Raw genomic sequence first — 60,948 nt, 5'->3', positions numbered from 1 at the left:
TTCTTTGCTTTCTGTTTCCAAAATGTATGTGTCTCTGGTCAGAATGTGTTAAATATAAATAACTGTCTACCTGTATCGGTTCGCCCCGATTCTGCCCTTTATTTTGCGCTCCTGTGCCCTTTCTCGACGATGAAATTTTGGAGGAGAGGCCAAGCCTGTTCCAGGCTCCTTCCACATTGTATGGCAAACTGCAGGTGCCCAAACGCATTTACAGCTGTTTGTTTGTTCTCCTGGAGGGAGGAAATCATTGGGTCTATTCATGTACTTTTTTTTTTTAATGGAAGTACTGGGGATTGTACCCAGGACCTCGTGCATGCTAAGCATACGCTCTACCACTGAGTTACCCTCTCCCCAAAGGTAGTCAATAAATATTTTTTGGAAAACAATTTCTAATCTCCTGGGAATCATTGGCGAACTTGCAGCCAAGCGAAAGCGGTAGAATTCAGTGGCTGATTAAGACCTAAAATGGATGCTATTCCTACCCTGGAGATTTCAAACACGGGTCCAATGGTTTAAAGGGATTAATGAAAAGAGGAATCATCAGCAAGATCCCAAGATGTTTTTCCGCTTGGGTTCCAAGCAAACATTGACTTTGCTTATTCATTTTCCCAGAAGGTGGCAGCAGGAATCTCTTCTTCGCCCAGGCGTTGCTAAGAGGCGTACTTTGGGAGGCCGCTCTGTGAAAGGTGGTAACAGATGCGGTTTGGGGCGCTCACGTCGCATCCCTTAGAGTAGCGTGAAGGGTGGCGCCAGGCGCAGGGCATCCGGGGGCAGCGAGGAGGGAGGCGCCGGGAAGGGAGGTTGGGGGTGAGCAGCAGGACTTCTCCCCAGCTGTCGCCCAATTAGAAAGACAGCGATTTAACAGAAGGCTGAGAAGACTCCCAGGGCCAGGTCTGGGGTACACTCTTTGTTTTACCTCTCTTCCCATACAAAGAACTGAAAGAGAAAAAGAAAAAAAAACAAACATTGAATGACAAGAATTAATGGTGTCAGACAAACACCATCAAAGACCATTTAAGAACTGCCCATCTGTGCGGGAAATAAATGAATGAGACAAAAGGGTAGTGGCTTCCTTTGTACCCATTTAGCATCCTCCGTTTGGAAAGAATGGCGGACAATTTTTACTGTAGAGTCATTCAGTTTGATTAACGCTTACAAATTTATAGTTCAGGGATTTTTTTTTTTTTTTGGAGGGAAGAGTTTGCTACAAAGCATATCATTTTAACCAATCATAACTATAACCTTGTTTTTAATCATAACCGCGTTTATCATCTCAGGATGCCAATATGCTTACAATGACTATGAAACTGTTGTTTTGAAATTAATCTTTTTTTTAAAAAAAGAGACTCTATTTTTTAGAGCAGTTGCAGGTTCACAGCAGAATTGAGCAGAAAGTACCCATGGATCTCCTGTCTCCCAACACACAGCCTCACCCACGATCAACACCCCCACCAGAGTGGTACACGATACAATCGATGAAGCTACACGGACACAACATAATCACCCAAAGTCCATAGTTTACATTAGGGTTCACTCTTGGTGTTGTACATTCTGTGGGTTTGGACAAATGTATAATGACATGTATCCACCATTAGAGTATAATATGGAGTATCTCCACTGCCCTAAAAATCTGTGCTGAGTTTGGGATTTTTTGAGCATGAACCACGTGTTCTTGCTCAGCCCTGCAATAAACCTTTCTCTGCTCCAAAAAAACAAAAAACAAAACCAAAATCTTCTGTGTTCCACCTATTCATCCCTCCTTCCATCCCAACCCCTGGCAACCACTGATCTTTTTACCGTCTCTATATTTTTGCCTTTTCCAGAGTATCAGATAGTTGGAATCATACAGTAGGAAGCCTTTTCAGATTGGCTTGTTTCATTTAGTAACATGCATTTAAGTTTCATTCATGGCTTTTCATGGCTTGATAGTTCATTTCTTTTGAGTGCTGAATAATACTCTACTGTCTGGATGGACCACAGTTTATTTATCCAGTCACCTACTGAAGGACAATCGTGGTTGCTTCTATGTGTTGGTGGTTATGAATAAAGCTGCTATAAACATCCACGTGCAGGTTTTTGTGTGGACATCAATTTTCAACTCCTTAGTTTTGGAAGAATCAACCAAACTGTCTTCCAAAGTGTCTGTACCATTTTGCATTCCCACTGGCAATGAATGAAGGTTCCTGTTGCTGCACATCATTGCCAGCATTTGGTGTTGTCAGTGGTCTGGATTTTGCCATTCTAGTAGACGTGTGGTGGTATCTCATTGTTGTTTGCATTTGCATTCCTTGATGACATATGATGTGCAGCATCTTTTCATATGCTTATTTGCCTTCTGTATATTTTCTTTGGTGAGGTGTCTGCTCAGGTCTTTGGCCCATTTTTGGATCAGGTTGTTCATTTTCTTTTTTAAAAAAATTGAATTAGTATTTTTTAAATTGAAATATAATTGACATATCCCTCTCTATTAATTTTAGGTGTACAACATAATGACTTGATACACATATTCACTGAGAAATGATGACCACTATAAGTTTAGCTAACTTATTTTCTTATTGTTGAGTTTTAAGAGGCCTTTGTAATTTGGGATAACAACCCTTTATCAGATATGTCTTTTGCAAATATTTTCTCCCAGTCTATAGTTTGTCTTCTCATTCTTTTGATCATCTTTTTTTTATATTTGCCAATGGATCATTTTATTGAATTCCTGCATTTTATTTTTTTGCTTTGACCTTTTTTTAAATTGAAGTATAGTCTAAAAAATTTTAAACAACTTTATTGTGGTATAATTTCTATACAGTAAACTACACATATTTCAGATGCACAATTTGATGAATTTTGATAGGTGTATACATCTATGAAACCACCACAATCAAGACAGCTAACATTTCTATCATTCCCCAGGAGGTGCAAATTTCTAACTCCCAATTTATCCCTTCCCACCCTCTTTCTCCTCTGGTAACCATAAGTTTATTCTCTATGTCTGTAAGTCTGTTTCTGTTTTGTAAATAAGCTCACTTGTGTCTTTTAAGATTCCACATATAAACAATATCATATGGGTTTTTTTTTTTAATTTCTATTTCTGCCTTACTTAGAATGACGAGCTCCAGGTCCATCCATGTTGCCGCAAATGGCATTATTTTATTCTTTTTTTAAGTCTGAGTAGTATTCCATTGTATAAATACACCACAGCTTCTTTATCCAGTCACCTGTTGTTGGAAAATTAGGTTGTTTCCATGTCTTGGCTATTGTAAATTGTGCTGCTGTGAAAATTGGGGTGCATGTGTCTTTTTGAATTATATTTTTCTCCAGATATATGCCCCTACCCTTATTTTTTAAGAAAACAAGCAACTTCTAAACCTTTCTTGGCAGTCGGAACAAAATTTCTGCAGACACAGTGTATGGTGGTAAGGAGAGGGATTCTAGAATCAGTAGCTTCGGTTTGATTTCTGGTTCTGTCACTTACTAGCTGTCCAAGTGACTTAATGTCTCTGTGCCACACTTTTCTTTATCGTTTAAAAAGGGATAGTAATAGTTATGACCTCATAGGGTTGCTGTGAAGATTAAATCAACGAATATGACAAATACAAGAGAGTTAAAGCAGGTCTTGAAACGTGTTTATTATTAAATTTTTTAATAATAATTGAAATATTTCAAAGACCCATTTAGAACAAAAGATATTGTTGGGAGAGTTTCAGAGACGTGAATGAAAAGCATTGGTGGAAATTTCTAACTTCAAGGGCACATGTGTGAGAGCCTTCTTCCCTGAGTGGCATCAATCCTGTTTTGAGAGATGCATCAAAGCTGCTTTGGCTTTTGCAAAGCAATTTCTGTCCATTTTGCACAGGAGGCCGTGACACTCAGGGCGAATTAGGAGATCCTTCTTCCCTGAGTGGCATCAATCCTGTTTTGAGAGATGCATCAAAGCTGCTTTGGCTTTTGCAAAGCAATTTCTGTCCATTTTGCACAGGAGGCCGTGACACTCAAGATGAATTGGATCCATCAGCAATGAGTGAGCTGGAGAAAAGGGGGAAAATGGGGGAAAAGTGAGGATAGAGTCAACTGAGGTGACACATCTAGACATCTCAGCCGCTACCTGGTTACTTCACTCTGCACGCATCACCTCGCTCTCCTGTGCTTTAGGCTCCTACTTCTTTCATGAAAGGGTTACAGTTAACAGGGACGGAAGTAGATTTATGTACTTGTCATGTTTTTTGTATGGTTTTGTTTTTTTTAAACACTTTTTATTGAAGTATAGTTGATTTACAATGTTGTGTTCGTTTCATAGCAAAGAGATTCAGTTATATATATACATACATATTCTTTTTCATATTCGTTTCCATCATAGGTTATTATAAGATACTGACTATAGTTCCCTGTTCTATACAGTAGGTCCTTATTGTTTACCTGTTTTATATTTAGTGGTGTGTATGTTAATCCCAAACTCCTAATGTATCCTAATCATGTTTTTTACTTTCTGTATTTTATGATGCTTTGACATCTTGGGGCCTTGCTAATCTGGGAGAGACCACCCTCCAAAAGCTGGCTAATTCCTAGAGATAGCAAACAACAGACCTCAAGCACTCCTTTGATATGCAGTCTAACCAATCCCAAATCCATACCCCCAACCACCTCCTTTATCTAAATTTTCTGTACCAGGCCAGTAATCTCCCAGCCCTAAATACCCCAGGGCTGGGTATCTGGCAACTAGGGACCAGCCTATAGCTCAAAACCCCAAATTATTCGAACTATGCAATCCTAAACTTGCTTAGTTTGCCTACCTTGCTCAGCCCATTCCTTCCATGAAACCCACAATTAAGGCTCTCTCTCATGCTTCCCCACTCCTGCTTCCTGACCAACCCTGGTGCTTCCCCATGTGGCCTTGAATGGCAGGATGTCCCCCTTCCTCTTGGGAACTATGGGTAACAAACTATACTCGCAATGACAATCATCTGATATGCTGGCCTCACCATACCTGAATAAAAACAAAATCTGGGTACATTTTTTAAAATTGAAGTAGAGTTGATTTACAATGTTGTGTTAGTTTCTGGTGTGCAGCATAGTGATTCAGTTATACATATAGTTACTCTTTTTCATTATCATTTATTATAAGCTATTGAATATAGTTCCCTCTGCTATACAGTAGGACCTTGTTGTTTATCTCTTTTACATATATTGTTTGTATCTGCTAATTCCAAACTCCCACTTTATCCCTCTCCAACCCCTTTCCCCTCTGGTAACCATAAGTTTGTTTTCTGTTTCTGTGAGTCTGTTTCTGTTTTGTATGTAAGTTCATTTGTGCCTTTTTTTTTTTAGATTCCACATATAAGCGATATCATACGGTATTTTTCTTTTTTTTTTCTGGCTTACTTCACTTAGAATGACTATCTCTAGGTCCATCCATGTTGCTACAAATGGCACTATTTCATTCTTTTTAATGGCCGAGTAGTATTCCATTGTATATATCTATACCACAACTTCTTTACCCAGTCATCTGCCAATGGACATTTAGGTTGCTTCCATGTCTTGGCTATTATAAATAGTGCTGCTATGAACATTGCGGTGCACGTATCTTTTCAAATTAGGGCTTCCTCCAGATATATGCCTAGGAGTGGGATTGCTGGACCATATGGTAAGTCTATTTTTAGTTTTTTAAGGAATCTCCATACTGTTCTCCATAGTGGCTACACCAATTTACATTCCCACCAGTGATGTAGGAGGGTTCCCTTTTCTTTACACCCTCTCCAGCATTTATCATTTGTGGACTTTTGAATGATGGCCATTCTGACTGGTGTGAAGTGATACCTCATTGTAGTTTTGATTTGCATTTCTCTGATAATTAGAGATATTGAGCATCTTTTCATGTGCCTATTGGCCATCTGTATGTCTCCTGGGTACAATGCAAAACAATTAAGCCCAGGTGCTGACCGTGATAGCCTGCTAATAGCTGTCTAGAGTGCAAGGATGAGATTCCCAGGTTGAGCCCAAGTATCAGTGTCTGCTCCGAGCGTGGGCGTGAAGAGTGAAGCTATGCATGCCACGGGTCTGCCTCCCTGACATGGATGGTTGCTAAGGGTCCTTTCAGCCCTAAAATTCAAGCATTTTCTTTTCTTTTCTTTTAATTTATTGAAATATAGTTGATTTCTACAATTCAAGCATTTTAGAAAGTACTTTAAACCAGTCACTTTTTCATTTAAAAAACTTCCATCTACTAGACTTTCCATCATGCTTTTTAGTTGGAAATAATGATTTGATGATACTCAACTCAAGTTCCAGCTTTAGGTAGGCTATGCTCCACCCTGTGCCACATACCAGGGGAGCGGGACACCACGCCTGCCCTCTGGGCCTTTGCACGCAGCAACCCAAACCTTTATGGATCTCTTGTAGCCTCCCTTCAAATGCACCAGGAGGATAATTCCAAACCATCTTCCCTCTTTTGAAGCCCCACTATGCCATTTTAAACTCCTCATTCCTGTCAATTAATTTCAACTCTTGCTTCTCAGAGAGAATAAAGCCAACAGATTGGAATCCCCTCAGCTAACAGCTTTTACCACTTGCTTGGGACCGAATGTTTGTGTCCCCTCAAAATTCATATGTTAAAGCCCTAATTAATCTCCAATGTGATATTAAGAGGTGAGGCCTCTCGGAGGTGATTAGTTCATGAGGGTAGAACCTTCATGAATGGGATTAGTGACCTTATAAGAAACTAAGTGAGGGGAGGAGGGTGTAGGGGAGGAGGGTGTAGCTCAGTGCTAGAGCATATGCTTAGCATGCACGAGGTCCTGTTCAATCCCCAGTACCTCCATTAAAATAACTAACTAAATAAATAAACCTAATCTCCCTCCCTCTCTCCAAAAAAAAAAAAACCCAATGAAACCAAAAAAAAAAAAAACCCACAAACAAAATCTTTTAAAAAAGAACTTAAGAGACATGAAAGATGACCTCTCTCTCTCTCTCCTAGCATGTGAGGATACAGCAAGAAAGCAGCCATCTGTAAACCAGGAAGTGGGCATTCACAAGTCCCTGATCATGTTGGCACCCTGATCTCAGACTTCCAGCCTCCAGAAGTGTGAGAAACGAATGCTTGTTAAGCCAAGTGGTCCATGGTAATTTGTTCTAGGAGCCCGCCTGAGCTCACTGAGTCACCACTCCGTGCTATGTCCCAAGCTTAGCTGCATCTGCTGCAGTCTCACCTCTTGGCCTCAAGTCAGAGGGACAGAGTTGGCTTTCCTTCCATCCAACTCTTCCCCTGGGCTCTGATCACCCCATCCCGACCTTGCCTCCTACCTGCTCAGCGATCTTTCTGTCAACTATCCCCTACTGGCCTTTTACTTTCGGCAAATAAAATGGCTCCCATGAAACCTGAAGCGATACTAAAACCTCTTTCTCCCTCTTCTCCTCTAGCTCTATTCCATCTTCTTTTCCTCTGGAAGTCAGTTACTTGATAGAAACATCCTCCTTCACAGACTCCACTCCCAACCTCCTATCTTCCTCTTGCTTATCCCATTCCAGTAGCAATTGCAATGTCTCTCTGTGACATGATGCCTTCTCTTTTGGACATGTTGAGTTTGAGATGCCCAGAGGACATGAAAATGGCAAGGTCTACTAGGCAGTTGGCTGTGTGGTCCAACTCTCTCTTTTTTTTCGTTTCAACTCTCTTTTGGTTCATATTTCCTTGGTATATCTTTTACTATTCCTCCATTTTCAACTTTTCTTCATGATTTTCTTCTAGGTGTGTTTCTTGTCACCAGTCTATAGCGGAACTAACAACAACAACCAGTTCAATCGTACAACATCTGTCTTTAATAAGCGTATGATCTTTTATATTTCTTTAGATTGATTATGTATTGGGATTTGTTTCTACTACCTTATGTTTGCTGCTTACTATCTTTTCCCCCTTTTTCTTTCCTACTATGTGTTGGATTGATAGTTTTCTGAACTGTTTCATCACACATTTGATTTTTTCCTTTGCTGGTTTGGAAGGTAAAGATGGTATTTCTCTTTTCTTTTTTTCATATTTTTATTGAAGTATAGTCAGTTACAATGTGTCAATTTCTGGTATACAGCATAATGTTTCAGTCATACATATACATATATATATTCATTTTCATATTATTTTTCATTATAGGTTACTACAAGATATTGAATATGGTTCCCTGTGCTATACAGAAGAAATGCGTTTTTATTTATTTTTATATATAGTAATTAATATTTGTCAATCTCAAACTCCCAAATTTATCCCTTCCCACCCTCTTTCACCCGAGTAACCATAAGATTGTTTACTATGTCTGTGAATCTGTTGATGTTTTGTAGACAAGTTCATTAATATCTTCTTTTTTTAGATTCCACATATGAGTGATACCATATGGTGTCGGTGGCACGATATCATGTACACACAAACACCGTGCGGAGAGAAGCGAAGCAGTTCTCTGTTTATTGATTCTTGTAAAAGGGTTTATCTAGGATATGCATGATGCCTCACGTACCATCTAAGTTATAACAATGTTAATAATCTTAAGCTATTTAGGTTCCCAGGCTCCTGCAGTAAGCGCAGGATGTTACATGATCAAGGACAGATTGTTTTAAAGTTTGTCACAAAACTTCATTAAGTAGGCCATCTCTTATCCAGCTGGCTGTGCCTGTCTTAGGTTCTCCTCCTCTGAGGATCTTACCCATCACTGGCTACCCAGCTGTCCATACTGGATACATTAAATAGGCCATCTCTTATCCAGCCAGCTATGTGACATTTCTCACAGCTTGTTTATCAGTTCAGCCCATGGCTTATTCTCTAGAGCCTTCAGGCGGGGGCCTACAATATGCTATTTTTCTTTCTCTTTCTGGCTTGCTTCACTTAGAATGGCGACCTCCAGGTTAGATGTTATTTCTCTTTATTTACTGATTTCCATTACTTTTTTAAAGATATATTCTAAATTATACATTTTTAAAATGTATTAAGTTGGAAGTTATTGAGTATATCTATTCTCTACCTATTCTTTCATAAGAATAATAATTTCACAGTAAATTAAGTTCTTTAATAGCAGAACTTTGGAACCAAGAAAAAGACTAGACTGTGGTAGGCTGTTTCTGACATGGCTCCCAATGATCCCTGCCTTCTGATAGTCACACCCTTGTGGAATTCCCTCCACTTGATGTTGGCTGAACCTAGCGACTAGCATCTAACAAACAGAATACGGCAAAAGTGTTGGGATGCCATTTCTATGATTAGGTTCCAAAAGACTATGACTTTGACTTACTAGCATTCTCTCTTGTCAACACTCTCTCTTGCCTGCTCTCTATTCATTCTGATGACGCTAGCTGCCATGTTATGAGATGCCCTATAGAGAGCTCCATGTGGCCCAGAACCAAGGCCCTCAGTCCGATAACCCACAAGGAACTGAAACCTGCCAACCACCACAGGAGTCAGCTTAGAAGTAGGTCCTTCATCAATCAAGCCTTCATATGAGACCACAGCCCCAGCTGACATCTTGATTACAACCTGTTAGAGACCCTGAGCCAGAGGACTCAATTAAGCTATGACCAGATTCCTGACTGTGGATGTTGTTTTAAGCTAATACGTTCTGAGGTCATTTGTTATATAGCAATAAATAACTGATACAAAGACTTTTTGTCTGTGACAATGCCATTTGTCACATGGAGAGGCAGGAGCAGGGCATAAGCATAGGAATAAGACAAACTTGGCTTTAATTTTTCCTGGGCATTTTATTTCATCTCTAAAGCTCAGTCTTCTCATTTGTAAAACCAAGTTAACGATGTATGACTTACATATGAGCTTTTGGGATTGTTAATAATGTATATAAAGGCAAAACGCACAGTAGCTCATCAACCTTATGACTTCCATTCTTGTAAGCTGAGTGCTCATTCCAACTGCAGTGCTCTAGATTCTGGAATACAAAATTCTCTACCACTAAAACCTTGCTCCATCATGAATATTTCACTCAGTCCATTGTGTAATAGTATTTATAAAGCACCTGAAAATATTACCTGTCAAATAAACATCTCCCTTTCTCAAAGTCAGTGCTACACACAGACTCTAATTTTGTGAGGGCCATATTTTGTAAAATATTTTTTGAAGAGTGATTTAGTTAGTTTTTTGGGGGGGAGGTAATTCAGTTTATTTATTTCTTTATTTTTAGAGGAGGTACTGGGGATTGACCCCAGGACCTCATGCATGCTAAGCATGCACTCTATCATTGAGCTATACCCTCCCCCCCCCCTCAAAATTGCCTTTATTTTCCTTAATTAAAGGCACAAAAGTATCTATCTTATCTGCAAAGAAAAAAGCTACATTACAGAATGAAAAAATAAAATAAAAAATAGGATAGTCATTTCTCTTTCAGGATGACAAAAAGAACCCAAAGAATAAATTCTAACTCCACTCCCATCCAGCCTGCCCTCTGGCTGCCCAGTCAGGGGTGGGAGCAGAGTCATTTGGTTTCCCCACTGAAGTTAATGTGTGCCTTCCAGCAGAGACAAACCACTGGTGCTTGTAGGAGTGAAATCCAAAACTATTAGAGCAGGAAACTCTGAATTAAGGTCTGAGAGGCAGATAGCTGTAGACATTTTTAAGGAAGCAATACATTGTCTATCATATACATATCATATACCTTTCTCCATCTTCCAGTCTGCTCTAACCCCAGCACTGTGGAGAGAACACACTACTCCTGTCCTCAGACTGCTTCCAATCTCAGAGCGCCGCTCACCCCAGCCCCGTGCTGCCCAAAGAGGGAACCAGCAGAGCCTGCATGGCTGAGCAAGGACTGGGTAGAGCCCAGAGGGAATGCAACACATGACCATGACCGTGACCGTGACCGAAGAGGACTTTAGCTTGAGAAGGTAAGACAGGGAGAATGGGACAAGTGACATGCAAAATGCTCTGGAATTACTAGCAAATGATAAATCACTTGTAACAATACCCACTGGTACATAATAAGTTACTCACAGGTAAGACCGTATTTAGCTGATTCATCGGCATCTGACTAGAAAGATGTCAGCCTTCCCCAGTTCATAATCTATAGTCATGCCATTTTTCTCATATTTGTATTGAAAAACTCATTTTGTTTTTGTTTTTTTAATTTTTGTGTGGAGGGAAGGTAATTAGGCTTATTTATTTATTTATAGAGGAGGTACTAGAGATTGAGCCCAGGACCCTGTGCACGCCAAGCATGTGCTCTACCACTTGAACTATGTCCTCCTCCACTGAGAAAGAGAAACTCATTTGAATGAATCGAACTTTGCCTCCTTGCCAGTGACATCAGTTGATTTTTTATTTTCCTGCCTCAGCTGCCCTCCCTCCACCCTATCCTCCCCTCTAGTTCAGGAGACCCTGCATTACTGATTGCTTTCTGACTTGTCCCCCCAACCTGCAGTGAACCCACCAGGGCGGGACTCATTCATTTCTGTACCCTGTCCCCAACCCCTGAGGGCTCAGCACTGGGCTTAGCCTTCTGGAAGGAGGTGTATTGTGGGTTATGGGAGAACATGAGGCTTTGTGGAAATCTGTGCAGTACACCATTCACACATCCATTTATTTGTTCATCCCACAGCTATTTCTTTCCTTTTTTCCCAGCATCAGGGGCCCTTTTTTTTTTAATTGACATATAGTTGATTTACAATGTGGTGTTAGTTTCTGGTGTACAGCATAGCCATTCAGTTATACATATATATATTCCTTTTTATATCCTTTTTCATTACAGGTTATTACAAGCTATTGAATATAGTTCCCTGTGCTATACAGTAAGACCTTGTTGTTTATCTTTTTTATATATAGTAGTTTGTATCTGCTAATCCCAAACTCCTATTTATTCACCCCCCTCACCATTTCCCCTTTGGTAACCATATGAAATTATGCCATTTGCAGCAACACGGATGGACCTAGAGATGACCATACTAAGTGAGGTAAGTCAGACAGAGAAAGTCAAAGATTATATGATATCCCTTATATGTGGAATGTAAAAAAAAAAAAAGATACACATGAGCTTATTTACAAAACAGAAACAGACCCACAGCTATTTCTTGAATGTCTCCTATAGGCTTGAAACTGTGAAATCAAGCCACAAGTCTCTGGCCCAATTACTGATTACAGAGGAGAGATGACGGGGTAAGTCCAGGGCCTGCAGAAGCCCATAGGAGAGGCACAGAACCTGAACTTGGGTTGTCAGAGGAGTCCTGGGGAAGTGATGTCTCAGCTAAAATCTGAAAGATGAGAGGGAAGGAAATAGCTCACTGGTAGAGCACACGCTTAGCATGCATGAGGTCCTGGGTTCAATCCCCAGTACCTCTCTCAAAAAAAATTTAAGAAAATAAAAATAAAATCTGAAGGATGAGTAGGAGCTTGACAGACGAATGAGGTGGGGAGATAGGGAAGCTGGAGCAGGACTTTTAGAAGCTACAGCTCAGCTCAGTTTTATTTGTGTTGGCTGTGTGGCCTTGAGCAAAGAAGTCACTGAAATGCTCTGAATTTCAGTTTCCTCATTAGTAAAAAGGGGACAGGAGTAGCTACCACATGGATTTGTTGTGAGGGTTAAAGGAGAGAATGTATATAAAGACAAATACCATATGATTTCCCTTATATGTGTAATCTGAAAAACAAAAATAATGACCAAACCAAACTAAACTAAACGCATAGATACAGAGACTAGATTGGTGGTTGCCAGAGAGGTAGGGGGTTGGAGGTGGATGAAATACCTGACAGGGGTCAAGACGTATAAACTTTCAGTTATAAAATCAATGTCATGGGGATGTAATGTATAGCACAGTGACAATCGATACTATTGTATTGCATATTTGAAAGCTGCTAAAAGCAAAATCTTAAAAGTTCTCATCACAAGAAAAAATATTTTGTAATTTTGTAGGGTGACAGATGGTAATTAGACTTATTGTGGTGATCATTTCACAATGTATACAAATATTAAATCATTATATTGTGCACCTGGAAGTAATATAATGTTACATGTCAATTATACCTCAATAAAAATATTTGTTGATAGAATGAATTTTGATTAGGTGGATCTAATGCATTCCATAAGTTTTACAGGTGTTCCTCTCCTGCCTAAAGTCGGATCCCAAACTCTTGTGTGATAACCTCACTGAATTATTTTAAAAGAATAACTGGGCATCAAAGATGAGGCATCGAGGTGGGGAGGGATAAATTAGGAGTTTGGGATCAACATATACACACTACTATATATAAAATAGATAAACAACAATGACTTGTATAGTACAGGGAACTATATTCAATATCTTGTAATAACCTACAATAGAAAAGAATCTGAAAAATAATATATATATGTATATGTATAACTAAATCACTTTGCTGTACACCTGAAATTAACAGTTCATTGTAAATCAAATATACTTCAATTTTTTAAAGAAGGATGAAGCATCATCTACCAAATCACTTTGATCAGTCCACATAATTAGGCATTTCCCCTTGAGGCCCCTGACCAATCTATGGTTCCACGATCCACACTAACATGCACACACTTGCCTGTGTGAGTGTGCACAGAAAGTAGGTACACACATTTGTTTATCCGAAGAAAGACCATATAAAGGTCACATGGCTCTCAGGAGCCTTTTCAGCTCATTAGCTGAGTTTCTAGGGGTTTCCCAGCTTTGTAGTTCAGAGAAATTTCTCTCTGCAAAAAGTGGGGTTGAATTTCAGCTTCCTATTTCAATGAAGGTTTAGAAGAATTTACTGTGATATCACTTCCCTGAATGAAAAATGTCACTTGACTACAGGGAATTACGTTGAGGAAACTCAAGACTGGAAGTTGAAAGTTCATATTTCAAGGCAGTATGGTTAGCATGTAAGCCTTTATGTTGATCAAAAACAAACCTACTCACTTCTTAATCAATGCATGAAATGGATTTTCCTAGCCTGAAATTCAGTGCTCATTTGGGCAGGGAAATAAAAGACCTTCTTCATAACACTGTGTTAGAGAATGTTTTTGAAAGTTCAGTAAAAGTCACATGGAGGGATTTCCTCTCACCCAATGCCAACAAGTTGCTGATGGAGATTACTTTAACGTTATAGATTGGTTTAAAATCAAGTGAAAATTCCAACTACTCTTTGGCAGTGGAAAGATTTCTGTAATAGAGAATTCTATAATAGCCTGGGCAAACATGTTAAAATAGTCAGGCAATTACAACTGCCCTTTCTCTCTAAATCTTGAAGGATACTGTCTCTAAATTTGAAATTATATAGCTACCACCTTCAACTTAGTTATTCAGACTAATAATTGGTATTCAAATTATGTACCATCACTTGCAGTGACACTTCTTTGGTGAAGGGTCATAATTGCTTTTAAAAAATCTTTTTTTTTTTTTTGAACTTCCAGTAGTTATGACCACAATTTCCAAGACAGCAAATGCGACTGACTCTGAATCCGGGGAGAGAGAAATGAAGTGGACAAGTGTTGGGTGTCATAATGGGGCTCCTGGCCATGGGGCTGGGGAGTCTTCTCTGCCTCCATATGGGAGTTCCCTGGCCTCCCTGCAAGGATTGGTCCTTTGGCTGCCCAAATTTGCCCTTTCAGAATATCATCAGGTTCACTCTGCTTAGTTAGTGTTGCAAAGCAAAGGACTGCAAAACATAGTGGCTTTGGAATTTAACGGTGTATCTGCTCACAAACCCTGTAGGTAGGTAATGTGAGCTGGGATCAGCTAGTGGTTCCACTCTTGAATTTCTCTCTGCTCAATCATGTGGCTGCAGTCAACCAGAGGGTCAGCTAGGCTGGAAGTTCCAATGGCCTTACTCATAAGCCTGGCTGTTGGTACCAGCCGTCAGCGGGGGGTCTTGATTCTCTGCCACCCTCCCTCTCATCCTCCAGCAGGCCAGACCCGCTTCCTCACATGGAGGGCTCAGGGCAGCACTAGGGCCCAGGCAGAAACTGCAAGGTCTCTTGAAATCGAGGCTCTAGATCTCACATTGTGGTGGTTCTGTTACGTTCTGTTGGCCAAAGCAAGTCACGAGATCAGCCCAGGTTCAAGGCGTGAGGAAATAGGCTGACCTCTGGATGGGGGAGCTTCAGTCACATTGCTAGGGGGTCTGACTCCAGACAGGGGAGGAATGTTTGTGGCCACCTGCTGTATTAATCTGTTTGGGCTGTCATAACCAAATACCACTGACTGGTTGGCTTAAACAGTAGAAATTTATTTTCTCCAGGTTCTAAAGGTTGGAAGTCCAAGATCAAGGTGTTCAGTTTGCCAAGTTTGGTTTCTCCTGAGGCCTCTCTCCTTGTGTTTTCTTTTAATTAATTAATTAATTTATTTATTTATTTATTTTAATGGAGGTACTGGGGATTGAACACAGGACCTCATGCATTCTAAGCATGCGCTCTACCACTAAGCTATACCCTCCCCCCTTTCTCATTGGTTTAAAGATGGCTGCCTCCTCATGCGGCCTTTTCTCTGTGCGCATGCGTCTCTAGTGTCTTTTCTTCTTACAATGACTCCAGTCCTATTGGATTAGGGCGCCATCCTTATGACCTCACTTAACCTCAATTACCTCCTTAAAGGCCCCATTTCCATAAAGCCACTCCAGGGTTACGGCTTCAACGTGGGAATTTTGGAGGGACACAGTTGGGTTCATAACATCACCTTTGCAAACAGTCTATGCAAATGCACTTAGCTATAATCCAGTTACAAGATATTTTACTCTGTTTACTTATTTTGATTTCAGTATGTGGTTTATCAATCTTTGAGACGAAGCTCAGAAGTTGTCTAGCCACTAACTACACTGTAGCCTGGCATCTATTTTCACTCTTTGGGAAGCCCAAACCACTACGACGTTCAGAGATATCACAAGCAAATACTGAGAGCCTTATGGAGGGAGGAGATATTCTGTTTGGTAACTGGCCTCACTTATTGCCAAATCCCCTGCACTGCTAGAACTATTTTATCATTAAAATTTTACACAAGGAGTTCATTTACCTTTGATAAGACTATTACTAATTAATTAGAAGAAAAAGGCTTTAAAAGGATGAATATTTTTATATTTTTTAATCCCTGCTACCACCAGAATGTCCTGGGCCTGCACCTTGCTGCCCCATTCCACTGTGTAGCTTGCCCCTACACCCAGCTGCCTGAATACTTTAAAACAGTGACAAAATATCTTTCAGTCATAAATCAAAGAAAATCAAAAAAGTTTTATTTCTTTGAAATATTTTGCTTCAATATTATTTTAAATGTATTTTTTAAAGAGTTCTGTCTTAGCTAGCAAAGGTTAAGAAGTTGACATTTCTTTATAAAAGGACCAACCTGTCCACCAAGAAAATCATTAGCATAATACATAGTAAGAAGAAAATAGTTATGCCATGTTAGTATCTTACAGACTACAAACACTTCATGGAAATTCCCACAAGAAACCTATCACAAAAAGTAATGGTTCTAACATATTTTGTTTGGAATAATGATGCCATTAACACCTGGCACTGGAATTCCCAAATGGAAGTGAGTTTGTATAATAGTTTACTTTACTCTTTATAAAGATAAACACAGTAAGTCACTGTGCAGGGAAGCTGACATGCTTCAGGAATAAATGCCACTTGGAAATATAGAAAGTCTCATGATCCCTGACACAAGCGTACTTTTTAAGCCAGATTTTTTTTTTTAAAGATCTGGGTTTTGATTCTATTTCTTCATTTTATAAAATAGTCATTCTTACTTGCTTAGGTGGATAAAGAAAGTGAATACTAAAAACGTGGCAGTAAATAAATGTTATGTTAATATCAAGCAAGGTAACAATTGTGATGTTAATGTTGAAATACTTCTGTAGTATATTAAATGAAAATAGCTTGAATAAGGGATTGTGGTTATTTTCAAAAAAATAAAAGAGTTTTGTCTTATTTTTTATTTGGGGGGGGATGGTAATTAGGTTTAATTATCTGTTTATTTAATGGAGGTACTGGAGATTGAACCCAAGACTTTGTGCATGCTACGTATATGCTCTACCACTGAGCTGTACCCTGCCCCTTCGATTTTAAAAGACCGTTGTTGGCAATAAATACGTTTTTAAAGCTTCCTGACCAACTTGTAGCACTCACACAAGCTATGCACATGTATATCTTTATTACCCAATTTTCTGAAGGCTCTCTTGATCATAAGATTATAAACACACCCATTGTGTTCTCCCATAGTTGCCAATTTTTTAAAAAAACATCTCTTTTTCTCTTCAAGTTGCCTGTAATCAAGGTCTAAACTGGGATTGATGATGATGAAATCTGTACAATTTAAAGGGCTACAGACATAGAATGCAAGCTATATTTATTGGAGGGTTTTTAAAAGCATTTTATTTTATTCAAATAGGCTTATCCTTTTATTCATAAGCTAAAGGTCTTCTGTTTCCCTCTGTTTTCTTTAATTGTATCACTTTGGGGTGTATTTCTGTAAAACAGACTATATACCTATTGCATGCTGGATAATACCATACTATAACCATTAGGGCAAGATCCCAAACATGGACACTAATGAACTCATCTACAAAAGAAACAGACTCCCAGACATAGTAAACAATCTTATGGTTACTGGGGAAAGGGGGTGGGAAGGGATAAATTTGGGAGTTTGAGATTTGCAAATGTTAACCATTATATATAAAAAAAGATTAAAAACCAAATTTCTTCTGTACAGCACAGGGAACTATTTCCAATATCTTGTAGTAACCTTAAATGAAAAAAAAATATGAAAAGAAAAAAAATCCAAACAAAAACAATGCACCCCTCACCAACTATGGCCCCTGAGTGGAGATACTAAATTGAAGTATGTATGTTACAAATCCAGCCACCGTCAGAAACATTCAGTGATGACAAAGTGCCCACACTTTAACTGGCCCTTTGATTTGTTCTACCCAGCACCCTAAGTACCCATATACACACTTAAAATAACAATCTTCCTAGAATCAGAGCTGATACAAAGGTCAGTTTGTGTTTGCACAGTGGAGGCAGTGCTGGGCATAGACTTGGGAGCTTCCAAGCAAATTAAGGGAAATTTGCCCCATCTGGTGAAGTCAGGGAGCTCAGGGCTCAGGCTTCCTAAAATTGGGGGCATCATGTTAAATTATCAACAGTCCCCTCCCTTTCAGCATGTGACTGACCCAGGGCAGTGAACTAGATTCCCACTGCTCCATCTATATCATGTATATCCCTAGAATCATGTATTTATTTATATATATTATAAAGCATGTGATCTATATGTTTTTAAAAATTTATTTTTTAATGGAGGTACTGGGGATTGAACTCAGGACCCTGTGCATGCTAAGCATACGCTCCACTGCTGAGCTATTACCCTCCCCCCTATATTTATGTTTTGATTTACATATATGTAAATTTGCAGACTTTAAAGTAGGTAACTGGTTGTATCACCTGTGATGTATAGTAAATTACACATCAATCGCAGCAATCCTGTGCTGTCTGATCAAATGCTCCAAAACCATCACTTTGCACATTGAATATTGGGTATTTATTCTCTTTTTGTCAAAGGCCTCGCCAGCAGGGCTTTTAACTGTAAATTTTCTATTCATTTTGTCAGAAGGGAGTAAAATTAATAATTTTAGTACATTAGATCCAAACACCACAAGATGTTCACTCTGCAATTTACCGTCTTGAGTGAGACAGCCACCCCACTGTGCCAGTCCTACTGAGGCAGGATTTAATTTTATTAAAGTAACTTATGAGAGTTTTCCTAAAACCCAATCACCCAAACTCAAGGAGCGCTTTTTGAGTAAACTAGGGAATGAATGAAGAACGCAAGAACCACTGGGTGCGAGCAGGAAACCCTAGTGGATTACAGCATTGCCCCAGTGTACCAGGAGCCACGCCCCGGTGTGTGATCTTACTCTCATCAATAAACACCACCTTCTGCCCCAACTGCACTTGAACAATCTGAACCTCTGAAGCGGCATCCGAACCCACCATCTGAAACCCCCAAAACGCGGCTCAAGCGGCCGAGCACACCGGTCTGGCACCCACTGCGCATGCCCCGAACCCATGACCAACGGGAGCCTGGAGCGCTGGAGCAGAGGCGGGGCTATGTTATTCTCCGATCCCGTGCAGCTTCAAAGAACAGCAAGGACGAGAATTCGGCCACCGACCAATCAGAGCCCACGACAGTCCCCGGCGCCTATTGCCAGCTCCCGTGCATTGAGAGCTGTTTCGAAAATAAGGAATCGTGGGCGTGGTGAGAGTGGTTAAGATGGCGGATGTGAGAGAAGCCGGGGGCGCGATCAGAGAGTGAGGGCTACCCGAAGCTGGTGGGAGTCGGGAGGATGGGACGGGGATCTTGGGACAAGCAGGATAGCGACATTCCCCGTCCATTAGGGAATGTCGTGTTCCCCCGCCCCCCCGGAAATAAAAGGGTACGGTGCAAAATAGCCACACACACCCCTCAGTGGTACGATCCTGGTCTGCTCCATTTTGCGTCCCTCCCCACCCTCGTCATGGTCCGTTCCAGGCTGGAGCGTTAACAATCTTGGGCTCACTCAGTCAAGGTTGTGGGCGGCCCTTGGGACACATAGACCGGGAGGTGGAAACGTCCAGAGTCACACAAACTTGGGTGTGGACCCTTCTGGTGTCATAGACTGGGAAATAGACATTTGGGGTCACAGATTAGGGTAGGGAGTACCCATTTAGGGAGACCGTGGTGACTTTGAGGGTCTGGGCAGAATAGGGACTGGGAGAAGACCTTTAGCTCCCTGGGTGGTCCGAGGTGAGCAACATAAACCTATAAAGGAAGGAGAGGGCTGGCTGGCAGTGTTTTCCTGTGCAGGTGGGAGGCGTAGGATAGGAAACACGTGGTGGCTGGGACCACTGAGGTTGGCAGGGAGGTCTCCAGGAACAGGTCATGGCCCTGGAGGAATATGACTGGGCCCACAGATTGGATCTCATATGGGCTTCGCACCAAGGAAAAGTAGAGAAAGGGCAGAGGGAACGTGGCTGTGTTCTGGGTCTGGGACCATCCACCAATGGTGATGGGGCCTGAACAGCTAATGGGGTAGAATGAGGAGAGGATTGGGGCAGGAGTAGGGAGAATGCTAGGCGGAGGGAAGGACATTTATTTATCCAAGTTACTCAGCCATTTTATGCAAACAATAAGGCATAATTATAACTTGTTAAGCTCTGTCCTCCTCACTCGACATGAATTGTCTCATTTAGCCTTCACAACAATCTGAACTGCCATTACTATCTCCACTTTATGGATGAGGGAACTGAGGCACTGAGAGGTTACCAGACTTGAAACAGCTGGTAAGTGCCAGAGCAGGCTCCAGAATCTGGTTCCATCCACTAAGCAATTCTTATCTCTACAGGTATTTGCTTTTCTGTGCACACCCTGTCCTCACTCCACCCTCACCAGGACTACAGCATCAGTGAACAGTGTCAACACCTCTCTGGGAGGGGCTGACCCCTGCACACTCTCAGCTGTTTTTCTTCCCCCTTCCCCCAGGCAGGGGTGGGGAGGAAGAGAGGACAGGGGAGCCTAGTGGGAAGAGGACAACAAATTGGCATAGAGCTCTAGACTCTACAGTGAGCATTCAACTAGTGTTGACTGAGCTTCTGCAGGTGGGGTCTTGTGCTCTGTGGTGGGGATACGGCCATGCACAAGACAGACAAGAGGCTGGTTCCCACCTGCCCTGGGAGTGTGTTTAGGGACTAACTGGTAGGCCGACTTTGGTTGTCACAATGATGGAGGTGCTTTGGCATTGAATGGGCAGGGTCCTAAGACCCTGGGGGGACAGCCCCACCACCACCAAGACTTGTAACGTACATGGATGTCATTCCAGGGTGGTCAAAGGAGGCCTCCTAAAGTGTTTCTTATGAAAAGGGAGCACTGGGTCTGAGGGTTGGGAATTGCTGTCTTCTTAGGCCTGTCCCCAGGAAGCACCCCTCAGTCAGGGGTACGGAGGACCACAAGGGGCAGGAAGGTAAGGGGAGGAGAAGGATGGTGTGGCAAAGGAAATTTTGCCATCTTGGCCTTGGTTTGTTCCTAGCAGTAGGACCCTACCCATGCCTACATCTCTTCTGGGGACTCAATCACGTGGTAGTGACCAGGGTGTGGAGGACACCCCTGTGTCTTATTACTGATGACTTGAGGCATGGCAATCAGGATCTTATAAGCAATATCCCCTCAAAATAAATCAAAATAAGCACAAGATATAAACAGGAAATGACTCTCCATCCAGTGACCCCTGGGGGTTGGCAGAGGGAGGTGATGGGGGAGCATCAGGTGGGTATAAGTTACTGGGTATATCCTGGTTCTTGGGGGTTCCTGGGTATTCACTGAATTCCTAAGAAGTAAGTTAGAATTTCTACTCCCTACTGTGGTGGACTGACCTGTATTTCATTCAATCCTCTCCTGCTGAGAACAGCCAGAAAAGCTGGATTACGGTTTTTGTTCTTTTTCAATCTTTTTGAAGGCCCAGGAGAGCAAATTAACTTTGAGGTCACCTCACCAAATACTGTCATCCAGTGAAGAAAAGCAAGAGTTGATGGGAACACATAAAAGTAAAATAAACCAGCCCCAAATTATGAATGCAGGTCAACAGAGCAATTCAATAAACTGAATAAGATGAAAAGTGACACTAAAATGATTAATAAATCACTGTATCCTAGAATGGGGAAATTCCTTCTATTAGGGACTAAAATAACAGGAATCTACTTGAGGTGATTTTTCTTTAGAGAAAAATTAAAGTTTTATTTATTTTTTTTTGAAAAATAAAAATTTTAAACCTGTCTGCTCCTTTAAAGTAAGAACAGGAAATATACAACTTTTAAATGTTAAGCAACAACCAGTGAATGGGGCAGAGGTTTAACTCCCCCTGATGTAGACTTAAAAGGCACAGATCTAGGAGCAGAGAAAGAGAACAAAAGACAGAAAAGGGAGCAGAAGAATTTTATCTCAGGTTCCATGTGGCACTTAACAGTTTAGGAACTATGTCCCAGATAATTGGCCTCAGCCCCACCACTCCCAAGCTGTGTGACCTCAGGCAAGTTAGCTAAGCGTCTCTGGGCCTCAGCTTCCCTATCAGTAAAATGGGGATAGCAGAGAGGAAGGGTATACCTCAAGTGGTAGAGCGCGTGCTTAGCATGCACAAGGTCCTGGGTTCGATCCCCAGTACCGCCATTAAAAAAAAAAAAATGGGGATAGCAGGAATACTTACCTCCTGGGGTTGCCTGTGAATGTGAAATGAGTTTATAAGTGCGAGGCACTTAGAAAAAGCCCAGAAAATACTAAATCAAAGTAGTTATTAATCCTTTGTTCATTCCTTCAGTAAATGTTTAGTGAGTGCCAGAGAGTGGAGAGATGCCTCGCGCACACAGCTCAAGGAACATTGTCAACATGAATGAATGAAGTGGCCTTCTAAGGAAAAGCAGGGTCTTGCCCTGATGAACAGGCTGGAAGGGGCTCCAGGCCAGGAGGTATGAAATCACCTGGTGAGTTGGGGGCACCATAATCTGGATTGCGAGTGGGGAGGCAGGGGAAGGTTGGAACTACCACATCAGAAGGGGCTTGGAGCCCGGGCTTAGGAGAGAAGCTTGGAACCTGCAGGCATGGGAGCCCTGCAGGTTTCCAGGGAGGACTGTGGGTCCCTCCTCGAGATGCACTGTTTCCCCTCAGGTACCTGGGGATGCCGGTCACAGCCTAGACGTGCTCAGACCCCCCAAGCTGTGTGCCTGAGAGCTTCATGTCTCCAAACAGGAAACAGGCCCAGGGAGGGGTGAGGACTGAGATGGCATTCACCGGCATTATTAGAGCTACGCAAACCCTTATAATGCCCCAGTTCCCCCTTCTGAGAATATGGATGCCTACGTGGACAAGGAGATGTGTACAGGAGCGAACTGCCAACTGCAAGAGCCCAAAACAGCTCAGATATCGGTTAATGGGAGAATATGAATAAACAAATTATACAGTAACACAGGAGAATACTATATAGTACTCGCTAACAACTATCGTTCCTGGCAAATAGGAATCTTAGTAACAGTGCAGGCGTGGAACATAGTGATAAAAAATATACACTTTGCACCCAGCCTGACTGGCATCGCATCTGGGCTCCACCACTTGCTAGCTGGGAGCTACTGGGGAAATCATCTAACCACTCTGGGCCTCAGTATCCTCGTTTCCCTCAGTCAAATGGACACGGTAAAATAGTGTGTGTTTCCCTCAGGCTGTTGGGAGGATTTAAATAAGTCACTATTTACAAAAGAGGTCAGAAGAGTGCCTGGCACACAGTTCAAGTGCTACCTGAGTGTTTTGTTAGATGAAAATAGAATGTTGAGTCGGGGAACAAAAACAAGTCTCAGAAGATACATAATTTCAAAAGTTCCAAAGCTAGATGAAAATAGAATGTTGAATCAGGGAAGAGTCGGGGAACAAAAACAAGTCTCCAAAGATACATAATTTCAAAAGTTCCAAAGCAACAACAGCTGAACAAGATGTCGTTTAGGCTATAGACCTGACACTAACACAACATGGTAAATCAACTATACTTCCATTAAAAAAAAAAGATGTTGTTTAGGCATTCATATAGGCTATAAAATTCCTTTCTTACAAAAAGTGGATTATTAGAGGTCATTCGGGAGCTGCAAGGAGGCAGGGATAAGGATGGGGCAGTTGAGCGGGGTGTGTACCAGTTGTTGAGATCTCAGGAGAGGGGTGGGATCCCAGGGTAAGTGAAGGAAGAGCTTTAGCGCAGTGGCCCTTCAGCGCTCGGGGCCTTGGACCTCGGGCCCAGACTGACTGGGGAGGAAGGAGGCCGCCCAGCCCCATGACTGCCCCCTGCCGCAGTGCGCCCTGCAGATTTGCAGCAATGGCTGAGCCCTTGCCGCCAGCCAGCCGGAGGGAGGAGAGTCTGAGCCAGTCACAGGAAGATGGGCCACAGAGAATGAGAAAGGAGGAGGAGGCCAGGAGCTGGTGCAAAAGATAGGTCTAATCGGTCAAATGGAGGGAGGCCCCCATCTAAGGGAAGAGGAGGCCAGGCTCACTGAGGGGCCCCAGAGGACTTGTTTCCCTTGTGGTTTTTTGCTACTTCCTGTTCCCCTGCTCACTACGGAAGTTCCCCTTCTTACCCTGCACTCAGAGCCTAGCCCGAGAGGACAAGGGCAGGAGGCACCATGAGCGGGGGCCCTGCGGGAGGCAGGCCTGGGGGCCGCGGAGGCCCAACAGTTCAACAGAACATACCCTCCGCCCTCCTCCAGGACCACGAGAACCAGCGACTCTTTGAGATGCTCGGACGGAAATGCTGGGTGAGCTGGGGAAATCTCTCGGCCCTCCCTGTCTCCCTGTCCTCCTCTTCCTCTCCTCTTCCTCTCCCTCCTCTTCATCTTCCCATCCTCCCCCTCTCCTCCCTTCCGCCCCTTCCTGTCTCCTCATCTTCCCCATCCTTCTCCTCTCCTTCTCTTTCTTCCCCTCCTTTCCAGCATCTCCCCTCCTAGAATCCACTTACCTCCAGTCACCAATCCCAGGAAGATCTCGATGTCTATTCCCTTTCCCTCTGGCTGCGGCTCCCCCTTCAGAACCACGACAGCATCAGCCAGGAAGGACCAGGTCTGGTTCCCAGACCCTCTGACCAGATTCCCCTGAGTCCTGCTCTCCTCTTCCAGACGTTGGCCACCGCCGTTGTTCAGCTCTATCTGGCGCTGCCCCCTGGAGCCGATCACTGGACCAAAAAACATTGTGGAGCTGTGTGTTTTGTGAAGGATAACCCTCAGAAGTCCTACTTCATCCGCCTTTACGGCCTTCAGGTGACCCCCCTCCCCCCTTCCACTGGACAGACAACCCAGTTTTGAACCCATAAACCCACATCTGTGTCCACAGCCCTGAGCCCTCAGATAGATCAGTGAACACCTGGGCCCCAGAACTAAAGACTTCATCCAGGATGTCAACCTCTGGTTTGTCTTTCTAAATAAGTCTATGATGACAGTATTCATGTCTGGGGGATCCATAACCCCCAGTATGAGTATACCTCCTAAGTCTAATCTGTTCCACAAACTCCAAAAAAGAATGAGCACGATGTTTTTACCTGAGCCTCAAATCTGTTCTAAACTCAGCATTTTGGGTCTCAGATATCCCCCATCAAAACTCCTGAACTCTAGAATTTTACCTCACTCCTAAGTCATCAGTCTGTTCCGCAAACCCCAGACCTAAATATCCCATTGAATTTTGAACTCCAAATCTGTCCTTTTAAGCCCGCAGCATGGACCCCAGAATTCCTATACGAAAACTCCTGAACACCAAAATTAACTGTGGTAGCTCCTAAACCAAAAATCTGTTCCACAAATCCCCAACCTAAACTCTCCAGGCATAAACCTGAAATTCATCCTTCTAAATCCATAAAGGTAGACGCAGTAGTACCACATCAAGATCCGAGAGCCACTGAATATTGACTGGACTCCTAAGCCTTCACTCTGCTTTACAAACCTCAAATTGCACACATACTTCAACCCCAGCTCCCAATACTGGAGCCCTACCTGCCCAAATGAAGGCCCACATAAAGAGGGGGATTTGGGATGGATTCTACGAATGGGCTCAGTTTCCTAGGACTAAAATCCAAAATCCTCAAATTCAAGCCCCCAAGTTCCCTATCTAGGGCCCTGAACCCCAAATCCAAACCTCTCACTGAAGTATCTGATTCCCATATTGTACCCCAACTCACCACATCAGACCTCCAGACCCCCAACTCTCTGATGCTGAGCTGGAAATCACCAAATCAAATGCTGGGACCCCAAATTTGGCCACCATGCTCCCTGCCCAGGTGACAGGCCTGCCTCCCAGGGCACGCCTTGGTGCCAGTGTGCTCCCCACCCCTCTACCCCTCCAGGCTGGCGGGCTGCTCTGGGAACAGGAGCTGTACTCACAGCTGGTTTACTCCACTCCCACCCCCTTCTTCCACACCTTCGCCGGAGATGTAAGTGACCACCCAACCCCTGGGCCTCAGTTGGGGTGCAGGGAGGAGATGGGAAAGGTGGGGAGGGGCCTGGAAGGCTGCTGACCCCCAGGCGTGTGCAGGACTGCCAAGCAGGGCTGAACTTTGCAGACGAGGGCGAGGCCCAGGCCTTCCGGGCCCTGGTGCAGGAGAAGATCCAAAAAAGGAATCAGAGGCAAAGTGGAGGTGAGGAGGCCTTGGGGGAGGCAAAGAGGTTGAGTGGAGGTGAGTGCAAGAGTGGGGTGCTGGAAAAGCCCCTCTCACGGTTCTGGTTCCCAGTCTACCTGTCTCTCCACAGAAAGGCGCCAGCTCCCCACTCCACCAGCACCGGCCAATGAAGGTGAGTCCTCTAGTGCAAGGAGTGAGAAGGGGCTAGCCCAGAAGACTGTGGCAGGGTTGTGATAGCTCTCTACCCATTCCTTCTTCCCAGAGAGAAGAGGAGGGCTCCCGCCCCTGCCCCCGCACCCAGGTGGAGACCAAGAGGGTGAGTGCTGATTCTTCCCTGTGTCTCTGGGTGGACAGGGTGGGTGGGAGAGTGAATGGATAAGCAGGTGGGGATTGGGAGGATGGATGAATAGGCAGGTGGGTGGAGAGATAAGTGGGTGAATGGCTAGGTAGATGGATGGGTGGGTGGATGGATGTGTGGGCAGGTGGATTGGTGGTGGATAGATGGTTGAATAGGGGGATGAACTGATGGAAGAATGAAAATATAGATAGGTATATAGATGCCTAGGTGGTGGGTGTCTAGATGTATAGGTGAATGGATGGGTATGTGGATAAATGGATGGATGGATGATTGAGTAAATTAATGAATGAGTGAGTGAATGAATTCAACAGTGAATAAATGAATAAGTGACATGAAATTTCAATCAGTGAAGAAAGCAATGATTGAATGAATGAGTGAATGAATAATTTAATAAATTAATTAGTCAACAAGCCAGTGAATAAATGAGTCAATACTTAAAGTGATAAGCATGAGTGAATAAATAAATAAATAAATGAATCAGTGAATGTCTGGATGGTTTGTGGGACCCATGCACCCACTTCTCCATAAACCCTACTTGGCCCTCTCACACACTCCCTCCATGACCATCAAACACACAGATTCCCCCAACCATCTTCCTATCTTTTGCTGTTATGCTTTGGCCAACCAAAAGGTAAGTGAGTCAATGGCCCAGTCACCCTATTTTCCCCACAGGCCCAGCAGCCGGCTCACTGTCCCTGGGGCTGGTGGCAGTGGACATCCAGAACCCAGACATCACAAACTCACGATACCGTGGGCTCCCAACAGTACCTGGGCCTCCTCCAGGTGATAAGAAACGCTCAGGGAAGAAAAAGATCAGCAAAGCTGATATCGGTGCACCCAGCGGATTCAAGTGAGAACCTCTCCCCAGTGGGCCCACGGATCCCTGGGGTCGGGGGGCAGACCAGCAGGTGGATGGGAGGAGAACTGAGTGGATGGAAGGATGGGAAAATGGATGGGTAGGTGAGTGGGGGAATAGGTAGATGAGTGGATGGGTGGGTGGGTGCAAGGCTGGGACTAGGGAGGGGCACCAAAGGCACCAGGGTTGCAAACTTTACAGAGGCAGTCCCTCTCCCCGTCATGCAGCTACAATTCATGATTCCTAGAGGGAGTGCCTCCTTAAATTTTGCTCCTTAGGCGCCTCACTCACCTCAACCTAGTCCCACCCTGGGTGGACTGGTGAATGAATGTATGGGTGGGTAGATGCATAGCTGGATGAATGAATGAATGGGTGGGTTGGAGACTGAAAGGATGAGTAAAGGGGAAGTGGGTATTTAGATGAATGGGTGGGTGGGTGATATGTGGACAGATGGATATACAGGCTGGTTCACAGACAATGTGGATGGGGATGGATAGGCAGCCAGATATGTGGACAGTTCACTGGATGAATGGACAGGAGTGTGGTTGAACGGGCAGTCAAGTGAGTCAATGGATGGAAAGATGGACCCATGGGTAGATGGGTGGGTGGATGGACAAGTGTGTGTGAGGACAGATCAGTGGACAATGGATAGATGTGTGTGGAGAGATAAATGGATATAGATCAGTGGTCTGAGAGGTGAATGTGAGTGTGGACACACAGATGGGTGGATGGATGGTGGAAAGACGGATGGCCAGACAGGTGGGCACCACAGCCTATGGACCCCTTCTAATTCCATAACTACTGCTCTCACTCATTCATTCACTTATGACTCATTCATTAATTCTGGCCCCTCAGAGTCCCTCTGCATGGGAGAGGGCAAGAGGGCTTCACCAGGAAGGGAGGGAAGGAAAAGCAGTGGGGCTTCAGTGGCATCTCTTCACCTCCCCCAGACATGTCAGCCACGTGGGGTGGGACCCTCAGAATGGATATGACGTGAGTAACTCCAGAGTCTTCTGGACCCCACTTAACCCCCACCTACCCTTCCATAGTCCACTGCTCCAGGCCTACCCCCACACCCCACCCTGCCCACACCCCTCTCAGATCCCTCTCTGGGGTGGGCCCTATGGTCATCTGTGCTCCTCCCCTGACCCCCACCTTATTCCCCCACCCCTGCTCCGGCTTTTTTCCTCCTGGCCAGGTGAACAACCTGGACCCGGATCTGCGGAACCTGTTCTCCAGGGCGGGAATCAGTGAGGCCCAACTCACCGACGCTGAGACTTCCAAGTTTATCTATGAGTTCATAGAGAACCAGGGCGGGCTGGAAGCTGTACGGAAGGAGATGAGGCGCCAAGGTGAGCCCCTGCCGGACACCCCCTTCTTCTCCAACCTGGCAGCTGATTTCTGAGAGATACATTGCCATCACTCAGTCCTCGTAGAAACCCTTATATGGCTTGAATTGGGAATTGGTCGGTTGGGGTACCCATTTTACAAAGAAGCAAAGCTGAGGTTCCGAAGAAAATCTTAATGAGAGCTCTGTGTTATTTTTCCCCCTCAGATCCACTTCCACCACCCCCGCCACCATCCCGAGGAGGGAACCAGCACCCCCGGCCCCCTATTGGTGGGGGTAACAAGGGTCGCTGTGGCCCACTACCCCCTGTACCTTCAGGAGGTGCTCCACCCCCACCAACTCCCCGGGGACCCCCACCCCCAGGCCGAGGGGGCCCTCCGCCACCACCCCCTCCAGCCTCTGGACGCTCTGCACCCCTGCCCCCTCCACCTGCTGGAGCTGGGGGCCCGCTCCTGCCTCCACCACCACCGCCACCACCACCACCACCTAGCTCTGGGGACGGGTCAGTCCCTCCTCCACCCCCTCCTGCTCTGGCGTTTGGCGGAGGCCCAGCCCCTGGTGGAGGTCGGGGGGCACTTTTGGATCAAATCCGGCAGGGAATTCAGCTGAACAAGGTGAGGACTGGCGTGATGGAGGACTGGGGGTCTGGGCAAATAAGGATATTAGGGGGCCAGGGCCGAGACTGATGGAGGTCCTAGGATTTGGAGGTTCGGTGATAGGATTGGAAGGTTGGTGAGGAGAGATGGGCTTGGAGCCTTAAAGGGGACTGGAGTGTGTGGGAGGAGAAATAATGACAGAGGGATGGGAGAGGTGCTCCTCTCATTGACCCTGAACCCTTTGTGCTGGACCCTGCTTGCTGCAGACCCCTGGGGCCCCGGAGAGCTCAGCACTGCAGCCGCCACCTCAGAGCTCCGAGGGGCTGGTGGGGGCCCTGATGCACGTGATGCAGAAGAGAAGCAGAGCCATCCACTCCTCAGGTGAGAGCCTGCCCTCCCCCACGAGCCGGCCATTTGGAACCCATCCTGCCAGGACAGTGACCCTGGTTCCGAGGGCTATTTTCGGCCTGAAAACACCCTGGATGGTCACCATCAGTAGTAACATTGGCCCCATCTGTCGATGACAGTATTAACATGAATCTTGTATCAGTCTTTTTTGACAATGTTAACATTGTCATTATGTAACAGTAACATGATTCACTCTATCTTTGACAGTAATATTAACACAAATGCCAAGGTATGGCCACAATATTAGCATGAATCCTGTATGTTCAGTAGTATTAACATTAGCCCACTATGTGGTCATAATATTATAAAGAACTCCATCTTTGACAGTAATATTAACTCTAACTCTGTGTGTCAACAGATTAACATTAGCTCATGATATGATAATATTATAATTAACCCAGTCTTTTTACAATAATGTGAACATCCATCCCCTAATGTATCAACAATATTGTCATTGTATAACAAGTATGTGAGGGTAATGTTAACCTCAACCTATTATGTGACAATAATATAATTCACTCCAACTTCGATAATACTAACATCAACCCCAGAGTCTGTCCACAGAATTAACGTGAGTCCAGTGTACGACAGTACTATAACAAGCCTCATCGTTTTGTTTGTTTTTGGAGAGGGGAGGTATTTAGTTGTATTTATTTATTTATGGAGGTACTGGGGATCGAACCCAGGACCTTGTCCATGCTAAGCATGAGCTCTACCACTGAGCTATACCCTCCCTTCTACAAACCTCATCTTTTGACCATATTGTAATTAACCCCACTATGTGTCAACAATGTTAACATTAACCTGCTGTGAAACAATAATATTGTAATTTACTGCACCTTTGCTAATATTTAAATCCACCCCATTGAGTGACAAGCCTGTTAATGTTAACCCTCTGTGTGATAATAATATCCCAACTAACTACACATTTTTCACAATGTTAACTTCAACTAGAGCCCAGACTCCAGCTGTAATCACTGTCTTGTCCCTAACCCTCCCTCCTCTGAGGGGGCCCCTTCCTCATCCAAGACACAGGCCCTGGATCTAATTTCCAAGCAGGAGATCTCAGCCCCCCAGAGCCCTGAGTCCCAACCTCCCAGACCCAAGTAACCCCCGTCCCCAGGGCTTTTGAACCCTCCTGCCCATCCTCAGTTTCACTCTTTCTCTCTCCCTCCAGACGAAGGGGAGGACCAGGCCGGCGATGATGATGATGACGATGAATGGGACGACTGAGTCATCCCCACCCCAACCCTTCTGCCCTCGCTCCCCCTGCAGCTCTGCCCACCACCCCCACTCTCAGCTTCCAGGCCCCCAAGTTCCGTTTCTCTCCCACCAACCCCTCCAGTGCTATTATCTCTGACTGGACCCCCCACACTGGCCCTTGCAATAGCCAGGGCCCTTTTTATACAAAACTTCTCAGTTCATCTCACTCAAGGATGGTTTAAACAAAAATAAAATAACTGTCTTTTTGTTTCTCTAAACCTTAGTTCATTCATATTCCCAATGTGGGAATTTGGGGTCCTTTACCCCCAAAGTCTCTTTTATTCATTTATCCCATTTCATGAATTTAACCCTATATGTATCCATTCGTTCATTCATTTGTTCCCTCGGCCATTTAGCCTGTACTTCTTTGTCTCCTTCTGCCCTTCTTTCTTTCCACAAATACCTATTGCCAGGCACTACTTTAAGGGCTGGGGAGAAAACAGTAGGGGGAAAAAAACAACAAAAATTCTTGCTCTTGTGAAGCCGATGTTCTAGGGGAGGAGACAGACAAGAAACAAGGAATTAAATAGAAACAAAAGATAGTTATAGATCATGATAAGTGCTATGATGTGCTGAGGGGAAGCGACATTGAGACGGAGCATTCAGGGAAAGCCGACTGAGAGTTACGCTGGACCTAAAGCGAGAGGAAGCAACAGTGCGAATAATTGAGGAAATGGTGTTCCAGGCAGTGGGAACATCCAGTGCCAAGGCCCTGAGGTGGGAAAAAGGTTGATGTGAGGCTGAGCGTGGTGAATGAGTGAGAGAGTTACTTGTTCATTCACTTATCTTTTTAAAAAAAACGTTCAGTCAACACAATATTAGGTCAGGAGAGTACTCAATGGTCAGACTTCCCCACTCTCCGTTTTAAAATTTGGTTCTGCCCAGTTCCCAGTGTAAACCAAGTCCTGGACAATGGCAATGGAAGGGGCAAAGACTTAATAATCGGATAGATCTGCTCTAGAACCTGGACAAGATGCTTCACCTCTGAGCCTCAGTTTCCTCATCTATACTATAGAGGCAACAATATATAACTTATTTCCACCTGGGATCCCACTGGGTCACTGGCTCCCTCTAGAACTTGCTCTCCAGGAAAAGAAGGCACAACTCAAAACTATTCCCTGGTGTTGAAAGCTGTTTCCAAGGGAGTCATTAGAAATTTGTACATCAAAGCCTAGAATAGAGGTGCCTACCCTTCCCATTCAGAGAATGTTTTGCCTATGTTTTCTTCTAGGAGGTTTATAACGTATTGTCTTATGTTTAAGTCTTTAAACCATTTTGAGTTTATTTTTGTGTATGGTGTGAGGGAATATTCTAACTTCATTGATTTATGTTTGGCTGTCCAGTTTTCCCAATGCCACTTGCTGAAGAGATTGTATATTTTCTCCATTGTATATTCTTTTCTCCATTGTATATTCTTGCCTCCTTTGTCGAAGATTAATTGACCGTAAGTGTGTGGATTTATTTCTGGGCTCTCTATTCTGAGCCATTGATCCATATGTCTGTTTTTGTGCCAATACCAGGCTGTTTTGATTACTGTAGGTCTGTAGTAGTGTCTGAAGTCTGGGAGTGTTATTCCTCCAGCTTCGTTCTTTTTCTTCAGTATTGCTTTGGCTATTCTGGGTCTTTTGTGATTTCATATAAATTTTAGAATTATTTGTTCTAGTTCTATGAAAAATGTCCTGGGTAATTTGATAGGGATCCCATTAAATCTGTAGATTGCTTTGGGCAGTATGGCCATTTTAATTAATTCTTCCAATCCAAGAGCCTGGGATATCTTTCCATTTCCTTAAATCGTTTGTAATTTCGTTAATCAGTGTTTTATAGTTCTCTGTGTATAAGTCTTTCACCTCCTTGGTCAGGTTTACTCCTAAGTATTTTGTTTTTTTGGATGCAACTTTAAAAGGGATTGTTTCTTTACTTTCTTTTTCTGATATTTCATTGTTAGTGTAAAGAAATGCAACAGATTTCTGTATGTTAATCTAATATCCTGCTACCTTGCTAACTTCTTTCATTATCCTTCACTCCCTACTCCACTCCCCACCCGACCCTGGTCAGGTCCCCTGGGCGAGCACTGAGTCTAGGAAGGTCCTGTCATATCACTTCCCCTTCCCCCCCAGTAACCCCTTCACCCTTGGGTGGGCTTTGCCCTGGGAAGGACCTTACGTAACACAACCTCTGAATCCCCCGGAGCACCTGCTAGAGCAGGCACAGACCTGGGGTCAAAGAGTTGACTGTGGGCAAGTTGCTTGACCTCTCTGGGCCTCCATTACTTCTGTCTTTAAAATGAAGGTAAAAATGCTTACTTCAGGTGGTTGTGGCAAGAATGACTGTAGATAGTGTCTGCAAAGTTCCTGGCTCCTTGTCAGCATCTATAAGCATCAGATGCTGCTGCTGCTGTCATTACTATTGTTATCCTTTGGGTATTGCTGATCCTGAGTCACCACTGATTATAAAACGGATCGTTAAAATTTTATATATCACTAAGAAAGCTGAAAAAGTACTGCCAATGAAGTTACAACCCACCAGCACCTGTGAGATGCAGCCTCATTTCAGAGATGTTGGAAAATTAAATGCTTCTGGAGCCCTGGTGATGTTGTTTCTTAACCTGACTTCTGGTTCCACGTTTATGTTCATTTGTAAAATCTCCTTACACAGGTCATGCATCGTCTGTGTGCTTTTTTTTTTTTTTTGTATGTGTGGTATACTCCACTATGAGGTTTACATTAAAAAAACAAGTCCAACTTGTGCAGTTTGGAATGGATTAAACCTTGTATTGGCTCCAACACTGGGCAAGTATACACAGTAGACATTAAACTAATGCTGAATGAACAGATGCGTGGCTGGGAGTAGGCCAAAGTAACAACACGGTAGCCTCTTACTTTCAGACCTCCTGAAAATGTGCTAGTCCAGAAAGATTCATTTTCCAGGTGAGCAGGAGATGCCCACCCCAAGATCACTCATCTGAGGTTTTACAGATTTAGAAACTGCCAAAGGTCCCACCCTTTAGTAAACAGTAGAGCTGGGATTGAACCCAGGTGTTTGGGCTCCAGAATCCATGCCTTTACCTACTGCATTATATTGTCTGGGGAGGGCCAAAGGATGCTCCCCAATATCCGTAAACCCCTACATCTTCCCCAGATACAAGCAGAAAGTGGTCATGCCTTAAACCCCTTTTGTGAGCTGGACAGGCCTCCTGGACTCCTGGGAGTGGGAGAGTCCCCGCTGCCCAGGGAGACTGGGGGCGTATAAGGACCAACATCTGATTCTGGTCGAGAATAAGGGAGGGAAGGGGAATCCAATGTTAACTGTTCCACTCATGGTAAGAAGGGGCTAATGGAACCTCAGTCTGACTGACCATTTCTCCACCCAGCTCACAGCTGGACTGGCAGGCACCGAATAACCATTTGGTTAACTGTATAACCGTTTGGTTGACTACATAACTCATGGACCGACAGGGAGAGGGGCAATTTGAGGAACTGACAATGTGGTTTCCTGCTGCACATCTAACTGAATTACAGCCCGCCTGGGACTGGCTGGGGGCGGTGGCCTGACAGTGCAGAAGACAGGCAGCTTCCTGAGGGACTTATGGGCGGGCTGACTGATGACCCATGCTGTGGCTGCCTGCCTGGGTGGCGGGATGCTGTGGATGACTAATGCTAGGAATTACACCCGGCCTGAGGGGGTGTCTGGATGTCACATTGTATGGTGATGTGTAAAGGAGAGCTACCCCGAGGGAATTTCAGGCTGACTGATGGACAGATCTCTGTCCGCCTGATAGGCAACTGTATCTGGTGGCTGACTGCCCTGACCAAATGATAGCATGCTTGACAGACCATGCGGTCAGTCGGATGCTGAGAATGGCTACCTGGCTGACTGATACAATGAGGGGCCGACTGAATGTGTCACAGGATGGCTGGCCCACTGAAAGATCAGGGTAGCTGCCTGACCCGATGGCCATGGTTAGAATCACAGCCGCCCAGAGGGGCCCATGGGTCAGAGGATGCTGACTAACCAACCAATGAGGGAGCATGCCTTGCCTGAGAAATGACAGACTGCTGACCACTGACAGGTGGCCTGGAGGCTTTAGCTGCTGTGACTCTGTGCTCCAAGGGAATAACTGCCTGATCACGGTGTGAGTGAGGAGGAACCTGGGGGAATTACAGAGTGACCAACTGACAGTGGAGGGCGAGACTGCTCCACAATAGTGCTACATTAGATGCTGACAATGACAGCCTGTCCTGACATAATCACAGCCTGCCCGAGGGCACGGCTGGTTGCTATGGCTTCCTGGGCGGTGGTGAGATGATTCCCACCCCCTCCCCGGGGATTCAGAGCTGCTCCCAGGGCCAGAGTAGATGGAGACCCCGGCTGCTGGACCGATTGACGGTGTGATGAAGGGACAGTCTAAGGGAATGACAGGCTGACTGACGAGCAGTGTAGCTGTTGTCAGCGTCGTATGTCCGCCTGGAGGGCCTTGCAGCTGGCCCGAGGGCACGAATGGATGCTGCCATTGACAGACTGACAGAGTGAATGGGGGGCGGGGGTCTGACTAGACAGTTGTCGTGGTGAGTCACCCATTGTCTGATTTGTGTCGGGTGACTGCTTGAGCAGCTGCAGGTGGCGGTAGTCCACCTGGGGAGTCACGGCCTGCTTGGGGTTAAAATGTGGTGACGGACTGACTGACGGCGGTAATTGGGGGTCTGACAAGACGAAGAATCCCCCCGTAAGGCTGGCTGACAACGTGATTGGCTGACAGCGTGACAGACAGACCGGCGTACGGGCAGGGCCTCGGGCAACCTCAGCCGCCGCCGCCGCCGCCGCCCAGACGCACTCTGGGAAAGCGCCGGCGAGCACCCGCCTTCGGGACCGAGCCGGGTGGCGGGGAGGGGTCCGGTCACGGCTCACCGGTTGGTCCGCGCGGGCGCCGCTCGCGGCGCAGCACGGCCAATAGGCTGCGCGTTCTCGGCCACGCCCGCGCGAGCTCTCTTCTCGCGAGGCCGGTTAGGCCCGAATGTCGTTAGCCGTGGGGAAAGATGGCGGAAAATTTAAAAGGTGAAGCAGTGGCGGCAGCGACGCGGGCCCGCTGGCCAGGCCGGGTGGGCTGGAGGGGTGGCGTCGCGGGCTCGGAGCCCCGGCGTCCGAGGCCACGGGGCCGGGAGCCGGAAGCTCAGCGCCGAAAAGCTGGGGCTCTGGGCGCGCGGGCCTGGTGCGCGGGGCTGGGCGGGGCTGAGGGGAGGGGGCGCGTGCCTCGGAACGCGGCGGGCACGGGGCTAAGTGGGGACGCGGGAGGGGGGCGCGCGCCGCAGATCGCGACCGGTCGGCGCGCGCACGCGCGGGGGCTTGTCGGGGAGGCCGTGCCCGCGCGCGGGAAAATTGGCCGCCGGTGACCGTTACCCGATCGGTGTCCACGCGAGACGCCGGAAGGGGAGGGAAGGGAAGGGGACGGACCACCTTTTCAGAGTTGGGGGACAGGGGACTCTGCATGGGGAGGGTATCTCCTCTCGGCGTGATGGGGGAAGGGTTTGCAGCAGGGAGGACTCCCCCAAGAAGAGGGGAAGGGGGCTTCCCTAATAGAGCTGGACTTCCTCGTGCGCAGGGAAAGAGGGGTGACTCTCAGTATGTTGGGGAAGGTGGGCTCCTGTGGTGAGGAAAGCTGCGGGGAGGATGGGTTCCACAGGTGTGACGGGGACCTCTGAGGGTAGGAGAGCCCACCTGTGGTCAGTGCGGAGCCAGCAGCTGATGTGAGTTGGGACCACTTTAGTGAGGTTTCAGATGTAAGGTAAGGGTCTGAAAGGAAGAGGCATGATAGGGAAAGGAAGGCGTGGGCACAGGCCGAGTCTCCACTAGGCCTGCCTAAGTGGAGGAGGAGAAGGGAAATGCACATGTAATAATTTTGCAAAGCTCTTGTACATTTGTAGGTTGACATCTGGAGTTTTTCATTCATCGTGAGTTTAAATGCTTTTTTTTTTGTAATGGGAGACAGAAAATGATGAGACATTTTAAAATGATGAAATAGGATGAGGACTGCCTGACTACATTTGGAATGAGGGTTTTGTGAAATGATTTAATAAGATGGCTTCTAAAGCACAGTAATTAATATGCCTTGAATCAAAAGAAGCCTTTTTAAAATAAAAAATTTGTGTGTCTTGAAAAATTTTGGTAGCCCCCAAAACATCCCAGGTATATTTAAAATAACTGCTGTCACTAACCTGTATTGTTCTGTCTGTTCCTGAATTCAGAGCGTACTTGGGCGAGCTTTACCCTTCACAGAAATGGTGGATGAGACAGAAAGTCAAAATGCAGCGTGAAAAATTTACCTTGTGGGTTTAAGGCACCCAGACTAATCATTCAGGGGAGCTTCCTATAATTTAATACCACCCCACGATCTCTTATTCATAATTCCGAAATCCAAAAGGCCCTGAAAACTTAAATTTGGTACCATGCAGTGGAAAAACTGGACTATAAGGTGGAACTGTTCAGTGTTGCTATCTTGCAACTTTATTTCTCCTATTTAATGTGAAAATGCAGGCTTTTTGCTGCAGAACTATTAATGTGTTTGATTATGGCTTGGCAGCCCTGACTACACTGGGAGTGTGTTAGGGAATGTGTGGGATATACCTAGAACTCCACTTGTAAAATCCAAAAAAGAAACTTGGATTCCAAAACACATCTGGCCCCAGGACTTTGAGATAAGGGATGGTAGACCAGTCTTTCCAGTTACGCCTTTGTTTGGTGCCCTGGAGGTTTTAATCCCATCCCTACCCACCCGCTTTGGGGCAATGCACCCTACTGAGATGGGGGGGGGTCTCTTTCTTTTGCAAAGTGGGGAAAAGGACGATTAGGTCCTGAACTCCAGGCAGGTTTGCAGGCAGTTTTAGGAATGGTATAGAGGGAGCTGGGAACTCTGGGAATAGATTCCTTTAGGACAATCCATACAGTAGTTTACACTTTGAAGTCTGCTGCTCCAGAGGTAGCCTTGGACCGTGAGCACCGGGGTAGAAGGGAGTGGCACATTTTTGTTGTAGAAGTCCCAGCATTCAGAACGCCTGTGGATTGAATTTCACTGACTCTGAGGCAGTCCTTTGGAAGCCCCTGGGAGGACTTGGGGTCCTCTTTGACCCCTAGCCTCGCAGGATGCCCAATAATAGTTCTTTCTGGCCCCCTTTGTTCTAGGCTGCAGTGTGTGTTGCAAGTCTTCTTGGAATCAGCTACAGGACCTGTGCCGCCTAGCCAAGCTCTCCTGCCCTGCCCTTGGCATCTCCAAGAGGAACCTCTATGACTTTGAAGTCGAGTACCTGTGTGACTACAAAAAGATCCGAGTGAGTCTGGGGTGACCATGGCAGGGGCAGGGGTAACTCAAGGAAGTCCTGCCGCCTCCCCCCTCCACTGCCCATAGCTGTTTCCAAAAGGAATTTTCTCTTCTGATCTTAAAAAAAAAAAGGATTAGGAGACCCTCTTATCTCCATTTTACAGGTGGGAAAACTAAGTGGCTTTCTGAGAGGGGCAGGGGCCAGCATGAATCCCCAAATAAGTCTCCCTTCCCACCTCCCTAGGAATACAAACCAATTGCAGAGACTGAGATGCTGAGCCCAGGAGTAGAGATGATGATAGCTAATGGTTATTGAGCACTTTCAGTGTGCCAGACACTTCCTCTCAGAAACTCATCTAATTCCTCCAGCAACATTCTGAAATCGGAACTGTTACTGTAGCCAGAGGCGGTAACAGCAGGATAGTTAAAAGAACAGACTGGAGCCAGCATCCTGGCTGCGTAACCCTGGGATACTTACCCAAATCCTCTGTCCTTCATTTTCCTCAGCTATAAAATGGGGGTAATTAGTAGCATCTACCTCATATAGAGTTGTGAGAGTTAAGTTAGTTAATAAGACACGTAAGTCACTTAGAACAGTACCTGCTACATAGTGAATGCTAGGAAAATGTCAGCTTTTTTTTTTCCTTATTTACTGATGAGGAAACTGAGGCCCAGGGAAGTTAAATCACTGCCTAAGTCCACACAGCTAGGGAGCGGCAGAGTCAGGATTTGTACCCAAGCTGTCGAACTGTAAAATCTGTGTAGTTAAACTGTCCTGCAGCCGCCTTTTCAGCAAGAAAAGATCCTTCTGGCTGCTTTGTGGAGAGCAGACTGTAGGGGTGAGGGTGGAAGCAGGGGGCCTGGTGGGGAGGCTATTGCTGCAGCCCAGGTGAGCGATGACAGTGAGGGCAGTGATAGTGGTTCCAGGTGGCAGGATTCTGGAAGTAGTTCGAAGGCAGGGCTGACAGGATTTGCTGAGGGCAGATGTGGGGTGTGTGAGGAAAAGGAGTCAAGGGTGACTCCAAGAGCTGGGGCCAAACAGCTGAACAGAGTGGGTAGAGTTTGGGAGATTAAAAGTTGGGATTTAGACAGATAGTAGGAGGGAGAGAGGGATTTGAACCTAGTGGTCCTCACTTTTGAACCCATGCTTCTTAACCACTGCACAGAGTGATTCCAGAAAAGGGAAGGGAGCGGTTGGGGTGTTATCCACAGGCCCAGTGAGGGCTGGCCCGAGGGTCTGGTCACTCAGGTGCCCCCTTTCCCCGCCGCCTCCCCACAGGAACAGGAGTATTACCTGGTAAAATGGCGTGGATACCCAGACTCGGAGAGCACCTGGGAGCCACGGCAGAATCTCAAGTGCGTGCGCATTCTCAAGCAGTTCCACAAGGACTTGGAAAGGGAGCTGCTCCGGCGGCACCACCGGTCAAAGCCACCCAGGCACCTGGACCCAAGCTTGGCCAACTACCTGGTGCAGAAGGCCAAGCAGAGGCGGGCGCTCCGGCGCTGGGAGCAGGAGCTCAACGCCAAGCGCAGCCACCTGGGACGCATCACCGTGGAGAACGAGGTGGACCTGGACGGCCCCCCGCGGGCCTTCGTGTACATCAACGAGTACCGTGTTGGGGAGGGCATCACCCTCAACCAGGTGGCCGTGGGCTGTGAGTGCCAGGACTGTCTGTGGGCACCTGCTGGGGGCTGCTGCCCTGGGGCGTCACTGCACAAGTTTGCCTACAATGACCAGGGCCAGGTGCGGCTGCGAGCCGGGCTGCCCATCTACGAGTGCAACTCCCGCTGCCGCTGCGGCTATGACTGCCCCAACCGCGTGGTCCAGAAGGGCATCCGCTATGACCTCTGCATCTTCCGCACGGATGATGGACGTGGCTGGGGTGTCCGCACGCTGGAGAAGATCCGAAAGAACAGCTTCGTCATGGAGTACGTGGGAGAGGTAGGGAGACGGGGCTGGTCGGGCGTGTGTGTGCAGCTCTTCCCACCTCGCGGTCCTGTTCCCGCCATGCGCCTGCAGCTGCCCTGCTTTCCCCGTGGGGAGCGGGGGCAGTAACCTGAATGTGACAGGGACATCCTGGCAGGGGCAAGTATTCTAAAGTGGTAAGAGCACGTTGAAGACCTCCAGGCGGAGCTGACTTCGTCAGGGTGCCTAGCAGAGAGCAAAGTGGGAACCGAAATCCAGGCGGCGTTCCTTTTAACAGGCCATGTGGTCTGCACAAGATTATGTCACCTAAAAAGGCACTTCCTCTCCTCATTTCACAAGGGTCCAGCTTATCACCAAGCAGTGTCTGCCCGGAAGGAGCACCTTTTACTAATCTGCACAAAACGAACCCAGTCTGGAGGAGGACATAGACGTGCCTTGGGGAGGTTGGCTACCTCCTCCTCTAGACTCGGAAAGGCCGCCAACTAGGCAGGCTAGCCTCCATACCAGACAACCCCCAGATCTTTAGTGGCTCCACACATTATAAGTCCATTTGTTCCCCTAACGGGTCAGCATGGGCATGGGGGCGGTATCCTTCCACACGAGGGCCTGGCCACCTAGGTTCTCTCCCGCTGTGCCTTTGCCGTGCCTTAGAGCCTGGGAGCCGCCTCTCATTCTCACTGTTGCCTGCTGAGTGGGCTGAGGGGAGGGCAGCAGAGGAGGTTTCTAGCAGGCCTGGATGCAGTACACATCACTCCGGCCCACACCCACTGGTTGGCTCGGAGTCACTGGCCCTACCTCAGGGCAGAGGCAGCTGCAAAGTGTGATTAGCCATATGCCCAAGTGGAAAACAAAAAGGGGTTTGGGTGGATAGCGGGCAAGTGTCTGCAACAGCAAGCCTCACGTTCTAAGGTGGGAGGTGGTGGGCATTTGGGGTGGGGCGGGTCTTTGTTACGTAGGACCATCTCATGCACTGGGGAACATTTAGCATCCCTGGACCTTGACCATTTAAATCCATGAGTGTGTCCTGTTATGATGACAACCCCAAACACCTCCATATTTTCATGGGTCTCTTTGGGGTATGATATGGTTGGGAAGTGACAGGATTGGCCTAAGGGACACACACCTGAGGATGTCCACACTGTAGTGATGACACCGATGAGGAGGAGGAAGAGCTCCTGCTCTGACGAACTACAGAGACGCAGTCATAGCCTGGGGTAGGGGGACGGAGGCAGTCTAGAGAGTAGTCCACACTACAGAGGACCCTGACAGTCTGGACAAGAGACGTCCCTCCCCAGATAATCCAGTGGTCAGGTGGAGGAAATGTCCACGTGTCGAAGGACCTGACAGTGTAGAGGAAGGAGTAAGCAGCCACAGCCCAGAGGGTTCCTGATGGTCTAAAGAAGGGGGTTCCTGACAACCGAAAGGAAGAGGTGACCATGTCCCAGAGCCACCCAGTGGAAGAGAACGAGCTCTCCAGAGGACCTGGCAGTCCGACTTAGGAGGTGTCCATACCTACACTGCCCTGACAGTCAGGAAAATGAAGTGTCCTCACCCCAGAGGGATAGTGACAGTCTGGAGGAGCTTGGGTCTGTACCCAAGAGGACTCTGGTGGCCTGGAGGAGGTATCCACATCCTCAGTGCCCTGACACTCTGACGATGTCATCAGAGGGATGGTAACAGTGTGGCAGAGTTGTCACACCCCAGAGGGATGCTGCCAGTGTTGAGGAGGAGGTGTCCACATCCACAGGAACCGACAGTCCCAGAGGCCGTCTAGCTTCAGTGCACTGATGATCTTGGGGTGGAGGGGCTGTCCACACTTAGAGAATCCTGACAGGCGAGGGGGGAGGAAGAGTCTGCAGCCCACTGGCACCCCAAAGTCCCCTGGTCCTGATACTTTTTCATTGCTCTTCCTTAGTGTCCTTACTCTTCCATGCTGTGATCATGGGGGTTTCCAGGGACCCTCTCACTCCCTGTCCTCACTCATCCACTTTCCACACATTCTCTTCAAGCTATTTCTTGGCCTCCCTCCTGCCACATTCGGTGATTTCCAGGCCCCCCTCTGACATCCTTAGACCTGTGGGGCCTCCTGATGGCACCACAGGCCCCCAAACACTACCAGAGCCAAACCCATCTTCCTGCATCCCCCTCTGAAGAGGCAGCATGGCAAAGGGGTCAGGGGTGGACCCTGAGTCTGAATGCCTGAGGCCGAATCCCAACTCCACCACTCATCAGCAGTCACTGAGCCACCTCTGCGGCTCAGTTTCCTCATCTGTAAAATGGGAACGATAACAGCGCGCCCCCCCCCACCCCATACACTTGTTATAAGAACGAGATGAGTTATGAGGTGTGAAGCATTTGGAAGAAGCCATTGAATGGCCTACTTTATAGCCTGTTTAGCTCCACTTGGTGTGCATAGTCATAAATCTCCTTGCAGATATATTAATTTACTTGATCACGTGGTGCTGTCCTATTGGGCCTGATGTAATAGAGGGTAGGCACCCCTCCCTGCCTGTTCCCCACGCTGTCCTCCTACAGTCTGGACACCGCATTCGCTCTCCTGCCTCTCCACCCCGGCCCTGACAGTCCCTCATGTGAGCTGCCCTTCCACGTGCTGTCGGAACATCCCCATCCTCAGCCAGCAGACAACAGCCTATTTTATCCATTGTAAAGCATGTACTTTCTTCAGATTTTAACAACTCTGACATGAAGATGAGTCTCACTTAATTGCTTTCATTAAATGATGGCATATCATCATTTAATTAGCAGCAGTTTTTCCTTTGTTGGGAAAGGGCACCCAAAATCAGAGAACATGTTAGATTTCAATGGGTTGCAGTCCTCATAACCACTCCTAACAGGAAAACAGAAACAGAAACCCCTTTCATCTCCCTGATCTCGTTGGATCTCTACAACAACCCCTGTCAGGTTGGGATTATTGTCCTTGTCATCCCCATTCTGCAGATGGGAAGACTGAGGCCCAGAGAGGTACAATAAAGTGCTCAGAGTCACCACGCTAGTTAAGTGGGTAAAAAAGGTGCAAGGATCTAAAACCGGTGTGCTGCCACACCTGGCGAAGTGTTGTGTTTTGGGGTTTGGCGGGGTGGTTTTCTTAGGCTAGGGAAGCAGGGACAGAACATTCCAGATCCCATATCCAGGTAGGGGCAGAACAGCAACTGGACTCTGAGTCTCCTGGTTCCTGTTCACCACGTCAAAACCCTTTGCTGGCTGCCACCTTCTAGCCCATCTGCCTTGCCCAGTCATTCTGGAGAACTGCTAGGGAGCAGGGACATGGACTGATTCGTTCTCGAGTTTTCAGGGTGGACCAACCCTTACAGAGTGGGACTGAAAAGAAGACAGAGAGAAGGAACCGTTTGTGCCCTGGAGGGTTTGCAGTATGACTCACTCCTGGGGAGACTTGGGGAGCAGGTAGGGGCAGAGCAGGCAGGAAGATGGAGCCTGGGGAGGAGGTGGGACGTTCCCTCTCACTGGGGAGGGGCCTAGGGGAAAAAGCTGGTCCAGACTCCACCCAGTATGCTCAGGAGCCCAGGAGAGGCTGCCCTTTGATCCCAAGGCTTCACAGAGGCGGCAGCTCCTGCTCTGGGTGGGGATTGGGAGCTTCAGGAAAGCTGCAGAGAAGTGACATCTGGTGGAGCTGACATCACAAAGAAGAGTGTGTGTTCTCTGGGAGGTGAAGGGAGAGAGATCTTGACATACTCCTCAGAATGCTGTGGCTCCCATTTTGTCCCTCAGGATAGAGTCCCCACTTTTCAACCCAGTCAAAGCCCTTTTATGACCTGCAGTTTTCTTCAGATGGTATATCTCTGCTATTGCTCCTCTGACTCAAAGCACTGCGTTTCCTGATCAGCATCTTGCACTGTGGGTGTCTGAGTCCATCTCTCTGTCACCAGACTGTGACCTACGGGGGCCAGCCTGAACCTGGTCCCTGTGACTCTCCCGCCAAACTAAACCCTGAGGGCCAGGACCAAGCCTGGTCCCTGTATTTCTCCCAGCAGACCCTGACCCCTGAGTACTGGGACCAGGCACAGAGTAGATCTCATACAAATCCACTGGATGAATGAGTGAATGAGCAGAAATTGAGGGTAAGGGGGAGCCAAGTTCCTCAAGGAACGGAGCTGGAGTACAGGGCAGTGAGCAGTGCGGCCCAAGGGATAAATAAGCCTTGGTCTTCTGAGGGCACTGCTGGTCAGCATCTAGCACAGAGCAGAGGCTGGAGGTGCTGGTAAGAGGCAGGGAGGAGAGAGGAGACAGTAAGGTACTAGGGCGGCCATGCTGGCTGGTGAAAATGGAGGCTGTTCAAGACCGGAAGAAGAGGAGCAAGGTCACTGGCCCTTGTGAGGAGCAAGGAAGGAGGCAGCGGTGGGTCTCCGGCTTGGATCAGGTGTCTGCAGGCAGGGGTGGTAGGCGGTGGGTCTCTGACAAGAGGAGAGGGAAGGAAGAAGGTGGGAAGAGCGGGCTTGGGTTGCCCACAGGAGCACTGTGGGACAGGACGGCCTCCGAGTTAGAAAGCAGAACACAAATAAAGGGCACGCACTGCTGTGTACTGTGCCTGTGTTGTCGCTGAGGGGCAGGCCGGGACCCAGGAGTGTGGAAGGAGGCCTGCGCCATTCCAGGGGCACCCAGGCTGAGGAGGGGGCAGCCTTGGCCTCTGTGGGACCCTTACCCAGAGACAGCCTGGTCACTGGTCGCCTACCCTGGGGGATTGCCAGAAGTTGTGGTCCAGGACCCAGGGGGAAGAGGGGATGTGAGGGATGGAGAGGAGAGAAGGAGTGGGGTGGGGGAGCAGAGAATCTGTTGCCAGCATTTGGGAGGCAGGACAGGCTGGGCTAGGATACTGGTCTGTTTACTAGGACAGAAAAGGACCCTGCCGGGGAGGGGATACCTACTGCTGTCCTCAGTACCACTTGATGGCACTGCATGGTGCCAGGGCCGAGCAAGGGGTTCCCTCCCATCCGTGCTCTTGTCTCCTTTCTTTCCTCTTCTGTCTCTCTGAGTTCTTGCCCTCAGCCTCTTCTCAATTCCAGACTCTCGGAGGTCTTGGTCTTTCTGGACCTGGGTCTTTTGTATTAAGATTCTGTCAGTGTTTCTAACTCTGCCTCTAGCTCTCCCATCTGAGTCTCTCCCATTCATCATCTCCCTTTCCCCAGCCTCTTTCTTCCCCTTGGTTGGTCTGTCCCTTGGTTGTGCTTCTTGCTGTCTGCACCGCCCCCCACACCGGCTCCAGACTGCCCCAGGCTCTCTGGCCCTGGATGGGTCAACCTCTCTTTCACCCCGACCCTCCCCACCCCTCTCTGTTGAGCCCTGGGTCTTTTCCTTCCTCACCCTTGATCTGGGTCCCCTCACTCTGTCCTACTATGGGTCTCTCACCATGGGGGCCTCTCTCTCTCTCTCTCCCTCTTTCTCTCTCACTACCGGGCCTTGTGGTCAGCCTCCGCCTAACATTGAGAGACTCCCCATGCCATCTGGAGCCTGAGAAGGGCAGATAAACCCTGTGCATCACCGCCTTCCTTGTGTCGGTGCCACCCAGCCCCGCTGAGCCAGCCGCAGGTGTCGGGGTGCCTCCCTGCTCCCTTGTTCTCCTTCGGGGGGGGGTGGGAGCCAGGCTGCGGGTCGGGGGCGGTGCTGGCTTTCCTGAGCCTTCTTGGCCAACCTCCCCTCCCCTGTCGTCTTCTCCTTAGATCATTACCTCAGAGGAGGCAGAGCGGCGGGGCCAGATCTATGACCGCCAGGGCGCCACCTACCTCTTCGACCTGGACTATGTGGAGGATGTGTACACCGTGGATGCCGCCTATTATGGCAACATCTCCCACTTTGTCAACCACAGTGTGGGTACCCCACAGGCGGGCGGGGGTCGGGAGGAGCAGGCTGGGGCCCCTCCTCACCCTCCCACTGTTCTTTTTTGCCCAGTGTGACCCCAACCTCCAGGTGTACAACGTCTTCATAGACAACCTCGATGAGCGGCTTCCCCGCATCGCTTTCTTTGCCACAAGAACCATCCGGGCAGGCGAGGAGCTCACCTTTGATTACAACATGCAAGGTGGGGGTGGCAAGGGGCGGGGGGCAGGGACATACAGTGATGTGGGACATGAGGACCCCGCCCCAAGGAACTTTAAGATGTTCTTCCTCACTCTTAGTCTCCTAGCTGGACCCCTGCCTATCCTTTAGGGGGCCTCGTCATCCCCAACCCCTGGACCCCAATCCTGAGACACTCATACCAATTTCTCCCAAGGCTCCTGGGGGAGGACATTTGGCTCAAGAGTTAACACGCTACTCCTGACTCCAATCTTGTCTGAATTTCCCCAGTACTCCAACCCTCCCCACTCCTAACTCCCTTTGGCCTTCCTCAGTCCAAGCCTCTGGACACCCTTGTGGCCTCCAACCAGTCCCCTTCTTGACAAACTAGCCACCTCTGAGACACTCAAGGGGGGATCTTTGGCAGGAGAGTTCAGATGCCCCTCCGGATGCCCAGGTGACCCTCCATTCCTGACCCCTGCCTGACACACCCTCTTGGTTCCCCCTGACGGCTCCCTGTCTCCCTCAACCACCCCCCCATCCCTGGCCATCTTCTTAACACCTGAACACCCCTCTAGTGCTAAGCCCTGGCCCTCGCCCTAAACCACCAACCCCGTGACCTCTTCCTGACCCAGGACCCAGACCTGCTCCCAGTTCCTAAGATCCCTGGGGCTCATGGTAAAAAGGGCAGCGGGACACTTCATTTAGACCTTCTATCTAACGAGTGCCCTCCCCCCCTGGCTGTGACTCCACAGTGGACCCCGTGGACATGGAGAGTACCCGCATGGACTCCAACTTTGGCCTGGCCGGGCTCCCCGGCTCCCCCAAGAAACGGGTCCGTATTGAATGCAAGTGTGGGACTGAATCCTGCCGCAAATACCTCTTCTAGCCCTTTGAAGTCTGAGGCCAGACTGCCCATGGGGGCCTAAAGCCACCCGCCTCCCCCCACCCACTGCTGCCCTCCTGTCGAGGAACGACTGCCAGGGCCTCCTGCCTGCCTCCGCCTGCCTCCACCTGCCTCATGCACGGGGCCGCAGGGAGGACGGACTCCAGGAGTCCCCTTTCCCTGTTCCAGCCCCATCCGTGGGTTGCACTTACAAACCCCCACCCACCTTCGGAAGTGATTTTTCAACACCGGGACTTTCTGCAGTAGGGATTCATGACCTAGCGAGGAGGTCCAAGGGCTGAGTCCCAGCCCAGACCCAGAATAGAAATAAGTTTTTTTGTTGGTTTTTTGTTGTTGGTTTTTTTGTGTTTTGGTTTTTTTTTTTGCACCTGCTTCTGCCTGGAGCTCGAGGGGCCTGTTGCAGGCCCTCTCCCCATCGCCCCAAGGGTGTGGGGAAGCAGCGTCAGGGCAGGCTGACACCAGCGCCAGAGTTCCCAGCCCACTCGCCTCCCCTGCCACAGTGCTGGTGAAGGGAAGAGGGGCTCCAGGGCTGGGGGCCGGGGCTGGCTCCTGCTCACGCTCACACTCACACGCTGGCTAGTGTTGGCCCAGGAGCCACAGGGTTGCTTTTTCAGGGCTGCGAAGTGGACACCCACATGCCACTGCAAGGGGAATGGATGTCCTGGGCCCACTGGCCAGTGAGAGGTGGTCCAGACTTCCCCAGGCCTTCAGGTGGGCTGGGACTGAGCTCTGCCTTGGGGAGTGTGTAGAGGGTGCCCAGGGTTCTTGGGAGCTCAGGGTGCCAGGAGCCCCGACCTGGGGTGTGATGGCTGCTGGGAGTACCCAGAGTTGGAACCAAGACCTAGCTAGGCTGTAGATAGCACTTAGGACAAAATACGCATTGATGGGGTGCTGATGAGGTGCCAGGCACTGGGCAGAGCACCTGGTCCACATGGATTGTCTCAGGGAAGCCTTGAAAACTACGGAGGTGGATCCCAGGAAAGGGCCCATGTGGCAGAAGGCAAAGCACAGGCCAAGGATGGGGGGTGGGGATGGCTTGCCCACTAGGGTACGGCCGAGGTGAGGGGAAGCCCCTGCCACCTCCCAGCTCCTGCCCCCAGCCCTTTGCGCTCACCTCGGGTCCACTGGTCTCAAAAGTTACCTGCCCATAAATGTACAAAAGGCAAAGGCTCTGATGGCTGCCTCGCCCCTTGCTTCCCCTGTGAGGTCTTCTCTAGGAAGCCTTCCCTGACTACCTGTGCGCAGAGTGTCCCTACGTGAGACTGTGTGCCCTGCCACCAGATGCCAGATCTGTGTGTCCATTTGTGTGTCCGTGCTCCCCACCCCCCAACTGACCTTCAGGCATGGACTGAATCTGATCCTCCTCTTGTATATCCCTCGGCTCTACCCAGTCCGGGATGGGCCTCAATAAAACAAGTTATTGGTGGAACAAACCCTGGTGTGGGGATTGAAGGCCTCGTGGAGGTGGGGGTTGGGGGGGTGAGAGGCTGGGAGAGGGGTGCCCAGGAACGTGTTCCTCAAACCTCAGCCATTTGACTAACACCCCCCACAGTACCACTTCCACCGTCGTCCACTTAACATTTTGACCTAAAATAAGCCTCCTGTATACTTACATTTTAAAGTGCACTGAGAAAGCAAACTAAATCCATTGCTGTCTAAATGGACAAACCATTATAACTGGCCATAAATAAAAATAACCAGAGAAATACAATGGAAATACAGAAGTATGCTACAATTCTAGCTCTTAGAAGTTATGGACCCAAAGCCGACCTGCTCCGTGCAAAGAGAAAAGCGTGTGTGTGCCAGGGTATAAAGCAGAGAACAGATATGATGTTCCAGATACACTTATGCTTGTCATTATCCCTCAGCCAGTGCCCTTTGTTTTTGCTCGGAGACCGCACATGGTGTAACACAGATAGATACCCGAATATTTCAGATACCTCGCACACAGGTGACAGACTCCTAAACAACTCAGAGACCACAGGGCACCTAGGACACCAAGCAGCTCAGAGACCTTATACCCTGCATTCTGACCCCAGACCTCAGGGACCTCACACCCTGGGATAACATCTCCCTACAGCTCAGCAATCTCACCCCTGGACCCAAACCCCACACAACTCAGGCTGCACTGAAACTACGGGGCACAGGCTCCCAAAGAGCTCCAAGACCACAGATGCTGCCTCGTTCACTGCATCAGATTTGTGGGCTAGATATGCACCAACATCTTAAAAGACCTCACAGCCTGGGATGCTGCTACCCACACAACCTGGGGCCCTTCACACTCTCATCATCCATCCCCAAACTGCTCAAAGACCTCACAGCCTCAGACAGACCCCCAAACAGTTAAGATGTGACATCCTGGACACAGACCGCCCAGACACCCGAGAGACTTCACACTGAACACAGATCGCTAAACTTTTCCAAAATCATGTACCTTAGACAGACTCTCCCCCCACCACAAGCTGCAGAGACACCATGGAAAACAGCACTAAATATCCCAGAGGCCCCTCTCCTGAAAATGTAGTGCCGCAAACAACTCAGACCCCAAAGAACTGAGAGATCTCACAGCCCAGAAACAGATGTCATTGAGAGAATTCCAACCGTGGGAAACAGATCTCTATCTGGCTCAGAGACCTCACGCTTTGTAACCCACATACGCAAAGAGCTCAGAAACCGGGAAATCTGACTCCAGGCCCCCACAAAGTTCAGAGACATCACAACTGGGCATAGGACCCACCAATTTCTCAGAGAACTTACACACTGGGATGAAGATGGACAAACGGTTCAGAGACTTCACGCCCTCTTATCAGACCACCAGGCGGAGACCTCACACACCGACAGATACTAGGGAGCGCCGAAGTCACAGACGCTGGGACACAGGCTCTAAGCCAGCCCGGCGACCGCACACTCACGACAGATTGCTGTTCAGAGATGTCATGTATTGGGCACAGATTTCCCCCAAATAGCTCAGCGTTTTCATACACTGAGACAGCCCACACAGCTCAGAGGCCTCACACTGTGTTTCACAGAAGAGCTCAGAGACCTGAAAATCTGAACCCAGAGCCTCTCCCAACCTTATAGACTTCATATCCTGGGTCTTTAACCCCAGATAACTCTGAGGTCACAGGGCCTGGACACAGACCCCAAACAGCTCAGCAACCTCACATCCTAGGCTAACACCCCCAAGACAGCTCAGAAACGTCACACTCTAAACATGCACCTCAAAGAGGGGAGGGGGTAGCTCAGTGGTAGAGCGCCTGCTGAGCATGCACGAGGTCCTGGGTTCAATCCCCAGTACCTACACTGAAAAATAAATAAATAAACCTCATTACTCCCCCCCCATTAAAGATAATTTTAAAATAAATAAATAAACATGGACCTCGAAATGACTGAGAAATAGCATACCCTGGACTCAGGCCTCAAAGCCATGCATGGAACTTGCACTTCGTACTTATATCCAGAAAGATTTCGGACACCTGACACTCACGGACACAGATCACCAAACAGTCTGCCACAGATGGCAGACTGGGACACAGACCCGCAACAGCTTAGGGGCCTCACCTGGTGCACACAGGCTCTCTGAACAGCTCAGAGAACTTCTAACCTGGGAGACAGACACAAACAATGGCTCAGATACAACACATCCTGGCTACGCATGCCCACGCGGCTTGAGCACCTCACATTATGGGACAGAAATCCTCAAAGAGTTTGTTAACTTCACAACCTGGAAAGCAGATCCCCAAACAGGCCAGAGACCTCACACATCAGACATTCCACGCTAAAATGCTCAGCGTTAACAAAACTGCCGCCCTAGGACACAGACCCCTGCACAGGTCAGAACTGTAACAACCTGCATACAGGACCACCCCCCCGCCCCGGCCCAAACACCCAAGAGATGTCATCAACTGGGAAGAGAACCCCCAAACCACTCAGAGACTTCAATCCCTGGAAACAGACCCCTAGTAAGTCAGAGACCTCAAACCCTGGGACCAAGACTTCCCCAACAAGAACTACCTCACCCTTGCCAACACTCCCCAACAGTCAGGGACCTCAAGACCAAGGGATATGGAAATTAGGGATCTCATACCCTGGCACGCAGAGGGTGGAGCACCTCAGAGGCCTGAAACAGCAGAAAGACCTTAAACTCGTGAAACAGATCCTGAAACTGTTCTGAAAACTCATGCCTGAAGACCAAACCCCCAACATCAGAGAAAAATCATTCCCTGGGACATGGACTCAAAATGGTTCAGAGGGGTGACACCCTGAGCACAGACTCCCCCCTCCCCCAAACAGCTCAGTCACCTCACGCCTGAAAAGAAACTTCTCAGGAGTTCAGTGACATCACACTCTGCCCAGAGACCACCACGGAGGTGAGAGATTTCACACACTGAATAAAGACCTCCAAATGGCTCAGAAAACTCCCTCATCAGTGCAAAACCCCTCCGCCCTTATTAAAAGCTCAGAGACGTTGGCCCTGGAACAAAACCCTAACGAGTCAGATAGCTCACATCCTGTGACCGAGGCCTCCAGAAAGGAAGAGATGTCATATTTGAAAATCCACCCTGAACAGGTCGCTCAGGGACCACATACTCTAGGGCAGTCACCCAAACAGCTCTGTAAACTCACCCCTGGAATGTAGACCAGAAAAAGCTCAGAACCCTCAAATCCAGGATTCAGAAATCCTTCTGAGACTTAGGGGTTAGACCCCAAAATATAATTCAGAGAAAATATGCTGGCTTCAGAACACGGAATAATTCAGAGAGCTCAAATCGTAGGACGTATGCACCCAAACAGATCAGGGACCTGACACCCTGGGACATACCCACAGAAACTCAGAGAATTCAAATTCTAGGAAATACACACCCCTAAAGAACGGACCTCACATCCTGTGACATACCCACTAAAAGATCAAAAACCACACAGGCTGAGCTATACACTCAGAAACATTTCAGAGAAATAGCATCCAGGGACTTACACCCACAAATAGACACACAAATCCTGGGAAATAAACCAAAGGACAGGCCAGGGACTCACACTCTCAAAGACACCAGAGACGCAAATCCTGGGACATAAACCCAAAACACCTCTGAGACCTCATATGTGGGGACAAAGAAAGGTCAAAACTTTGTAACCTGGGACACAGAGCCCCACACAGATGAGACACCACACACTGTCGATGAACATACAAGAACAGACCCTCACATACTAGGGATCTGGTGTCTCACATCATAAAGTACACCCACAAACAAATGTGACACCCTGGGACACAGACCCTCAAATAGATCAGAGACTTCACATCCTTGGACATATACCCCCAGACAGGTAACAGACCTCACAAGCTGGAAATACACACAGAACTAGATGAAAGACCTTGCATCCTGGGATATAAACCCCAAAAGAGGTCAGAGAACTCATGTCTTAGGACATACACTCACAATCACAACAGAGAACTCACACCCTAAGACACACCTGCAAAACATCAAAGAGTATATAGCACGGCATGTACAGCAACAAAGGGTTCAGAGACCGCCCACCCTGGGACATACATCAGAAAAGACCAGAGAGAGGCACATTCTGGGAAATACACTTTCAAATCCTGGGAAATACATCCACGAAGAGATTAGAGACCTCAAACACTGGGATATATACCCACAAACAGATCAGAGACCACACAGCCTGGGACACATACCCACAAACTGTTTGGGATTTCACATCCTAGAACACAGCAAGAAACAGATCAGAGACCTCAAATGCTTGACAATACCCAGGAAGCTACCAGGGATATATCCTGGACACACAGCGACAAAGTGTTCTCAGACCTCACATGCTGAGAAATACACACAGAAACAGGTTAGAAACCTCACATCCTAGGACACACACCCTCAAATAGATCACAGACATGAAATCCTGCAAAACACACCACAAACCATTCATAAACCTTGCATTCTGGAACAGACAACAACAAACAAATCAGAGACCTCACATCTGGTGACTACACCCAAAGAGAATACAGATAACAGATCCTGAGACATACACTGAAATATATCAGTGACCTGGAATTCTGGGAAGATAGTGGCAAACAGATCAGAGACCTCCCACCAGCAAAATATACACAACAAAATGGAGACACATATTCTGGAATATATACCCACCAGCAGCTCCCAAAAATCACACATTGGGAAACACACCCACAAACACCTCAGAGACTTCATATCCTTAGACATACACTAACAGATCAGACACATCAAAACCTACAAATCACACATGGGAACAGATCAGTCCTCACATATACAGATCAGAGTCCTGGGGTGCACACTGACCAAAAGTTTAGACACCTCACAGCCGGGAGCATACAAAACAAACAAACAGAGACTGCAAATCCTGCAACATACACCCACAATCAAGTTAGACACTCCACATGCTGAAAAATGCACCCAGGAAATACACCAGATGGTAGACATTTCATGGCATAGCCACAGAGATGTCAGGGGGTTCAAGCATTGTAACTTCAAAACTCTCTTTCTGACCTCGGCTTCTGCCATTACATCACCTTTGGTGACTTTACTTCTGTCATCACATGGCACTCCTTATCTTGACAGGCACAGTCACTTGTCTTCTCTGATCCTGAAGATTCTGCCTCCCTCATCTAAAGATCCCTGTGATTATACTGGACCCTCCTAGGTAATCCAGGATAACTGTCTCAATCTCATGTATCTGCCAAGCCCCTTTTTCCAGGTAAGACAACATGTTAACAAGTTCCAGGAAGCAGGTGAGCACCTATTTGGTGATCCATTATTTGACCAAACAGAATATACATGCACAAACAAAGAGAAACCTCACACCTCACATCCTGGGACATATGCCCACGAAGTACTCAAAGAATTCACATTTGGAGTCACACACCTCCAAATAGATCAGAGACCTTCCACCCTGGGAAAATACATGCAACAGATGGGAGAGCCACATGTTCTGGAACATTCACCAAATAATGCTTAGAGTCCTCACATTCTGAAAATTAAACCCGCCAAGACGTAAGAGAATTTCACTCTCTGGGACAGACATACCCAAAGGGAAGAAGGGCCTGACTGCTGGGATAAATGCCCACAAAGAGATAAGGGAGCCATATTCTAGGACCCCCAAACAGACCAGACCTCTGACTCTGGGACATACACACACAAAGAGCAGGGGGAAAAAAGCCCCCATTCTCTGACATACATGCACAAACAGATCAAAGACCTCATCTGAGAAATACAACCCGAACCACACCAGAGACCTCCAATCCTGCAACATGAATCAACAAGCAGGGTACAGACCTCACGAGCTGGTAAAGGCACCCAGATAAAGACAGACACTGGAAATCCTGGGGCGTACAGACTCAAGGAGATCAGAGAGCTCAGATCCTGGAACATGCATCCCCAGAGATCCTCCCAGAAACAAGTGCGAGTTCTCACGTGCGTGAAAATACACCCAGAAGCACATCAGAGAGCTGTCAACGTGGGACATGTACCCCCAAACAGATCTGAGGCCTCACACTCTGGGATGCCCCTTCACAACACATTGGAGACCTCACATCCTAGGACAGGCATTGAGGAACAGATCAGAGAAGCCACCTCCGGAGAGAAACACACTCAGTATGTCAGAGACCGCGCACCCTTGTTCATTTCCCTGGTGAAATGATCAGACACATCATGCTATCAGACAAGTAGCCACAAACAGATGAAGGAACTCCCATCATGGGATATCCACCCGGCTTCACTCCCCACTTTCGTCACCAGCAAACACACCAGAGGCTTCACACCAAGAGACCAAGACAAAGAAACAGATCAGGAAGCCTCATGTCCCGGGACATAAACCCAGAAACAGATTGGGGGTTTCAAGAAAAGGGAAACCTCCCTGCAAAGGGCTCAGAGTTCTCGCACCCTGAACACACACACCCCTCCATTGTTCAGAGAACTCACATCTTGGGACATGTACCCCAACTCAGATCAGAGACCTCCTCTCCTGGGACATACACCCCAAAACAGCTGGGCCCATAAATTCTCAGACACATACCATCCAAGAGATGAGAGACATATTACCCTGCTTCAAATACCCACACACAAATCAGAGACCTCCCCTCAGCAGACACACACTCACAAACAGATCCTGGGGTTCACATCCTGGGATGGGCACTGACATCCAGGTAGAGGTACCACCACCTGGGACATTGCATTCATTTCTTTTCTTCCTTTTTCTTTTCTTTTCTTTTTTTTTTTTTAAAGAAAAGAAGGCCACATTTATTCCATTTCTTGAAGGTGCAGGCCTTTGACCTCATCAGGACTTGCTGCTGTGACAAATCCCCATAGTCTCATTATCATAAAACAATATGAATTTGTTATCTTCCATTGCCACAGATCAGAAGGCTGACGGGGAGTCTCACAGGGTAGAGGTCAAAGTGTCAGCAGAGCTGACTGGCTTCTGGTGCTCCTAAGGGAGAATCCGGTCCCTATGGGCCACCTGCGTTCCCAAGCTCGTGGCCCCTTCCTATGTCTTCAAAGGCAGGAGGTTTCATCTTCAAATCTGTCTGTCTCTCTTTGATCTCTGCTTGTCATCACGTCCCCTTTTCTGACACCGCTTGTCACTGCATTGTGTCCTCCAACTCCTGCCTGCACGCCTCCCTCATATAAGGACATGCGTGATGACATGGGGCCTACCTAGGTAATCTAGGATAATCTCATCTCAGGATGCTGAACTTAATCACACATGCCAAGTCCCCTTGTCCATGTCAGCAAACAGAATCACAGGTTCCAGGGATTGGGAAGTAGACCTTTGGGCGGGGGTAGGGGGGTCTGTTGTTCAGACACCAGAGAACCACATGCACATACAGCTCACAGACCGCATTGTGAATCACGCGCTTCCTAACAGATAAGACACCTCCCAGCCTCTGACACACATCTAAAAAGAACAGAGAGACACACATTTTGGAACACATACCGAAAAAAAAAAAAGGCTCAAAGTCCTCAATCACTTGAAATGAAACTCACAAATACATAAGGGAACTCACCATCTGGGACATACACACACAAATTGTGGAGAGAAACACATTCTTGGATGTAAACCCACAAACAGGGCATACCCCACACCCTTGGACATGTACCAGCAAACCAAACAGACCCCACATCCCTGATGAACCCACACAAAGAGTTCAGGCACTCACATACTGTGATGAGTGCTCACATACAGCTCAGAAACCTTGAGTGAGGAATACCACCAAAAAGAGATCGGAGCCCATAAATCTTGCAACATGAAACTAGGAACAGGTTAGAGATCTTACGTGCAGGAAATACAACCAGAGTAAGTACAGAGACCTGGCATCTTGACACATACATCCACAAACAGATAGAGACCTCACAACCTGAGATAGAGACCCACAAACAAATCAAAGATCTCAAATCCTGCAATATACACCCGCCATCAAGTCAGAGACCTCACATGCCAGGAAAAAGAGCCAGAAACCAGTCATAGACCTGAGATCTTACAACACACACCCATTAAAAGGTCAGATAGCTGGTATTCTGGGACATTCTCCCAAACAGGTCAGAGGTTTCAAACCAAGGGAAATGACCCACCGAGAGCTCAGTAACTTCGCAGCCTGAACATACAAGCCTTCAGATCAGATAAATATATAGATAGAGATATGGAGAGATAGATAGATAGATAGATAGATAGATAGATAGATAGATAGATAGGTAGATAAAGCAAACAAATCAGAAATCTCATAAGCTTAGAAATATTCCCCTCAAACCTCAGAGATCTGACAACCTAGAACATGCACATGCCAACAGCTCAGAGAACTCCCATCCTAGGATGTACATCCATAAAGAGTCCAGAGACCAAATACTTCCTCAGGCATGCTGAAAGCAAAGAGACCAGATAACTCAGATCCTGGGAGAGACACAGGTTGGAGACTTCACACTCTGCTTCATTGATCAGTCAACACATCAGATGTTTCATGTCATCAGACACGACCCACAAACAGATCAGAGAATTCACATCGTGGGACTCAGACCAACAAAGAGATTACAGACCTCACGACCCAGACGAGATCAGAGACCTCAAACACCACAAATAGTTCAGAGCCCTTACACCCTGTGCCAAACAAATCAGGGAGCTGGAATCCTGGGATATACACCCACAGATAGGCTAGAGACCTCACAACCTGCACATGAAGCCACAAAAAGACCACAGACTTCAGACTCTGCAACATATACCCACAAACGCATCAGGAACCTCAAGCTCTGGGTCATAGATAACAGATAGATCAGAAAGTTCACATCCTGGGATACACTCCAGAAACAATGCAGACACCAGATAGATGCCCCTGAGACACAGCCGCACAAATGGACCAGAGACCTCAAATCCTGCCACGCACAACCACAGTCAAGTTAGAAACCTCACAGGCTGGGAAAACACCAGAAACAGATCAGAGGCTTGACATCTTGCAAGATGGATCTGCTAACAGATAAGAGAGCTCATGTGCTGGGACATTTACCAGCAAAGAGATCAGAGACCTCACAAGTCAAGGGACATATACTCCCAAAGAGCTCAGAAACCCCCCACCCTCTGCCCTAACATCCTAGTATACATACGATTAAACAAAGCAGAAACTATATATCGGGAAAAAAAAAACCCAAATGGATCGGAGACCTCTCGACCTGGAATTCAACCCACAAACACCTCAGAAACCTCACATACTGGAATGTACCGCCCAAATCAGCTCGGACACCTCACATCCTAGGACATGCCCAAGAAACGTGTGGAGACCTCACATCCTGAGACAGAGCCCCACAAACAGCTATAAGACCATCAGTTCTGGGACACACACCTTCAAACAATCCAAGACCTCTCAACGTGGTTCATATACCTACACATAATCAGAGCCCCCGACCATCAGACACACACTCACAAACAGATGACAGAGTTCACATTCTAGGCTGGACACCAACAACCAGATGGAGACATCACCACCCGGGACACTGCATCCATCTCTTATTGCTGCTGCAATAAGTCACAATCTTAGTGTCATGAAACAACACGAATTTATTACCTTACCTTTCCACATATCAGAAGCCAAAAGTGGGTTTCAAAGAGCGAAACTCAAGTTGTTGGTGGAGCTGCGTTGCTCCTGGAGGCCCTAGGGGAGAATCCGCTTCCTTGCCTTTTCCAGTTTCTAAAGCTGCCTGCAACCCTTAGCTCAGGGCCCCTTCCTCCAACTTCAAAGCCAGCAGCGTTTCATCTTCAAATCTCTCTCTGTCTGATCTCTCTTTTTTGTCGTCACATCTGCTTCTCTGACTGGTCTGCTTCTCTCCTATAAGGACCCTTGTGATTACACTGTGCTCACCTGGAAAATTCCAGATAATCTCCTCTATCTCAAGATGATGACTTAATCACATCTACAAAGGGCTTTTTTTTAAAACATGTTCCAGGGATTAGGACGTGGACATCTTTCAGGGACATTTATTCCTCCAATTCCTCTACAAGAAATTAAAAACATCCCATGCTGAGATGTATACCCATAAGCAGCTCAAAGCCCTCACATTCCATGCCATACAATTCCAAAGAGGTCAGAGACCTCCTGCCCTTGCCCATCCATCCAAAAAAGGAGTGAGACACACGTTCTGTGTCACCGACCCCCACACAGGGTAGGGACCTAACAAACTGGGACGATATAACCACACAACCTTGACAAACACACACGAAGAGATCAGAAACTCAAATACTGTGATAGAAAAGCTAAAACAGAACAGAGACCTCCTCTGAGAAGTGCACCCACACGGATGAGAGACCTCACACCCACAGACATACACCCACAAACAGATCGGAGATCTCTGGTCCTGCAACATATCCCAACAGTCAAGAAAGGGACCTCACATTCTAGGAAAAACACCTCGAGACTGATTGTACACCTGGACATCTTCACAAAACACCCACAAATAATTTAGAGGGTTCATATCTTGGGACACAGACTCACAAAAGGATCAGAGACCTCAAACCACAAGAAATACACTCAGAATGAGCTTCAAACCTCACACCTGGATATATACACCTAAACCAATCCAAGACCGCTCATCCTGGTACATGTATCTATATATACATACCACCATATGACTCAGAAATCTCCTATTTCGAAGATACCCATGAAACATCCAAGGTCTACCAACCTAGACACAACTCACAGACACCTCAGAGACCTCACATATATACACACAAAATCAGTGGAGAGACCTCACATCCTGGGACATGCACTTACCAAAACCTCAAAGCCCACCATTTTAGGGGGACACACACTCTCAAACAGGTCAGAGACCTCTCGCCCTGGTTCACACAGCCACACACAGTTCAGAGACCCCCCCCCCACCATCAGACATTCACTCACAAACACTGTGGAGTTCACATCCTTGGATGGGCACAGATGGCCACATAGGGACATCACAACCCGTGACACTGTGTTTGTTTCCCATTGCTGTACTAACAAATCACTGCAATCTCAGTGTCGGGAACAAACACAAATTTATTTATAATATGACATTTGCGTAGGTCAGAAACCCAAAAATGGGTCTTACAGTCCTCAAGTCAGGTGTAAACAGAGCTATCTCCCTTCTGGAACAACTCAAGGGGAGAATCCATATCCTTGCCTTTTCCAGTTTCCAGAGCTGCCTGCATTCTTGGTCTCCGGCCCCTTGCAAAGCTGTGAGCGCCTCATCTCCAAATCTCTCTGCTCTCTGCCTCTGCCGTCACCTCTCCTCCCTGATTAGGGCTCTCTGGTCACATGTGCTTCACGAGGGCCTATTATTTGCCTGACTACAGACATCTATGCACAGTTAGAAATTTCACATCCTGGGACATACTGCCATGAACAGCTCAAGGACTTCGCCAGCTGGGACACACACCCACCAACAGCTCTGTCATCCCATCACTGTATCTGACCTGGTCTGTGTCATTACTCTGCATTCTTGACAATAACCTTCCTGTCTGCCTCACTTCAGAATCTTTGTGATTATATTGGACCCACCTAGAAAATCTAAGATCTTCCCATCTTGAGATGCTTGATTTAATCATACCTGAAAAGTACCTTTTTTCAAAAAAAATTTTTTTATGGTCCACGAGCTGCCAGTTTGCAACCCATTTTATTTTTTTATTATTTTTTGTGGGGGGTGGTAATTAGGTTTATTTATTTATTTTTCTTTAATGGAGGTACTCGGGTTTGAACTCAGGACCTCATGCATGGTAAGCATGGACTCTACCACTGAGCTATACCCTCCCCCTGAAAAGTACCTTTTAACGTGGAAGGTCACATCCTCAAAGTTTTCAAAGATTAGGACACAGGCATCTTTAGGAGGCCTTAAGTCAGCAGAGCAGAGACACACATGCACAATTAGAGACCTCACATCACGAAACACACACCTTCCAAAATCTCAAGAGACCTAAAATCCCAGGGCATGAGCCAGAAAGAGCTCACATCCCCCATCCAGAGTCACACATCTAGGAAGTGATCAGAGACCTTCTACCCTCAAGCAGACATCGAAAGAGAGCAGAGAGATGTACATTGTGGGACATACATCCACAAATGGGCCTGGGACCTCACAAATTGAGACACATATCCACAGACAGACCTCACACCCTTGACTAACAAGCAAGAGAGACCAGAACAACACAAAACAAAACACAAACCAACTTCACATACTGCGATACACACACAAACGGATCAGAAACCTCATCTGAGAAATACAACCAAAAAATGGCTCAGAGACCTCAAACCCGGCAATAAGAACCCACAGCATATTAGAGACCACATATTCTGGGAAATACTCA

The 60,948-nt window shown here is 47.2% G+C and overlaps 2 protein-coding genes, 1 long non-coding RNA gene and 1 other non-coding gene across 4 annotated transcripts; 3 read left to right on the top strand and 1 right to left on the bottom strand.

Moving 5' to 3' along the window:
- Nucleotides 1-15,306: 15,306 nt before the first annotated feature.
- On the bottom strand, nt 15,307-15,379 carry TRNAS-AGA (transfer RNA serine (anticodon AGA)). The gene has a single exon. It is a non-coding gene; the product is annotated as a tRNA-Ser (tRNA).
- Nucleotides 15,380-18,902: 3,523 nt separating this feature from the next.
- On the top strand, nt 18,903-23,034 carry LOC135320265 (uncharacterized). The gene is made up of 3 exons (XR_010379508.1): nt 18,903-19,191; nt 20,166-20,255; nt 22,280-23,034. It is a non-coding gene; the product is annotated as an uncharacterized LOC135320265 (long non-coding RNA).
- A 1,028-nt stretch (nt 23,035-24,062) lies between these two features.
- On the top strand, nt 24,063-31,145 carry WAS (WASP actin nucleation promoting factor). Its single transcript, XM_031445276.2, has 12 exons — nt 24,063-24,251; nt 24,609-24,749; nt 25,826-25,912; nt 26,014-26,116; nt 26,229-26,270; nt 26,361-26,414; nt 27,129-27,306; nt 28,263-28,305; nt 28,511-28,664; nt 28,868-29,274; nt 29,523-29,637; nt 30,842-31,145. The coding sequence occupies exons 1-12, from the start codon at nt 24,120-24,122 to the stop codon at nt 30,895-30,897; spliced, it is 1,512 nt and encodes a 503-aa protein (XP_031301136.1). The 5' UTR covers nt 24,063-24,119; the 3' UTR covers nt 30,898-31,145.
- A 4,690-nt stretch (nt 31,146-35,835) lies between these two features.
- SUV39H1 (SUV39H1 histone lysine methyltransferase) lies at nt 35,836-47,224 on the top strand. Its single transcript, XM_031445274.2, has 6 exons — nt 35,836-35,979; nt 38,101-38,246; nt 39,516-40,178; nt 45,857-46,003; nt 46,086-46,215; nt 46,946-47,224. Exons 1-6 carry the CDS (start codon nt 35,961-35,963, stop codon nt 47,077-47,079), a joined length of 1,239 nt encoding a protein of 412 aa, XP_031301134.1. The 5' UTR covers nt 35,836-35,960; the 3' UTR covers nt 47,080-47,224.
- The last annotated feature ends 13,724 nt before the right edge of the window (nt 47,225-60,948 follow it).

The sequence above is a fragment of the Camelus dromedarius genome, chromosome X (genome assembly GCF_036321535.1).
Source record: "Camelus dromedarius isolate mCamDro1 chromosome X, mCamDro1.pat, whole genome shotgun sequence".
Classification (NCBI taxonomy): domain Eukaryota; kingdom Metazoa; phylum Chordata; class Mammalia; order Artiodactyla; family Camelidae; genus Camelus; species Camelus dromedarius.
The sequence above is the reverse complement of the archived record's forward strand: the minus strand, read 5'-3'. Positions and strand labels throughout refer to the sequence as shown.

What these genes read in the sequence shown, in the direction of transcription:
- WAS (XM_031445276.2), top strand. Translation starts at nt 24,120, where the DNA reads ATGAGCGGGGGCCCTGCGGGAGGCAGGCCTGGGGGCCGCGGAGGCCCA. An exon ending in AGGGAATTCAGCTGAACAAG is followed by an intron (nt 29,275 to 29,522) that starts GTGAGGACTGGC and finishes TGCTTGCTGCAG; the next exon opens with ACCCCTGGGGCCCCGGAGAG. An exon ending in CAGAGCCATCCACTCCTCAG is followed by an intron (nt 29,638 to 30,841) that starts GTGAGAGCCTGC and finishes CTCTCCCTCCAG; the next exon opens with ACGAAGGGGAGGACCAGGCC.
- SUV39H1 (XM_031445274.2), top strand. An exon ending in CCCACTTTGTCAACCACAGT is followed by an intron (nt 46,004 to 46,085) that starts GTGGGTACCCCA and finishes TTTTTTGCCCAG; the next exon opens with TGTGACCCCAACCTCCAGGT. An exon ending in CTTTGATTACAACATGCAAG is followed by an intron (nt 46,216 to 46,945) that starts GTGGGGGTGGCA and finishes GTGACTCCACAG; the next exon opens with TGGACCCCGTGGACATGGAG.